Below are 71,710 nucleotides of genomic sequence, written 5' to 3'. Positions count from 1 at the left end.
ACTTGGGAGGCTGAGACAGGAGAATCACTTGAACCCGGGAGGCAGAGCTTGCAGTGAGCAGAGATCGCACCACTGCACTCCAGCCTGGCAACAGAGCGGGACTCTGTCTCAAAAAAAAAAAAAAAAAATTAGCCAGGTGTGGTGGCACATGCTTGTGACCCCAGCTACTCAGGAGGCTGAAGCAGGAGAATTGCTTGAATTTCAGATGCGGAGGTTGCAGTCAAGATCGTACCACTCCACTCCAGCCTGGGTGACACAACGAGACTCTGTCTCAAAAAAAAAGATATAGAGGCCGGGCGTGGTGGCTCAAGCCTGTAATCCCAGCACTTTGGGAGGCTGAGACGGGCGGATCACGAGGTCGGGAGATCGAGACCATCCTGGCTAACATGGTGAAACCCCGTCTCTACTAAAAAATACAAAAAACTAGCCGGGCGAGGTGGCGAGCGCCTGTAGTCCCAGCTACTCGGGAGGCTGAGGCAGGAGAATGGCGTGAACCCGGGAGGCGGAGCTTGCAGTGAGCTGAGATCCGGCCACTGCACTCCAGCCTGGGTGACAGAACGAGACTCCGTCTTAAAAAAAAAAAAAGATACAGAGTTAAAACAGATGTAGATATGTATATGATTTTTTTTTTTTTTGCAGATGTATATTGAAGACCATATATACAAATGCATACATTCACATATACATTTTGGTGGGAAATGCATGAATAGAGACATTTCAGAATCCTCAACCACTGGAGGGAATTTTATCCCAGTTAGGGAGATGCTATCCTTTGTTAAAAGTCAGTGCATTCCTACATTATTCAGTGTTTTATTTAGTGTTTAAAAGTATTTGAGATACCTTTTAAAATACTTTTTTTGTAAATAAAGAAAATTTTGTCATAGAAATATGGGCTTGAGATGATATGATGTTAGAATCCTATCTTCCACCCAGGCATGGTGGCTTACACCTGTAATCCTAGCACTTTGGGAGGCTGAGGCAGGTGGATTGCTTGAGCTCAGGAGTTTGAGACCAGCCTGGGCAATATGGTGAAAACTCCTCTCTACAAAAAATACAAAAACTAGCCAGGTGTGGTTGCATGTGCCTGAAGTTCTAGCTACTTGGGGGACTGAGGTGGGAGGACTGCTTGAGCCTGGTAAGTTGAGGCTGCAGTGAGCCATGATCACGCCACTGCACTCCAGTCTGGGTGACAGAGTGAGAGACCCTGTCAAAAACAATATTCTATCTTCCTTGATCTTATCTTCTGATATTTGCTCTTATTGTCTTATTAGTTTATTTCCTCTTGCACTTCACATGGATGAGCTCCTCCTAATTGCCTAAAGTCATTTTACATACTTTTTTCTTTGAGACAGAGTCTTGCTTTGTTGACTAGGCTGGAGTGCAGTGGTGTGATTACAAGCTGAGATGTGAAGTGATCCTCCCAACTCAGCCTCCCAAGTAGCTAGGACTACAGGCACACACCACCATGCCTGGTTTGTTTGTTTGTTTGCTTGTTTGTTTTTGTAGAGACAGGTCTCTTTATGTTGCCCAGGCTGGTCTTGAACTCCTGGGCTCAAGCGATCCTCCTGTCTCAGCCTCCTAAAGTACTGGGATGATAGGCATGAGCCACTGCACCTGGCCCACCTTACATACTTCTAACAGCTTCTTTTCTCTACTTCACTTGCATTCATATCAGCTCTCAAGGTGGCAGAATCACATTTGAAGACAATCCAAAACTCCTGTACCTAGTAATATATATTTTGTCCTCCCATTCTCACTGTGGCAATTAATTTTTTAAAGTGCAGGGAATATGGGTCATTTTTATTTTTTTATTTCTTTCAGACTTGGAGAGCAAAACAAAAACCAAAGAGTCAGCCTTACAGAATGATATTTCATGGGAAGAATTACATTGTGGCCTAATGATGGAAAGATCTACAAAAGGAAGCACCATGTATTCCACCTTGGGAAGAATCCCCAAATGTAATAAGCTAGAAAGCCAACAAGAGAACCAAAGAATGGGTGAGGGGCAAATCCCCTTGATGTGCAAGAAAACATTCACTCAGGAGACAGGCCAAGAATCTCATAGATTTGAGAAAAGAATTAATGTGAAGTCAGAAGTTATACCAGGACCAATAGGTCTTCCAAGTAAAAGAGATCGTAAATATGACACATCTGGAAAGAGAAGCAGATACAACATAGATTTAGTTAATCATTCAAGGAGTTACACAAAAATGAAAACCTTTGAATGTAATATTTGTGAAAAAATCTTCAAACAGCTTATTCACCTTACTGAACACATGAGAATTCATACCGGGGAGAAACCTTTCAGATGTAAGGAATGTGGAAAAGCCTTTAGCCAAAGTTCATCTCTTATTCCACATCAGAGAATTCATACTGGTGAGAAACCCTATGAATGTAAGGAATGTGGGAAAACCTTCAGACATCCTTCATCACTTACTCAACATGTTAGAATTCATACTGGGGAGAAGCCCTATGAATGTAGGGTATGTGAGAAAGCCTTCAGCCAAAGCATTGGACTGATCCAGCATTTGAGAACTCATGTTAGAGAGAAACCTTTTACCTGCAAAGACTGTGGAAAAACGTTTTTCCAGATTAGACACCTTAGGCAACACGAGATTATTCATACTGGTGTGAAACCCTATATTTGTAATGTATGTAGTAAAACCTTCAGCCATAGCACATACCTAACTCAACACCAGAGAACTCATACTGGAGAAAGACCATATAAATGTAAGGAATGTGGGAAAGCCTTTAGCCAGAGAATACATCTTTCTATCCATCAGAGAGTCCATACTGGAGTAAAACCTTATGAATGCAGTCACTGTGGGAAAGCCTTCAGACATGATTCATCCTTTGCTAAACATCAGAGAATTCATACTGGAGAAAAACCTTATGATTGTAATGAGTGTGGAAAAGCCTTCAGCTGTAGTTCATCCCTTATTAGACACTGCAAAACACATTTCAGAAATACCTTCAGCAACGTTGTATGAAATATACTAAATATACTAAACATCAAAGAATCTATGTTGAAGCAAAAGATTCAAAATCAGTGGTTCCCTGATTTTTTTATTTCCAAAAACACATTAAAAAAAATGGTTTGGCACAATGTTACCAACTATTATTTTTGCCATATTAAAAGCACAACCACCTATTATCAGCATTGTTTCAGAAAAGAAAGGACATTTTAATATTTTAAAATGTAGAAACATTTCCCCCCTCCTTTTTTTTTTTTTTTTTTTTTTTTTTTGAGATGGAGTCACTCTGTCACCTGGCCTGGAGTGCAGTGGCTTGATCTTGGCTCATTGCAACCTCCACCTCCTGAGTTCAAGCAATTCTCCTGCCCCAGCCTCCCGAGTAGCTGGGATTACAGGCGCCCGCCACCACACCTGGCTAATTTTTGTATTTTTAGTAGAGACAGGGTTTCACCATGTTGGCCAGGCTGGTCTTGAACCATTGACTTCAGGTGATCTGCGCATCTCAGCCCTCCAAAGCACTGGGATTACAGGTGTGAGCCAGCATGCCTGCCCCCCATCCCCCTGCCTTTTTTAAAAGACAGTTTCTTGGGAGGCTGAGGCGGGTGGATCACGAGATCAGAAGATCGAGACCATCCTGGCTAACATGGCGAAACTCGGTCTCTACTAAAAATACAAAAAAACAAATTAGCCAGGCGTGGTGGCAAGCACCTGTAGTCCCAGCTACTCGGGAGGCTGAGGCAGGAGAATGGCATGAACCCGGGAGGCGGAGCTTGCAGTGAGCTGAGATCATACCACTGCACTCCAGCCTGGGCGAAAGACCGAGACTCCATCTCAAAAAAAAAAAAAAAAAAAAAAAGACAGTTTCACTCTTGCCCAGGCTGGATTGCAGTGATGTAATCATAGTTCACTGCAGCCTCAAACTCCTGGGCTCAAGCAGTCTTCCTGTCTCAGCCTCCCAAGTAGCTAGGACTACAGATGTGCACCACTATGTCTGGCTAAATTATTATTATTATTATTATTATTATTATTATTATTATTATTTGTAGAGACAGTCTCACTATGTTGCTGGGCTGGTCTCAAACTCCTGGCTCCAAGCAGTTCTCCCACCTCAGTCTCTCAATATGCAGCGATTACAGACATGAGGCACCATGTCTGGCCAGGGACAGCCTTTTATATTATGTCAGCTTTATGACAAATGCCCACATTTGTCTTTACTTTTCTCAATTCACTATGTGCCAGTGAAATTTCATGACATGTTAGTGATCTGTGGATTGACTTTTGAGAAACACTGTTTTAAATATCCCTTTAATAAATCAGAATAAAATATAATACAGCCTTTTACTCTAGCCCTTTATATGGCTAGAAGAGGTGGAAATTAAAATGTTGATTCTCATTTCTAGAAGAAAAAATGTTAAAGGGAGTTTTCTAGAATTGATCGATAACTTACTGTACATGAGATACTTATTTATATTTTTAATTTTTCTATAGAGCAAGAATTGGCAAACTTTCTGCAAAGGGCCAGATAGTAAATACGTTAGGTGTTGTGGGCCATGGGGTCCCTGTCACAACTATCCAATTTCCCCATTTTAGTACAAAAATAGCCAGAGACAATATATAAACTAAAGTATCTGAACCTTGGCACTGCCAATATTTTGGACTGGATCATACTTTGCTATAGGAACTGCCCTGTGCATCCTGGGATGTTTAGGGGCATCCTTGGCTTCTACCCACAAGATGCCAGCATTCAATGCTGATAGCTGCCCCTCCCCCAGTTGTGGCAGCCAAAAATGTCTCCAGACATTGCCAGGTGTACCTGGAGGCCAAAATTGTCCCTGGCTGAGACCCACTGATGAATGTGTGCAATAGTGGTTCCCATAAACTGCATTTAAAAAACAGCTGTTAGGTTTCATTTAGCTCAAGGGTTGTCATTTTTCACTCTCCCCCCATAGAGTATGTAAAACGATTAGAAATGACAACAGACTATCATTTAGTATCAGATTAGTATGTGTATATGCCATAAATTATTTCCTCAGTAATTCCTTTAGTATTTTGTTGCAATAATTCTTTAAACACTACATTTTTATTTTTTTATTTATTTTATTTATTTATTTATTTTTTTTTTTTTTGAGACGGAGTCTCGCTCTGTCGCCCAGGCTGGAGTGCAGTGGCCGGGTCTCAGCTCACTGCAAGCTCCGCCTCCCGGGTTCACGCCATTCTCCTGCCTCAGCCTCCGGAGTAGCTGGGACTACAGGCGCCCGCCACCTCGCCCGGCTAGTTTTTTGTATTTTTAGTAGAGACGGGGTTTCACCATGTTAGCCAGGATGGTCTCGATCTCCTGACCTTGTGATCCGCCCGTCTCGGCCTCCCAAAGTGCTGGGATTACAGGCTTGAGCCACCGCGCCCGGCCGTACACTACATTTTTAATACTGTATTGGAGCCTAGGAATTATTTTTGGAGATATTTATGCAGACTTCCATCTATAATGATGGGTTTTTTATTGTTAGTCCATAAATATTTTGAGATGTATCTCTAAAAAACAAGCACTCTGAAAACATAACCACAATGCCATTATTATACCTACAAAAATTAACCACAATTCCTTAAAATAATGATGCCTTTTTGAAGACAGATATATTGAGACTTCATTCTGGGGAGAAACTTTTCGTATAACTGTATTTAACTTTTCCTTTGCCAAGCATACAATATTAGACTTGAAATACACTTTGTATCAAGTGGAAGTGTCTCTTACGATAGCCCCTAGAACAACACATCAAGAGGCCCACCAAAGAGGACCAGAGAAAGATGACTGCAGGAGCCATACTCAGGCAGGGAAATATGGAGAGAAAGTGGAGGCATTGGCTCCTAATGCTTCACTATACTTAATGAAATAGATACTCCATCCTTACAGACATAATTGGAAGTAAGTCAAGTTCAACTTCTTACTGTTTTATGTGGAGAAGGAACAAAAACATGAGTATTGTAAGTGTGAATTATCCAAAGTAAAGCTATAAATCCAGAATATATACCAGTATCTCTAGAATTTTTTATGTTACTACATTTACTTAAAAAAAAAAAAAAAGCTGGCCTCTAACTCTTAAGTCCTGTATGACTTTGATGGACAGAAAAAGAGTGGGGGTATACACTGTTTCTTAAAATTGTTCTGCCGTGTTTCTATGCTCTTAGAGTTCCCAGTAATTTGAATTTCTCCAATTCCTCATTTCCCTGAAAGACATGACTATGACTTTTCTCTATAGTTCCTGCCTCAATGATCTCATACAGTCTTTGGCTTAAAATACCATCTCCGTTTAACAACTGCCAGATTCACATCTCCAGCCCAGACCTCTCCCGAACTCCAGCCTTATTCTAACCTTTGGGCCGTTTCACTAGCTGTTGCAGATGTCCTATACCCTGACCTTCTCATCTTTGCTCAATTGTTGCCTTCTTACTGAAGCCTGTCCTGTCTATACTATTTAATACTGCAGCTGTCTGCCTTCCAAATCAAGAAATCCCATACCCTTTCACCTGCTCTATGTTTTTCACATCACCTATCACCTTCTAACACCCTAGATACCTCACATATTTGTGTTTATTGTTTACTGTTGTTTTCCCCGGCCGTAATGCAAGCTCCATGGGTGCAGGGGCCTTTGTTTTGTTCACTGATGTATCACAAGTGCCTAAAACAGTGCCTGGCACACAGAAGGGACTCAGTAAATATGTATTGAATGGTTTTGATTTGAACTGAATTGAACTATGTATTCATTATGAAAATAAAGAAATGTAATCCATATACTTTCCTACCTACATTTTATATGTGAGAAAATATTTTTTGTTTGTTTCCTTTTTCTTTTCTGTGCAAGTGGGCCAACATTTGAGAATCACATACCTTTGAGAATCATAACTGACATACTTTAAGATAAAAGGGTACTTCTAAGTTAATTTGGTTTGGTTTTTTTTGTTTGTTGAGACAAAGTCTCACTATGTTGCTCAGGCCGGAGTACAGCAGCATGATCATGGCTCATTGTGGCCTCAACTTTCTGGGCTCAAGTGATCCTCCCACCTCAACAACCTGAGTAGCTGAGACTACAGGCACATACCACCACACCTGGCTAATTTTTGTATTTTTTGTAGAATGGGGTTTTGCCATGTTTCGCAGGCTGGTCTCAAACTCCTGAGCTCAGGCAATTACCTGCCTCAGCCTCCAAAACTGCTGGAATTACAAGCATGAGCCACTATGCCCAGCCTAATTTGTTTAAAATGCATTTAAATATGGCTGATTAACAACATGAGTTTATCTTTATTTCGTGAACCTGAGTGCATAAGCAAAATGGAGCGTATAAAAGACAATAGAGGAGAATATAGAAGCAGACATGAGATGTCAGGTTTTTGGTGGTGAGAAAATAGGGGTGGTGACTGACTTAGCAGAGCCTGCAGAAAAGTATACTGGCACAAGGATGTTCCTGGGAAGACAGAGGCCTTGGAGACCGTGGGCATTATGGAAGAAAGAGGGCTGAAAACGGGGATTCATTGAAATTCTATCGTCAGATCCTTAGACCCCCTCACCTAACCATACAGCTGGCTGTTATGCACACATTCCCCCCTCATGCCTTTCTTCATCCCTTTATCCTTTCCTCATCCCAAAGAAGACTAGATGTTTATTCTCTGGTGAAGGACTGGTCTCCCAATGTGCTGGGATTATAGACATGAGCCACCATGTCCAGCCAGGAGCAGCCCTTTACATTATATCAGCTTTATGACAAACTCTCAGATTTGTCCTTACTTTTCTCACTTCACTATGTGCCAGTAAAAATTTCATGTCATGTTAGTGACTTGTGGATTGACTTTGGTGTCCTTGATTCCAGAGTTGTTCTAGAATCAGGGACACCAGACAGTAGAGACTGGGGTAAAAATACGGCTGAAATGGGGACTAATGTAAGGCTGCATATTGAACTGCAGGGCCCTCAGCACTCTTTTCTAGTGAAAACCAGACTTTCATCCCTTCAACCATCTTCCATCCAACCCTAGCAGGAGATTGGAGGAATCCTCTGGGGAAACTGGTTGGGAGGCTGGGCGTGGTGGCTCATGCCTGTAATTCTAGCACTTTGGGAGGCCAAAGCTGGTAGATCTCCTGAGTTCAGAAGTTCAAGACCAGCGCGAGCAACATGGTAAAACCCCATCTCTACCAAAAATATGAAAATTTAGCCAGGCATGGTGGCACGCACCTGTGGTCCCAGCTACTCAGGAGACTGAGGCGGGGGATCGCTTGAGCCTGGGAGGCAGAGGTTGCAGTGAACCAAGATTGCTCTACTGCACTCCAACCTAGGTGACAGAGTGAGACTCCATTTGAAAAAGAGAAAGAGAGAAAGAAAAGAAAGAAAGAAAGAAAGAAAGAAAGAAAGAAAGAAAGAAAGAAAGAAAGAAATAGAAAGAAAGAAAAGAAAGAAAGAAGGAAAGAGAGAGAAGGAAGAAAAGAAGAGAAAAGAAAAGAAAGAAAAACTGGATGGCTCTGAAGAAAAGATACTGACATTTGTGGATACTTCAGTGAAACATAGAGGTCAATTTACTGTATTAGTCCACTTTCACACTGCTATAAAGAAATACCCCAGACTGGGTAATTTATAAAGGAAAGAGGTTTAATTGACTCACAGTTCCACATGGCTGGAGAGGTCTCAGGAAACTTACAATCATGGCAGAAGAAGAAGGAGAAGCACATCCTTCACGAAGTGGCAGGAGACAGAAAAGTGAAGGAGGAACTTCCAAACACATAAAACCATCAGATCTTGTGAGAACTTACTATCACAAGAACAGCATGGGGGAAATTACCCCCGTGATCCAATCACCTTTCTCCCTTGACACATGGGGATTACAAATTGAGATGAGATTCGGGTGGGGACACAGAGCCAAACCATATCAATGGCCTAAACACCCTGCATGTAAAGACCAAGCTTCCAGTCTCCATAAAGAGAAGAGAAAACGAATGGTAGGAAATACATACATATAAGTAAGACAGTTTTTCAGAATCAAAGGACACAAATATTCACATTAAAAGGGTCCTCTGTCTGCCCAGCACAGTAATTACCAATGGCTAACATTTATCATTCATTTACAATGTGCCAGGCACTGTTCTAAGTGCTTTATACATTTCAACTAATTTAATTCTCAAAATCTTCTGAAGTGAATGCTAATATTATTCCCATTTCACAGATGAGGAGATAGAGACATATAGAAGTTAAGCAAGTAAGGACACTCAGGTAGTAAATGGCAGATCTGGGATTTGAATCCAGGCAATCTGCTTCTCAAAAGAACCCACATCAAGGAACATAATTATGAAGTATTAAATACACACAGCAAAAGAAAACACCCTAAAGGCTTCTGGGGCAAGACAATAGGTCATTTGCCTTTATGGAAAGCAGAAAAAACTTTAGACTTCTCACAGCAATAATCAAGCAATGTCTTCAAAATGTTGAGAAAATGGGCAGGGCACAGTAACTCACGCCTGTAATCCCAACACTGGGAGGCCAAGGCAGGAAGATCACTTGAGGCCAGGAGTTTGAGACCAGCCTGGGAAAACACATTGAGACCCTGTCTCTACAAAAAATAGAACAATTGGCTGGGTGTGGTTGCATGTGCCTGTCATCCTAGCTGCTCTGGAGGCTGAGGCAGGAGGATGGCTTCCAGGCGTTTGGGGCTGCAGTGGACCATGGTCACACCACTGCACTCTAGCCTGGGCAACAGAGTGAAACCCTATGTCTAAAAACAAAAAACATTTCATGAGAAAAATGACTTTCAGCCTAGGGTTCTATGCCCAGCCAACTACCAATCAAATGTGAGGGCAAAATAAAAACATTTGATATGCCAGGTATCCAAATTTACCTTCTCTGCACCCTTTCTTAGGAAGCTGGAGGAGGATGTGCTCTATCAAGACAAGGGAGTAAACAACAAAAAGAGAGGGAGCTAAAGGATCTAGAGAACAAGTGCTTCCAACCAGGAGGGCAGAAAATAGACTCAATTTTTAGACTCATGAAGTGAGACAATTAATACCTAGTCTCTGGGATTCATGTAAAAATACTCCTAAGATGGACACTTACTTTAATTTCCTTCCAGTTTTATTTGTGTGTGTCATTCCATTTTTACATTTAAAAATATTTTACTTATCACTTCAAAAATATTTTACTTATTACTTCATACAGAATTTTTTTTCATATTTCAAATTCCAGAGTATCTTTGTTTTTTATCTTCTCAGAATGTTTTTCTGATTTTTCTGGATGTTAGCATCACTGATAAGGTTATTTCCTATATTTTAAGTTAGTGTTTTTACATCCAATGCAATTGAAGATCTAAACTTTTCTTTTCTTTTCCTCCTCTCCTCTCCTCTCCTCTCCTCTCTCCTCTCCTCTCCTCTCCTCTCCTCTCCCCTCCCCTCCCCTCCCCTCCCCTCCCCTCCCCTCTCCTCTCCTCTCCTCTCCTCTCCTCTCCTCTCCTCTCCTCCCCTCCCCTCCCCTCCCCTCCCCTCCCCTTCTCTCCCCTCCTCTCTCCTTCCTTTGCTTTCCTTTTCCTTTTCCTTGAGACGGAGTTTCACTCTTGTCACCCAGGCTGGAGTGCAATGGCGCGATCTTGGCTCACCGCAACCTCTGCCTCTCGGGTTCAAGCAATTCTCCTGCCTCAACCTCCCAAGTAGCTGGGATTACATGCACCCGCTACTACACCTGGATAATTTTTGCATTTTTAGTAGAGATGGGATTTCACCATGTTGGCCAGGCTAGTCTTGAACTCCTGACCTCAGGTGATCCACCCACCTCGGCCTCCCTAAGTCGATTACAGGCGTGAGCCACCTCACCCAGCTTAAACATTTCTGCTTTCCAAATTTCTAATCAATTATCCAAAGACCTTGCATTTTATGTCATCCCTTCTTAATTGATTGTATGTGTCAACACACTCTATATGCATCTACATATATGATCTTACTCAGAACTACATCATCCCTACGAAGTGGGATGGAATTATTTTTCCTCAATATTAAATTGTTCTCAGATCTTAAGCATTCATAACAGAGTGGTAAAGAGCTTGAGCTCAAGAATCATTAAAAACTATATTCAAATTCCAGCTTGATCACACCCTACCTTTGTAATCTTAGTCAAATTACTTAATTTTTCTTAGTCTTATTTTTCCATTGTAAAGAGGCATTTGTAATAGGCACTACACAACAGGTTTATTATACCAGGCATATACAATGACTCAAAAATAAAAGCTACTAATATTGTATTTTGTGTTTTTTACTTGTTATAAAAAAGTAAATGCTCATTTATTAAAGCACAGAGATAGGTAAACAAAACAAACATGACAGAACCTAGGTATTAGCAATGTTAAAACTTTGAGGCAAAAAGACAAATACTATATAATTCTACTTATATGAGGTATCTAGGGTAGTCACACTAGTAGAGACAGAAAGTAGAATGGTGGCTGAGGGAAAAGGAAAAAGAAGAATTGTTTAATGGATATAGAGCTTCATATTTGCAAGATGAAATTCTAGAGCTCTGTTTCACAATAATGTGACTATACTGAACACTACTAAACTGTACACTTAAAAATGATTAAGATGGGCTGGGCGCAGTAGCTCATGCCTGTAATCCCAGCACTTTGGGAGGCCGAGGGAGGGCGGATCACCTGAGGTCAGGAGTTCGAGACTAGCCTGGCCAACATGGTGAAACCCGTCTCTACTAAAAGTACAAAAATAAATTAGCCGGGCGTGGTGGTGGGCGCCTGTAATCTCAGCTACTCAGGAGGCTGAGGCAGGAGAGTCGCTTGAATTTGGGAGGCAAAGGTTTCAGTGAACTGAGATTGTGCCATTGCACTCCAGCTTGGGCGACAAGAACGAGACTCCATCTCAAAAAGAAAAAAAATGATTAAGATGATACATTTTATGTTATGTGGTTTTCACCACAATAAAAAATTTGGAGTATTTCTTTCCAGCAGATGCATTTTAGTACCCAGTTTTGAAAATTTCTTCAAATTCACTTGTGCTAATGCCATATCATCTCTTCACCGACGTTTCCTGATCACATGCTGCTTTCCCTACCTGGCTTTTGGTCATGATTTTGCAAACACCCTCAACTCCATATATGTATGTTGCTAAGAATCAGATTTATATTTCCAGCCCCAAATTCTGTCTGCACTTGAGACTCCTAGTGCATACTTCATTCTTGGATATGTATTAGGCATCTCAAATTTAATAGGTCCATTTCTGAACCTGCTGTATCTCCTCTATTTCCTGCCTCAGTAAATGGGAACACTCGGTTGCCCAAGCTGAAATTCCGAGAATCATCCTTGACTCCTCTTTCTTTTACGCTCTTCATTCAACCCATCAGAAATTTCTGAGTTGAATCTTCGAAATATATCTTTTCTCATCCTCTCCACTGCTACCACTTAGTCCAATTCACCATTCTCTCACTTGGCTTCCTGAACACTTGCGTCCCCCACAGTTTATTATCCTCCAGATAGCAGCCAAATGACTGTATTAAAACATAAATCAGATTATGCTGTTTCTCACTTCTAAAGTCTTCAAAGGCTTCCCCTTTCTCTCCGAATATATCCAAATTCGTACCATGGTTTGCCTCAAGCCATCCTGGATTCCTTGCCAGTCCATGCATATGCCCACACACGCTTTCACCTCAGGGCCTTTTTCTTCTGCTAAGATGCTTGCTTTCTCCAGGTGTCAATAGGGTCCACTTCCTGACTTCTTTTAGGTCTCTGTTTAAATTGCATCTTATCAGAGGGATGTCCCTTGATTACCCTGTGTAAAACAGCTCCCCATTCTTATAGATACTCACTTTTGGATTGATTATATTTTATTGTTCTTTTCCCCCTCTTTGCTATTCTGAAGTTGCATGCTCTGCTTCTGTTCTTTTAGTTCTGAAAGATACAATATGCATTTTTAGAACACTTTATTAAATTACAATATTCATACAGAAAATGACATATATAGAGAGATAACTATCTTGATGAATCTTCAAAATTAAACATACCTGCGTGACCACCTCGTGGATTAAGAACAGAAATTATAGCATTTTGGAAGCCACCAGAGCCCCCCTACTTCCACTCACTACCCTTCAAAGGGTTACTTCTAACACCATAGATTAATTTCACCTGCTTTTGTACTTTTAAATAATGGAGTCACACTGTGTATATTCTTCTGTGTCGGGCTTCTTTTGCTCAAAGCTGTTTGTGAGCTTCATCTATATTGTGTGTAGTTGTTTGTTTTCATTGCTGTGTATACTTGATTATGTGAATATACCGATATTTATTTACCCATTCTACTGTTGATGGGCTGCTATAAGCATTTTAGTATATGTCTTTTAGGGAACATATTTATGCATTTCTGTTGAGTATATACCCAGGGGCAGGATTGCTGGCTCCTAATATTCAGCTTCAGTAGATACTGCCAAATACTTTTCCAAAATAGTTGTACCAGTGTGCAGTCTCACCAGCAGTATCTGAAAAATCTAGTCCTTAATTTTTATCTGTGTTAATGTATCATTTTTCTTTATGTTTAGTACTTTCTATAGTGTGTAATAAATCTGTGCCTATATTAAGGTTGTAAAAACATTCTCTGATTTTCTTCTAAAAAGTTTTATTATTTTATATTTAGATCTCCAGTCCATTTGGAATATTTTTGTATATGTTGTAAACCAGGAGTTAATATGAATATCCAATGGACCCAGCACGAATTTATTGAGAATACCTTTCTTTCCCCACCCGTCATATGTAAGGCGGTGGTCTATGTGTATGTCTGCATCCGGACTCTATTCCCTTCGTTGTTCAGTTGATCTATTCTTACACCAACAACTACCTCATTGTCTTAGTTACTATAATTGTATATTAGTCTTCATATTCAGTAATATGCCCTTCCAGCTAAAAATACACATAAAAATTCCAGCCAAAAAATGGCTGGGCATGGTGGCTCACACCTGTAATCCCAGCACTTTGGGAGCCCAAGGCAGGCAGACCACTTGAGGCCAGGAGTCCGAGACCAGCCCGGCCAACATGACAAAACCCTTCTCCACTAAAAACACAAAAATTAGCTGGGTGTGGTGTGTGCACGCCTGTGATTCCAGCTACTCAAGAAGCTGAGGCATGAGAATCGCTCCAACACAGGAGGCAGAGGTTGCACTGAGCCAAGATGGCACCGCTGCACCCCAGCCTGGGCAACAGAAAGAGACTCTGTCTCAAAAAAAAAAAAAAAAAAAAAAAAAAAAAATATATATATATATATATATATACACACACACACACACACACATACAGACACACACACACGCATGCACACATTTTATATATATATATACACATATACTCAATATGCTATATCTATTTTTTTAAACCTCATGGACTACTGAGATTTTTAGTCTATTATTTATGTTCACTTAGGTTTAGTCATAAGTTTTTTACTTTGTTCTTTTTTCCTCTTTGCATTTTAAAAATTTTTGTTTTTCAATTACTTTTTCTTTGGTAGAGATAGGGTCTCGTTTTGTAGCTCAGGTTGGTCTCGAACTCCTGGCTTCAAGTGATCCTCCTGCCTCGGCCTCCCAAAGTGCTAGGATTATAGGCTTGAGCCACCATGCCCAGCCCTCTTTGCATCTTTGCATCTGGAATCATTTTCTTTTTTCTTTCTTTCTTTCTTTTTTTTTTTTTTTGAGGTAGAGTCTCACTCTGTTGTCCAAGCTGGAGTGTGGTGCTGTGATCTTGGCTCACTGCAACCTCTGCCTCTTGGGTTCAAGCAATTCTCATGCCTCAGCCTCCGGAGTAGCTGGGATTACAGGCATGCACCACCAGACCTGGCTAATTTTTGTATTTTTAGTAGAGAAAGGGTTTCACCATGTTGGCCAGGCTGGTCTCGAACTCCTGGCCTCAAGTAAGCCTCCTGCCTCAACCTCCCAGTGTTGGAATTACAGGCATGAGCCACTGTGCCCAGACTGGAATCATTTTCTTTATGCCTACAGCTCAAACTTGAGAATTTCCTTTAATGTAGTCTGCTGGTGGTAAATAAACTCTCTGTTTTTGTTTGTCTGAAAATGTCTTCATTTCATCTCTCTTCTTCTTCTTCTTCTTTTTTTTTTTTTTTCTTTTTTTCTGAGTCAGCGTCCCACTCTGTTGCTTAGGCTAGAATGCAATGGCAAAATCATGCTCAATGCAACCTCAACTTTCCAGGCTCAAGTGATCCTCTCACCTCAGCCTTCCAAGTAGCTGGGACTACAGGCATGTGCCACCATGTCCAGCTAATTTTTTAATCTTTTGTAGAGGTAGGGGTCTCACTATGTTGCCAGGGCTAGTCTCAAACTCCTGGGCTCAAGCGATCCAACCTCCTCGGCCTCCAAAATGTTGGGATTACAGGTATGATCCCAACCTGTGCCAAGCCATCTTTATTCTTGAAGGAATTTTTTTTTTTTTTTTTGAGATGGAGTCTCGCTCTGTCGCCCAGGCTCACTGCAAGCTCCGCCTCCCAGGTTCACACCATTCTCCTGCCTCAGACTCCTGAGTAGCTGGGACAACAGGCGCCTGCCACCACGCTCCGCTAATTCGATCCGCCAGCCTCCGCCTCCCAAAGTGCTGGGATTACAGGCGTGAGCCACCGTGCCTGGCCTGCATTCTATTCTTTAGACGTGAGTTGGCCTCACATTCGAGAGAGTCTCCAATATTTAGAAACCATCACAGCCACACTTACCATTTTATCTTTGCCTTTAGTGTTTTTGAGACGGAGCAGGGACTCCTTCTTAGAGGACTGGGAGAGCCCCAGGCATGAAAATAAAGGAAAATATTGAATTTCTTCAAAGGAAATTCCAGGCACCTAGCTATCTCTGAAAAGTAAATAAGTAACTTGTTAAGCAAGAAGGTAATAGTAGCCTAAAACAATAGCCAAGGAAGTTGGAGTCCAGAGATGTTTGGTTTCCCTATAGAAACCAAAGATGACATCTTTTTGAGATGGAGTCTCGCTGTCACCCAGGCTGGAATGCACTGGCGCGATCTCGGCTCACTGCAAGCTCCGCCTCCCGGGTTCACGCCATTCTCCTGCCTCAGCCTCCTGAGTAGCTGGGACTACAGGCGCCCGCCACCACGCCCGGCTAATTTTTTGTATTTTTAGTAGAGACGGGGTTTTACCGTGTTAGCCAGGATGGTCTCGATCTCCTCACCTCACGATCCGCCCGCCTCGGCCTTCTAAAGGGCTGGGATTACAGGCATGAGCCACCACGCCTGGCCAAGATGACATCTTAACATATGTCCCTGAGTGGTCTTTCAGAAACCCCACCACTGAGGATCCCTAACTGAACAGATCTGCTGGCGAGTAGACCTCACATAGGGAGAACTGAAGATTAAACTCCGATGGTAGTGTTTTGCTCTAAATTTATTCCGGAGGGGCCTGGAGGGAGTTACAGCCGCAAACCAGTTAACATTTTCCTCTGCTGATCCCAAATTTTAAGACAAAGCGTCTCTTCCTTAACCAACTGCAAATCAGAAAATCCTGAAATCTATTACCTGTAAGCCGCCCCCACCCCACACGCCACCCCCCTCAAGATATCCCACCCTTTTAGGCCAAAACTAACGTGTACTCTCCATGTATTGATTTACGGTTTTGCCTGTAGCTTCTGCTTTCCAGAAATTTACCCCTGCCTTTACAAACCCTTACCTGCCAGCCATGGAGGAGGTCAGAATGTGATCATTAGCTGCTTGGTCCTCCTTGCTTGGTGCTCTGCAAATAAATGCCTTCCTTTCTACCACTGCAACCTCAGTGTGGATATCTGTTTTTACTGCACCAGGCAAGTGGACCCCAGTTTGGTTCTATAACAATTTGTAGTTTTACTATAATGCGTGGATTTCTTCTACGAGGTGCAGATTTCCTTGACTAGATAAATAAAAGGATTTATTTATCCCACTAGAGGGTTTATTTATCCCACTATGGCATCTTATATCTGTGACCTGATTGCTTTCATAGGTACTAAAAATATTCAGCCCTTATTTCTTCAAATACTATCTCTGCCCTAGCTTTATCTCTTGTTAAACTTAGTTTGATCCTCTTAGTGTATTCTCTATGTCTCTTACTCTGTCTTCTGTAGAGTACATTTTTGTTTCTCAGTGCTTTATTCTAGATAATTTCTTGTGACTTACCTTCCTTTCAATTTATTCTCCATTCAGCAATGTCTAATCTGCCATTAACTGAGTTCTTAATTTAGTTACTGTGTTTCTCAGTCATAGAATAGAATAGAAGTCTATTTACTTCTCTTTTAAATCCGCTGTATCACTTTGTATAGTTTTTAGGTACCTGACAAAATTGTCCAAGTTATCTTTTTTATTTCTTCGGGCAAAGAAAATATTATTTTATATTACTTTTTTTCCTAAAAACTCTAATAGTTAAGCAAGAAAATACACATATATTTTAAGCCAGGGTCTTGCTCTGTCACCCAGGCTGAAGTGCAGTGGTATCACCGTGATTTACTGCAGCATCAACCTACTGGGCTTAAGCGATCCTCCCACCTCAGCCTCTTGAGGAGCTGGGACTTCAGGCCCGTGCCACCATGCCTGGCTAATTTTTGATATTTTGTAGAGACTGGGTTTTGCCATGTTGCTCAGGCTGGTCTTGAATTCCTGAACTCAAGCGATCCAACTGCCTTGGCCTCCCAGAGTGCTGGGATTATAGACATAAGCCACTGTGTCCGACCCAAGAAAATATTATTTTGTAGTTTGCATCAAATAATTCCAAAAGCAGTTTTTTCTGCAGGTCTGTTTCCAATGTTTGTGTTTCTGCTGGTTCTCACTAAAATAGTCTAATTTCTTTGTGTACCTGGTTACCTTTAATTCTGTATTTGACATTGTCTATGAAAACTTACCTGTAGGAAAAATGTGGGCCCTACAATTATAAGGCTTTCCTCCAAAAAGGATTCATATTTGCTTTTGCCAAGCATCTGGTGACACCATAGTCAGAGACAGTCTAAAACTAAGATCATGTTTGAGACAGGCAATTTGATTCAGCCTGTAAATTCCTTTTAAGCTGTTCCATTTTCAATTCATCCTCACCCCGAGGCTGTTGCCCTCTGGGGTCCCAGTTATTGTAAGGAGGGTCTTCTTCTTCTTCTTCTTCGTCTTCGTCTTCGTCTCCGTCTCCGTCTCCGTCTCCGTCTCCGTCTCCGTCTCCGTCTCCTTCTCCTTCTCCTTCTTCTTCTTCTTCTTTCTTTGAGATGGCGTTTTGCTCTTGTTGCCCAGGCTGGCACAATCTGGGCTCACTGAAACCTCCGCTTCCCGGGTTCAAGTGATTCTCCTGCCTCAGTCTCCCAAGTAGCTGGGATTACAGGCATGTGCCACCATGCTCAGCTAATTTTTGTATTTTTGGTAGAGATGGGGTTTCTCCATGTTGGTCAGGCTGGTTTCAAACTCCCAACCTCAGGTGATCTGCCCACCTTGGCCACCCAAAGTGCTGGGATTACAGGCGTGAGCCACCATACCTGGCAGTAAGGAGGGTCTTCTATTTTACTCCCCACTCATTGTGTTTTATTTTATTCCTCTTTGAAGTTGAAAAGGACGATTATCATTTTCCTTCTAGGTAAATGCCGTCAGGACAAAAGCAGCTTCCAAGCTGTATTACTTACCTGGATTCTGGCTTTTTTTTTTTTTTTTTTCTGAGACAGGGTCTTGCTCTGTCACCCAGGCTGGAGTGCAGTGGCACGATCATAGCTCACTGCAGCCTCTAGCTCCTGGGTCCAAGTGATCCTCCCATGTCAGCCTCCCAAGTAGTTAGGCCTACAGGTGTGAGCCACTGTGATGGACCTCCTACTATCTTTTCATATGTTAGATGCCTTGTTACGGACTCAACAGACCCATTCACAAGACCCTAACCAATATGACTGTGTTCAGAAATGGGGCCTTTACAGAGGTGATGAAGTTAAGATGAAGTTTAAATGAAGCATTAGGGTGTGCTCTAAGCCAACACACATGAAACTGATGTAAGATAGGCAAGCCAAAATCCGAGCTTAGCCTAGGAGAATTCTTACCTTTGCCGGGGAAAGAATTCAAGGGTGAGTTGGTGGTGTTAGTAATCTTTTATTGAACTGTACTGTTCCTTCTGGAGCAGGGATAACTCATAGGCGGTGCACCCATAGTTGGCAATGTGTGGGCTTTGGGCAACTGTGTTTATATTCACTTATAACCACTTTCAATTACATGCAAATTAAGGAGTAGGTTATTTAGAACTCTCTAGGGAAAGGTTTTAGTTTCCAGGTCATTGCCACAGAAAGGGACGGTGACTTCCAGGTCACTGCCATGGTGCTTGTAAACTGTCTTGGCACTAGTGGGAATATTTTATGATAATGAGCAATGAGGGTGGCTAGGGACCTCTTTCCTCACCATCTGCTGGTTCTTGCAGGTTTTTACACTTCATCCCTTAGCTACCAGGGAAATAAGTCCTGCAGCTCTCCTACCTCAAAACCATGTGAAGACAAAGAAGGTGACCATCTGCAAGCCAAGGGGATAGACCTTAGACAAACCAAACCTGCCCACACTTTATCTTGGATTTCTAGCCTCCAGAACTGTGAGAAATTTCTGTTGTTTTAGCTAATCAGTGATTTCTTTAATGGCAGCCCTAGCAAACTAATAACACGCTTTTAAGAACATTAAAAATATATATTACTGCTGGGCGCAGTGGCTCACGCCTGTAATCCCAGCACTTTGGGAGGCCAAGGTGGGTGGATCACTTGAGGCCAGGAGTTTGAGACCAGCCTAGCCAACATGGTGAAACCCCATCTCTACTAAAAATACAAAAATTAGCCAGGCTTAGTGGCAGGCGTCTGTAATCCCAGTTACTCAGGAGGCTGAGGCAGGGAGAATTGCTTGAACCTGGGAGGTGGAGGTTGCAGTGAGCGGAGATCATGCCACTACACTCCAGCCTGGGGGACAGAGACTCTGTCTCAAGAATAATTATATATATATGCCAGGTGCGGTGGTTCACGCCTGTAATCCCAGCACTTTGGGAGGCCAAGGCGGATCAATCACTTGAGGTCCGCAGTTTGAGACTAGCCTGACCAACATGGAGAAACCCCGTCTCTACTAAAAATACAAAATTAGCTGGGCATGGTGGTGCATGCCTGTAATCCCAGCTACTCCAGAGGCTGAGGCAGGAGAATCGCTTGAATACAGGAGGCGGAGGTTGTGGTGAGCCGACATCAAACCATTGCACTCCAGCCTGGGCAACAAGAGCAAAACTCCGTCTCAAAAAAAAAAAAAAAAAAGTATACACACACACACACACACGCACACACGCGCACACACACACACACACACACACACACTCTAGAATTTTATTTAATTTTATTGTTGTTTTCTACAGTGGGTTGATACAAATATCCTAGCCCACCATCTCCCCACCCTGCTTTCCTTTTCTTCACAGTCTTCACCATCGCCTGGGGTATTATCTATTTATTTTTCTATTTGTTATTGTCAATAATTTCAATGTAATTAAGTTCCAAGAAAGCAGAACTGCATTTTGCTAACTGCTGTATACTCAGGGCCTATAAGAATGTGGGGGTAGATCTTACACGCTCAGGATAGATAACTGAATGAATGAGTTAATGAATGAATGACAGAGAAGGCGCTTCACCGGAAAGCCTGAAGGAGGTCTCCCAAGGACCGCTGTGAGGAAACGTGGGGCGGTGTGGCTGGGTGGCCGATACCCACGGTTCCGGGCGGCCCTCGGGGGCGCACTCCGGCGGCTTCCAGCTTCCGGGTTCGAGGGCGCGCGCTGCTTCCCGGGAGAGGGCGGGCTCCGTGGCCGGCCCCCGTGGGCGGAGCCGGCGTCCGGGGCTCACAACCCGCCGGAAGACGCGCGGGTTGTGGCTGCTGCTGCTGCTGCAGCGGGACCGCGTGGGGTGGGCCCTGGAGCCACCAGAGCTGAAGCTAGAGCGGCCGGCGGTGCTAGCGGCCGGGAGGGCGCGGCCGGAGGGCAGAGGCCAGGCGAGACGCTCGGCTGCGGCCTAAGAGGTCGGGCTGGGTGGGCTTGGCTGCAGCCGCCGGTCCCGTGTAAGGGCAGACAGGAAGGTGTATCCTCGCCCGGGTCTGCAAGACGCCGGCTCAGGGCACACCTGCCATTCCGGCCCTCAAAGCCTCGCTCCTGGGGGCGCGGCTGAGAAAGTCCACCCGCCCGGGCGGACCGCTGATGGGAATTTGGAGCAGAGCCTCGTCCACTCCGGAGGCCGAGGGTCCTCTGGGCTTCCGAAGGAAGCCGACCTCAACACTGGACGCTTTTTGGAGAATGATTGCGTTGAGTGGAGATGTGGTCTGTCTATAAAAGGCTGGGAGGGAACAATATCTGTTACCACTCAGTCCGTCTCTAAGGAGACACTCTACTGCTGAAAACCTCAAGAGCGAGCGCTCCCACGCCCCCATCTCTGGTCCTACCTGGGTCCAAAGCCGATGTGGTGAGTAGGAGTCTGTGTGCAGTCTTTTTAAGTCCGAGGGTGGCATGTCTAGGAGCACTGTGAGGGTGGGGCATCTTCGATATGAAGCTTCTCAGCCATTAACTGTTTCGCAAGTAAGATTCGAAAATTCCTGCACTTTGGTAACAAGACCTTTTATGTATTCAGGGGTGGGATATGTTTCACAAGCTCCAATTTCTAGAACACACGCAGCTCCTGTCTCTGCATATAGTCTCACACACACACACACACAAACCCATAAGTCACATACCCATCCTTCTCCAACAAACTTCAAAAAGTTGGGCCAGCTCCCTTCCCACATAGTTCCGACTGTTCTTGGGGTGCCATATACTTTGGACCTGGTCACGGTGAAAGCACCTGGTTAGATTCTAGGGGTTGGTTGAAATGATGGATTTGAGTTGTTTCCAAGTTTGCCTATTACCACTCTGCAGTAGTCCTTATTATACTACATTTACACCATTTGAAGACATACCCTCTTTCCCAATCTTAACATTTCTGAAACCAAGATGCATCTTCCCAGTGTGGGTCAACGGACCTTACCAGCTGCTGGGCATCTGCGTGGGTGGTGATGTGGCTGTCACTGCTTGCTCATGCCAAAATGCAACTATGTCATTATTATGTCAGTTGACATATTTTGAACTTTAAATTCAGATTTAATTGTTTCTAAAAATCACTTTAAAAACTAATGCTATGATTCAGCAATATAAGAGGTTTATAACAATGTTTATTAAGGGTTTACTGTATGCCTAGCATTGTCTCAACCAACATTACAACTCTATAGAATACAATTATTATCTCCATTTTATAGATTAAGAAACTGAAGCTGAGAGTTGAAGTGTCTTAGAGCTTTTAAGTGCAAGTCTCAGGGTTCTAAGCCAGGCTGTCTGATTTCAAAGCCTGCCTTCTTAAACCCCGTCTGTATCCAGGCAGAAGATGCATGCAGCTTACAAGGAGAGAAGACGAGGCAGGGTCTGTGCATGTTTGTACACCTTTGCATGTTTGTGTGTGTATGTATGGACCTGGAGATGGAGCCACATCCAGGAACATGTATTATATTTATTCCTGCATGGATAACATTTTCTTTTTTTTTTTTTTTGGTATTTTGCAGTTTTAAATATATTTCTGCAGATTCTGGAGTTCTGGAGACAAGTGCTTCTGGATCCCTCTTCCCTTCGCTTTTGCTCCTCTATGGAGACATGAACTCAAACCTAACTAACTGGCTGCCTCCCAAAGAAAGTGCTTGATTTAAAGGGGAGTTTGTTTTCCAGAATTGTTAAAGTCACATCAGCCTCTAGGAACACCCAGGTCCTGGTGCTGCAGGGACACACCAAAGTCCTGAGGGCAAGTGATTGGAATCTGAGCAACACCCCACAGCTGTGAAGCCTCTCATCAGAGCTTCTGGCAGTTTCCTCACCAGAAGTGGACAAGTCCAGTCAGGCAGTCGTCATGCCACAGCAGCTCCTGATCACCCTGCCTACCAAGGCCAGCACCTGGGTGAAGTTGCAACATCCAAAGAAGGCCACGGAGGGGGTGCCGCTGTGGGAGGATGTGACTAAAATGTTTGAAGGAAAGGGTGAGAATGGACTGATGGAGGGGGGAAGAAAGGGATCTCATTTGTGTGGGAAAAGATGGGTACACACTTCATTGAAGTGGAGAGAAAGAGAGAAGGTTCTTTGTGGGTTCATTTCTTGTGGTTTTTGGGAAGGGGACAGCTGTGAGGGAAAATCTTGGGTTCCAGCATGGACTCCTTGTGACACGTGCTTTCAGCTGCTCTCATCACCCATTTTCAGATACTACATGCGGCAGGAAGACAGAACACAAGGTGTTCTCCACCAGTGGTGCCTGAGTGTGGGAATGTGATTCACAGACAGGGGTCTAAGATTTCTGCCCTCCTTAAGTCCTCTAAGGGTTTTCCGGCACAGGTTCCAATGGTTTTCACCCCAACCCAATATTTATCACAAGTATCATTGTTTTCATCTGCTGAGAGGCAGGAATGACATGCCAGATTACTCTCATGTTATCCTGAACTGTGGGAGTGATGCCCCAAAATCACACCTTCTTTAGTGGTCTGGTTAGCAGTAAATAGAAGGATGGAGGAAGTCATGTGTCTCATGTGGTGTTTTAATTCATACATTTAATGCTTTACATTCAGCCAATATTTATTGTTTTAGCCGTGTCAGGCAGGGACTTTGGCTAAGCATCTTAAAAGATGGAAAAATGAATAATTATCTCTAATTCTGATTACCAGTGGATGGAGATAGGCATACACCTCAATCAAAATAATAGAAGTGGCCTAAGAAAAGTCCTTTTGGAACACAAGAGACAGGACACTTTGTTCTGGTTGTAATTTTTTTTTTTTTTTTTGTGACGAAGTCTCACTTTGTCGCCCAGGCAGGAGTATAGTGGCACGATCTCGGCTCACTGCAACTTCTGCCTCCCAGGCTCAAGTGATTCTCCTGCCTCAGCCTCCCGAGCAACTGGGACTACAGGTGCCTGCTACCATGCCTGGCTAATTTTTGCATTTTTTTTTTTTCATATTTGATAGCAGCTTTTTTTCATTGGTTACAAAACCTAAGCCTATATACAAAATTAGGAACACATTTAGATGCCTCTTTTGAAAGAATGTTTTAGTCTTTTTAAACTGAGTTTAAAAAATTAAAACCATGCAATTTTTAAACACTGTTTGGAAAACTTAAAAGTGCAGCAGTATACTTAGTTTCCTTTATCTATGAAATGGTGCAATTCCAATTCAAAACTGGTAAGGTCACAACAAATTGAACCAAGGAAATGCATACAAATGTCTGCACTACTTGATGGTAATGTTTATTGAATGTTAGTTTGTACTTTAAAACATGAGAGGAAATAGGAATCATCACAGTAGAGGCCCAATTTTAATCATAATGTATGCACATTTTAAAAGGTGGTCAGTTAGGTAAGGAAAGTCCAGAAGAAACTAAACTGGAAGGGGTACAATTCACAATATCAAGAAGATTTGGACTTCAAGGGTTTCACCGAAGTTTGTGACCTTAATTACCTTATACGTTGTTATAGTTTTGAGTCACTCTCAATGTCCCTCTTTGTGAACCTTTTCAGGGAGGAGCCACATTGAGTGGGTCTGCAGGCAGTTATAGTTTTTGTTATAGTTTTTGTATTTTTAGTAGAGATGGGGTTTAACCATATTGGCCAGGCTGGTCTTGAACTCCTCACCTCGTGATCCACCTGCCTCAGCCTCCCAAAGTGCTGGGATTACTGGCATGAGCCACTGCGCCTGGCCTGGTTGTATGTATTTAAGAAATTTTCACAGAGCAGGTAACATTGATTTGGGCCTTGAAGAATGTCTTAGGTTTTTTGTGTAGATTTGGGGAAAGGATACAAAAGTGGGTGCCTTGAAGAAAATGGGGAATCTTTAGTTCGACTGAGAATCTTTAGCCTGACTGACTAAGAATGTGGTGGGTTGGTGTGTCCTATGTATAAAGGATGGTAGTGTAGTGGTACCCATTGTTGAGAAAATATGCTTTGGGCAGATTGTAGAGTGCCTTGAAGTCCATGGTGAAGTGTTTGGATTTTTCTTTCTTGTCAGTGGGGAACCTTTGATGATTTTTGAACAAAGGAGTGGCTGTGCTTTTGGACCAGTATTGACCATTGGTAGAGTTTTTTGGAGGGGGAGTGGGATTTAAAGAATTCTCCATTTAAATACTTTGTTCTCTCATACATAGTTTTTGATCATCGGGAAACATGAATGCCCAAGGCAACTTGCGGCAGGTCCTCCTCATTAAAGAGGCTTCAGGCTGCTCTTGAGTCACTCTCAATGTCCCCCTTTGTGAACCTTTTCAGGGAGGAGCCACATTGAGCGGGTCTGCAGGCAGTTTCTCTATTTGGGTGATTTTGGGAGATACAAAGCCCATGGCTCTTTTCCCTCCCCAGCTCTGCTGTCTCAGGATGCTGATGACCTAAAGACCCAGAGAGAAAGTGTAGAGGATGAAGTGACCCCTGGACTCCCGACAGCAGAATCCCACGTGAGTAGGGATTCTGTCTTTTGCAGAGGTGGGAGTGGTGGTGAGGTAGGGTATTAAGACTAACAAATTCAACCTGGGGAGCTCAATGCAAGTTGCCCTTTTACAGAAAATTGGGCTCCAGTGGTGGCAATTTCCCTACTCACAGGGGTCTCCCTCCATGTCACTCTTGTTTCTCACCAACATCTAAATCTAGTATTATGCTACTTTCTATAAAGAAAGTGAAATGAGTGATATAATTCTAGCCCCTAAAAACCAATTGATACCACTTGAGATCTAAGAGAAATCTCAATAAAATACTCAAAATCAAAATAGGTAAGAAGGTTCTGACTTTCTTAGTGATGTACATGTATTACTGTGAACTTGGAGAGGTGACCTTAAGTGTAATATTGAGAACAGAGGTCAAACCAGAACCAAAGGAGAAGTGAGTAGGGAAGAAATAGGCCACACACACAGTACACACATCAGACAGGCTGGGCAGCAAAGCTAGAGTAGCCACTGAGAGCAGCTACAACAGGGTGTCACAAATGGGATAGTCTGTACTGCCTATTGGAAACATAGATGAAATGGAAGAAAAATTGTAGAATAAATGTGAAAGAAAGACTTAAAGAGGAGATCTTATTGGAGGACAGAAGAGTTTTAAGTGAAATGAACTGGAGTTCTGAAATTAGATGGTACAACATCTAATTTCTAGTTACTCAGTGATCTGGGGCAATTACTTTAGCTTTTTTTTTTTTTGAGATGGAGTTTCAAGTTTAAAGTAAAAAGATGAAAAAGCTATACCGTACAAACAATAATTAAAAGAACATTGGAGGTATATATTATATCACGCAAATGGACTTCTGGAAAAGAAATATTACTAGGCAAAAAGGGACATTTCGTAATAATAAGAGGGTCAACAATTCTAAGTGTCTATACACGTGATGACAGAACTTCAAAATAAAGCAAAATTGCCAGAACTAAAGAGAGAGAGAGACAAAATCACAATAATTAGAAACTTTAACACTCCTCTCTCAGTAATTGATGAGTAGACAAAAACTCATCAAGGATACAGAAGATTTGAACAACACTATCAACCAATTTAACCTAATTAACACTTATGGAAGGAACACTACGCCTAACAACTACAGACCATATATTCTTTTTAAAAAATAGAGATATCATTTTAAAATGAGATCTGGGAGTGGGGTGGAATCAACTGATGGATCGACTCGGCATGGAGTGGAATACTGATTAAAAAGGGGCATGAGGGAACGTTCTGAGATGGTGGAAATGTTCTCTATCTTGATTTGATTACATGATGTTACGTATGTCAAAGTCAAACCGTACACCTTTTTTAATTTTTTTTTTTTTTTGTAGAGACTGAATCTCACTTTGTAGCTCTGACTGCAGTGCAGTGGTACAATCATAGCTCACTGCAACCTCAAACTCCTGGGCTTGAGCAGTTCTCCTGCCTAAGCCTCCCAAGTAGCTAGGACTACAGGAACATGCCACCATACTCTGCCAATTAAAAAAATGACACAAAAAAATAGGGTCTCACTATGTTGCCCAACTGGTCTCAAACTCTTGAGCTCAAGCAATCCTTCTGCCTCAGCCTCCCAAAGTGCTGGGATTACAGATAAGCCCACTGCACCCAGCCCAAACTATACACTTTCTTAGTGTATTTTCCTGTATGTAAATTGTATTTCAGTTTTAAAAAATGTAATCCTTTAATCCCATCAGTTTATGATAAATGTAAGAAGTGAAAAATTCCAGATGGAAGAATGTAGCGATAACTCTTTAGACTATTGTCGTTACTTCTTCCATATTACTATAAATAAAGCTGCAATATATTCCAATCCTAGATGGCAGATATTAGCATTTGAACTTCTTATTTGAGGAAACTGAGATTGTAAAAAGCTAAAGTGGCTGGGTGTGGTGGCTCACACAGGTTCCAGCACTTTGGGAGCCAGGCGGGCAGATCACCTGAGGTCAGGAGTTTGAGACCAGCCTGGCCAACATGGAGAAACCCCGTCTCTACTAAAAATACAAAATTAGCTGGACGTGGTGGCGTGTGCCTGTAATCCCAGCTACTCGGGAGGCTGAGGCAGGAGAATCACTTGAACCCGGGAGGTGGAGGTTGCATGAGCCAAGATTGCGCCACTGCACTCCAGCCTGGGCAACAAGAGCAAAACTCCGTCTCAAAAAAAATAATAATAAAATAAAATAAAAAATAAAGCAATCCGTATGGTTGGGTCTAAGTGTATACTTTTGTTTTTGTTTGCTATTTATCCTATCTAGCCTTTGTTTTTATGTTTCTCTTTTCCTGCCTTCTTATTTTTTGTTTGGTTTTGTTTTTTTAAAGACAGAGTCTCACTCTGTCACCCAGGCTGGAGTGCAGTGGTGTGACCTCGGTTCACTACAACCTCCGCCTCCTGGGTTCAAGTGATTCTCCTGCCTCAGCCTCCTGAGTAGCTGAGATTATAGGCGCCTACCACAACGCCCAGCTAATTTTGTATTTTTAGTAGAGATGGGGTTTCACCATGTTGGCTAGGCTGGTCTCAAACTCCTAACCTCAAGTTACCTGCCCACCTCAGCCTCCGAGAGTGCTGGAATTACAGGTGTGAGCGACTGTGCCCAGCCTTTTTCTGCCTTCTTTTGCATTGAATCATTTTTCAGTATTCCATTTTATGTCCTCTAATGACCTTTAAGCTACAGTTCTTTGAGTTTTTTTTTTTTTAATTGAGACAGAATCTTGCTTTGTCACCCAGGCTGGAGTGCAGTGGCACGATCTCAGCTCATTGCAACCTCTGCATCCTGGGTTCAAGCAATTCTCCTGCCTCAGCCTCCTGAGTAGGTGGGACTACAGGTGCATGCCACCACACCTGCCTAATTTTTTTTTTTTTTTGTATTTTTAGCAGAGATGTGATTTCACTGTGCTAGCCAGAATGGTCTCGATCTCCTGACCTCGTGATCTGCCTGCCTTGCCCTCCCAAAATGCTGAGATTATAGGCATGAGCCACCCCGCCCGGCCTGCTTTCTGGTTTTTTGTTTTTTGTTTTGTTTTGTTTTTTTGAGACAGAGTTTCACTCTTGTTGCCCAAGCTGGAGTATAGTGGCATGATCTCAGCTCACTGCAACCTCCACCTTCCGGGTTCAAGCGATTCTCCTGCCTCAGCCTCTTGAGTAGCTGGGATTATAAGCTCCCACCACCATGCCCAGCTAATTTTTGTATTTTTAGTAGAGACGAGGTTTCTCCATGGTGGCCAGGCTGGTCTCAAACTCCTGACCTAAGGTGATGCATCCACCTTGGCCTCCCAGAGTACTGGGATTACAGGCTGAACCACTGAGTCTGGCCAGTTCTTTGATTTGTTTTTAGTGGTTGCTCTAACAACCACTAAAAACAGTCATATATGCGAAGCCATATAATATTAATTCAAAGTAACTGTGGAATGTTACACATTGTATTTAACATTACACATGTTACAAAAGTAACATTCCACAGTTACTTTGAATTAATGTTTTATGGCTTCACATATGATATGAAAGACTTACATTATATTTTCATATACTCTTTCCCACTCTTAGCATTTTGTCAATATACATTTTGTTTTACGTGTAAAAACACCACAGTACATTGTTCTTAGTTTTGCTTTTAATAGTAAACTGTCTTATAACAAACTATGAACATGGAAAAAACCACATCTTTCGTATTTGCCCTTATATTTATCCATTTAGGCACTCTTCCTTTTTTCCTTTCATTCCAGGTTTCTATCTTGTATTATTTCCCTTCAGCTTAAAGAACTTTGTTTAGCATTTCTTATAATGTGGGTGTTCTAGTGACAAATTCTCACAACTTTCATTGATCTAAACATTTCTTTATATTCCTATTTGAGGATCTTATTGGATAAATAATTCTAGGTTGACTGCTTTTTCTTTAAGTACTTTAACAATGTTCCATTATCTTTTAGATTGTATTATCTGTGATGAGAAGGCAGCTGTTATTCTGTTTATGTGATGTATCTGTTTTTTTTCTTTTTCGTTTTCTTTTTTTTTTTTTTAAGACAGAGTCTTGCTCTGTCGCCCAAGCTGGAGTGCAGTGGCGCGATCTCGGCTCACTGCAAGCTCCGCCTCCCGGGTTCATGCCGTTCTCCTGCCTCAGCCTCCCGAGTAGCTGGGACTACAGGCGCCCGCCACCACGCCCGGCTAATTGTTTGTATTTTTAGTAGAGACAGGGTTTCACCATGTTAGCCAGGATGGTCTCAATCTCCTGACCTCGTGATCTGCCCGCCTCAGTCTCCCGAAGTGCTGGGATTACAGGTGTGAGCCACCACACCTGGCCAATGTGTCTGTTTTATACCAACTTTTATCTGATGTGCATAGGTGTGATTTGTTGTTGTTGTTGTTGTTGTTTTTTGAGACGAGTCTTGCTCTGTCATCCAGGCAGGAGTGCAGTGGCATGATCTTGGCCCACTGCAACCTTCACCTCCCGGGTTCAAGCAATCCTCTCACATCAGCTTCTCAAGTAGCTAGGACACACCCAGGCTTATTTAAAAAAAATTTTTTTTTATTTTTTTTTTGTTTTTAGTAGAGATGGGGTTTCACCACGTTGGCCACGCTGGTCTCAAACTCCTGACCTCAAGTGATCTGCCGTCATGGCCTCCCGAAGTGCTGGGATTACAGGCATGAGCCACAGTGCCTTGCTGTGATTTTCTTTTGAGTTTATCCTTTTTAGGGTTTGCTGAGCTTCTTGGATCTGTGGGTTGATTTTTTTCCCATTAGTTTGGAAAATCTTCAGCCATTATGTTTCAAATATTTTTTCTACCTATTCTGTTTTCTGAGATTGCTCTTTCTCCCTCCCTTCCTTCTTGCTTTCTTCCCTTCCTCTCTCCTTCCCTCCCTCCCTCCCTCCTCTACCTCTCAGGCTTAAGCAATCCTCCTACCTCAGCCTCCTGAGCTCCTGAGTAGTTGGGGCTGCAGGTGTGTGCCACCATGCCTGACTAATTTTTGTATTTTTTTGTAGAGATAGGGTCTTCCTATGTTGCCTAGGCTGGTCTCAAACTCCTGAGCTAAAGCAATCCTCCTGCCTTGGCCTTACGAAGTGCTGGGATTACAGGCATGAGCCACCCCACCTAGCCCTGAGATTCTAATTGCATGTATAATAGACCACTTGATATTATCCCACATATTTTTTTCCTCTTGGTACTCTAGTTTGAATAATATTTATTGACCCATCTTAAGTTTCACTGAGCACTGATCTTATCTTCATCATGGTCTAATCTACTTTAAGCCCATCCAATGAATTTTGTAGATACTGTATTTTTCACTTGTAGAATTTTCATTTACAGTTGATTCTTTTTTTATTTTTTATTTTTTTTTTGAGATGGAGTCTTGCTCTGTTGCCAGGCTGGAGTGCAGTAGCCAGATCTCGGCTCACTGCATCCTCTGCCTCCCAGGTTCAAGCGATTCTCCTGCCTCAGCCTTCCGAGTAGCTGGGACTACAGGCATGCACCACCACGCCCAGCTAATTTTTGTATTTTTAGTAGAGACGGGGTTTCACCATGTTGGCCAGGATGGTCTTAATCTCTTGACCTCGTGATCTGCCCGTGTCAGCCTCCCAAAGTGCTGGGATTACAGGCGTGAGCCACCACACCCGGCCTAGAGTTGATTCTTGAGCAGCGCAGATTTGAACTGTGCAGGTCCACCTCTATACAGACTTTTTTCAATAAATATATTGAAACATTTTTTGGAGATTTGTGACAATTTGGAAAAACTTGCAGATGGACCGTGTAGTCTAGGAGTATCGAAAAAATTAAGAAAAAGTTAGGTATGTTATGAATACATAAAATATATGTATATACTAGTCTATTTTATTTACTACCATAACAGATACACGTATCTATTATAAAAAGTTTAAAATTTTCAAAACTTGTATGCACAGACTATTCTTGGTGCCATTCGCAGTTGAGAGAAATGTAAACAAATGTAAAGATGCAGTATTAAATCACTACTGCATAAAATAAACTATAGTGCACATATTGCATTACTATGATAATTTTATAGCTATCTCCTGTGGCTATTGTAGTGAGCTCAGGTGTTTCAAGTATCTACTTAAAATTCAGTGTGATGCTAAGCATCTCTGCATTAGCACTTCATCTCTCCAGAAATTGCTTATCACAGTAAAAAGTCATCTCTCGGCCAGGCATAGTGTCTCATGCCTGTAATCCCAACACTTAGAGGGGCCAAGGCAGGAGTGTAGGTGTATATACATACATATATGTGTGTGTTTTGTATGTATATACACACCCCCCCCCCCACACACACACACATATAGTTTCTTCATTTGTTTTGGTTTGTTCTATTTCCAAACCCTTTCGTCTCTCTGGTGGTTAAGGTGAGGGGCTCCTCCTAGAGCTGTGGCTGAACTCTGGCTGTCACACAGCTTTTTGATTGAGTATACTTCTAATTAGCCCATGCCACCAATGCTGAGGGCTTTCCTTTTTATCTTTTTAGCATTTGAGCTAGGAAGGGATTAGACTGCAGTTCCAGACAGTTTTGTTCCTTTTTACATTAAACTCCAGCAGGGCCTCAGAATTCAAGCTCAGTAAGAATGCATAGGTCTTTGTGACAATAAGTGTGCGAGGTGGTGGGGGAACCTCTATCCCCATCCCACCCTGTTCCTCATCTCCACCTCTCTGATTTCATCTCCTTCCACTCTCTCATCAACCAGGCTACCTCTAGCCATGCTGTTCACTTTCCTGTTCCTCAAGCCAAAGATGCTCTCACCTTAGGTCCTTTGCACCTGCCCAGGATGCTTTTCTCTCAGATTTCCATGTGGTTCTCTCTTTTACTGAATTTATGTCTCTGGTCAAATATCACCCTTTTAGAGAGCCTTCCCCAACCACTTTACATAAAAGATTATCCTACCCTCACTCTGGTTCTCCCAATGTCTCTTATTCTGCTTAATTTTTTTTCTTAGGCATGTATCACCATCTGTCTTTCTATATGTTACATTATTTATAGTAATCTCCAGATTAAAGATCCAGACAGACTACAGTTCCAGACAGTTTTGTTGATCAGATTTGGAGATCAAAGGATCTCCAAACAGATCCAGAGAAGGCTCCTGATAAAAGTAAGTTTAGAATCTCTCAGAATTTAGAATACCATCAGAACTCCTTGGAACTTAACAGAAGTGGTCTCCAGCTAAACAGAAATGTGTTTGATGTTCTAGGAATTGTTGACTTTCAAGGACATATCTGTTGACTTCACCCAGGAAGAGTGGGGGCAGTTGGCTCCTGCTTATCAGAATCTGTACCGAGAGGTGATGCTGGAGAACTACAGCAACTTGGTGTCAGTGGGTAAGACTTGGCTATCCATGTATCCAGAAACCCACCCATTACAGGAGAGTCATTATTTTAAATTGTTGATGTGTGGATTCCTTGAGGCTTGATTTTTGGTTCTGTATTAAAGATGTCTTATTCCCTTCGAAAACGTAGTGAGGGCATATCCGATTTGACTTTCTTGGGGAACAACTTTACTACACAGAGTTAGAATAGAAAGACCCACCCCTTTTCACTTGTGGAGGCCCTGAATACCAGAAGACTTGAACAAAACTCTGGGGATGGTTCTTAGACATCAGCATAAACATTCACACTCTTTTTTTACTACATAAGCAGGATATCAACTTTCCAAACCTAGTGTGATATCCCAATTAGAGAAAGGAGAAGAGCCATGGATGGCAGAGAAAGAAGGCCCAGGAGATCCCAGTTCAGGTGAGACCAAGTGTGTTAGTCTGTTTTTGTGTTGCTATAAAGGGATACCTGAGACTCCATAATTTATAAAGAAAAGTTTAATTGGATGGTTCTGCAGGCTGTACAGGAAGCATGGCGCTGGCATCTGCTCCTGGTGAGGGCCTCAGGAAGCTTACAATCACGGTGAAAGGCATATTACATGGTGGGAGCTGGAGCATAAGAGTGAAGGAGGAGGTGCCAGGCTCTTTTTCTTTTTCTTTTTCCTTCTTTCTTTCTTTCTTTTTTTTTTTTTTTTTTAGACAGAGTCTCGCACTGTTGCCAGGCTGGAGTACAGTGGTGCAATCTTGGCTCACTGCAACCTCTGCCTCTGGGGTTCAAGCGATTCTCCTGCCTCAGCCTCCCGAGTACCTGGGACTACAGTTACGCGCCACCACGCTCAGCTAATTTTTGTATTTTTAGTAGAAATGGGGTTTCACTGTGTTAGCCAGGATGGTCTCAATCTCAACCTTGTGATCCACCCGCCTCGGCCTTCCAAAGTGCTGGGATTTCAGGCATGAGCCACCGTGCCCAGCCGGTGCCAGGCTTTTTAAACAACCAGATCTCATGTGAACTCAGAGTGAGAACTCACTCATTACCATGGGGAGGACACTCATTCGTGAATGATCCACCCCCATGACCCAACACCTCCCACCAGGCCCCACCTCCAACACTGGGGATCACATTTCACCATGAGATTTGAAGGGGATAAATATTCAAACCAAATCACCAAGGCAGATGGAATTTTAATATATAGGTCAGAGTGCTCAAAGCCTCGGCTGTGGGGACGGCTCAGACCACTGTACGGAGCCTCCAGTAAACTAATATCACCCCTCCCTTCCTTACCCCTTTGCTTCACTGAGCCCTTGCAAAAGTCTCTCTGGAGTTGGAGGAAAGAGCAGTCTTGTCCTCATTAAGGTTGAGCTTGATTTTCCCTTTCTCCAGTATCCTAAGGGCTGCCGATCTAAAGCTTTCTCTAAGCAGTCAGATGTATGTGGTATTTTCACAGAAAATCAATCTCTTTTCATTGCATTGTACAAATCGTTAATTTTCCTACACTCCATTTTTACTTTTTGCCAATGTTCATTTTACAATTCCAGCTTCAATTCTCATTCTCTTTTTAACTTACATATCTTAAGTTTTTGTAACAGCTACTTCATGAAAACTCCTGTAAGAGAAATTACCAAAGGATTCCTTCTCACCAAATCTTGTGGTCCCTAACAATCTCCTCAAACTTTGCTTTTTATTGTGAAATATTTTAGACTTTCAGAAAGGCATAGAAAACATTATAACACATTTATGTGTAGCTTCCACCTAGACTAAGAAATGAAACAGAGTTGAAGCTCCACTGTCCCCCTTACACCTTTTGAAATAACCACTCTGCATTGAAATATCATTCCCATGTCTTCATGCTTTTATTGCATGTATAATGTAGTAAAAGCAGTCCATGTATATTAGTGTATACATATTAAACAATATATAGCATTGTTTTGTATGTTCTTTTTCTTTAAATAAATGGTGTATATACGTCTTCCTTTTGCTTTTCTCATTCAACCCTGGTGATATTCCTCAGTATGTTATTCTAGTTCATTCATTTCCATTGAGTTAATAAGCCACAATTTTCTTATTTATTTTCCTGTTGATAGACATTTACATTGTTTCCAAATTTGGGAGTTACAGATATTCTGCAGCAAAACTTTGTGTCCATAACTTCTTGTATACATAACGCAAGTGTTTCTCTAAGATAGTTGGTAGAAGCAAAATTGTTGGGTTGTAGAATATATGCACTTTCCTTTTGCTGGGTATTACCAATTTGCTCTTCAAAGCAGTTACACCAGTTTATTCTCCCATTAACAGGGCTTGAGAGTTTCCATAACTCAGCATCTTTGTCAACATTTGTTATTGCCAAACTTTAAGATTTTTGTAAATTCATTGGGTTATGGTATCTTGTTTCTTTCATTTTCCTGACTACTAGTGAAAGGAAGTATATTTCTCATGTTCATTGACCATCCATCCATCTCTTCTTCTGTCCTTACTCTAATGCCAGGCTCTTCTGTTAATTACCTGTTTATATCCCATGCCAATGTTTCTATAATCTTTTTTCTTATTGATTTGTAGAAAAAAATATATGTGTGTGTGTGTGTGTGTGTGTGTGTGTGTGTATTCATTCTGGATAATCTTGATAGCTTTATGTTTTGCAAATGTTTACCCTAGGTCAGTGGCCCATCTTTGACTTTTCAAAATTAGTGTCTTTTGATAGATGTGAGTTTCTCAATTTAATGTTACTGAATTTATCAGGTTTTTCTTTATTGTTTGTGCTTTTTGTTTAAGAAACCATTTTATGCCTTGTTATTCTCCTTTTTTGTAAACTTTAAAAAAAATTGTTTTTAGAGACTGGGTCTTGCTGTGTTGCCCAAGCTAGCCTCGAAGTCCTGGGCTCAAGTGATTCTTCTGCCTCACCCTCTTTAGTAGGTGGGACTACAGGTGCATGCTGCTGTGCCCTGCTATCCTCCATTTTATCATATACGTGTATCATACATATATGTTTCTACATATTCCTATATTTTCAAAGTTTTGCTTTTCACATTTAGGTTTAATTCATCTGGAATTTATTTTATATAAATACATTTGTATGTATGAGGTGGAAATCTGATTAACTTTTTCCACATGGATAATCAGTCCAGGAATAGTTAATGTGCTGTGTCACCTGTCAAGTTTCTTCATATGTTTGGGTCTATTTCTGTTTTGCATATTCTTTTTCTATTGTGTTTCTCTCTTTATGTTGTTTTATTATTTTGTTTTTCTGTCCTTACTCTAATGCCAGGGTATCTTAAAAACTTTCATAGTGAGACTTAATATGTGGTAGAGGTAGTTCACCCACCTTGTTCTTTAAAATTGTTCTGTTTATTCTTGGTTCCTTGTTGTTCTATTTGAATTATGTAATCAGAGCATCAAATCACACCCACAGATACTCTGCTGGCATTTTGATTGGAATAGAATTGAATTTCTAGATCAATTTGGGGGAGTTAACATTGTTGTGCTATCGAATCCTCCTGTCCAGGAATATGATATAGCACTCCGTTTATTGATATTTCCTAATTTTTTTCGGTAACATTTCAGGATTTTCTCTTGTACGTATTGTACATTTTTTGTTAGATTGATTCTGAAAATCTTACATTTTGTTGCTATTGTAGGTGGTATTTTTTTTCCTTTTCTTTTCCCCAAGCCTCAGTCGTGAACAGGTATATTTTTAAAAATTATGTTAGGCCGGGCGCAGTGGCTCAAGCCTGTAATCCCAGCACTTTGGGAGGCCGAGACGGGCAGATCACAAGGTCAGAAGATCGAGACCATCCTGGCGAACACGATGAAACCCCGTCTCTACTAAAAATACATAAAAAACTAGCCGGGCGAGGTGGCGGGCGCCTGTAGTCCCAGCTACTCGGGAGGCTGAGGCAGGAGAATGGCATAAACCCGGGAGGCGGAGCTTGCAGTGAGCTGAGATCTGGCCACTGCACTCCAGCCTGGGCGACAGAGCGAGACTCCGTCTCAAAAAAAAAAAAGGAAAAAAAAAATTATGTTGCTGGCCAGGTGTGGTGGCTCATGCCTATAATCCCAGCACTTTGGGATGCCAAGGCGGGCAGATCACCTGAGGTCAGGAGTTCGAGACCAGCCTGACCAACATGGTGAAGCCCCGTCTCTACTAAAAATACAAAATTAGCCAGGTGTGGTGGTGCATGCCTGTAATCCCAGCTACTCGGGAGGCTGAGGTAGAAGAATCACTTGAACCCAGGGTGTGGAGGTTGCCGTAAGCCAAGATCGTGCCATTGCACTCCAGCCTGGGCAACTAGAGCGAAACTCCGTCTCCAAAAAAAAAAAAAAAATTATGTTGCTGGTATGTAATAACAAACTTGATTTTGAATATTGACCTTTTATGCAGCCACCTTGTTTTATTCTGTTATTAATCCAATCATTGTTTGTGTATTTTCCTGGGTTTTCTCTTCCTCAACTTACAATAATGAAAATAACAATAAAAGCTACCATGAATGTTCTTTCCCAGCCTCTGGATGAAATCTCAAAGAGTTCCATTGATGATCCCATTCCTTTAAATAACAAGAACAGTCTTGACTTTAGTAAAATGCCTATTTAGTTCAGTGCAATAATAAAAACTCCTAACTTCATTCAAAACGAAATCCTCTCTTCTTCCCCACTTGCTTGAGACTCTCTCATGCTCGGATACTGAATTAGGGAGGGATGCATAAATGGCTTCTTTTCTTTTCCCCTATCTTCTTTTCCTCCTCTCCTATTCAAGACCAGAATCAGGGACCTGCAGAGTGTAGATATTATTAGACATTATTATTGTCTGTCGTCATTTAGAATTTGACATTTTGAATTGCTAATGATCCATCTGTGTTGGCTAAAAAATCTTATAAGAAATTATACCTTTCAGGAATACATACAGACCTGTCAGTTGAAATATTAGTAATGGTGCAACAAATTGATCAAGTAAAAATCTTAAAGGGATTTTCCTAGAACCTAGCAGCAGTCTGGGTTTCTTACAAGTCTCCTTTGTATAAGTAATACTTTCATGAACATATTAGTAACCATAGAAAGAAATATATATACCCACACACACACACACACACGTTTCAATGAAAGACAGCATAATGTTCTTGTGTATATTCTTAGCTCAAACCGTATTTTTTGAACTATAATGTCTCCTGCTGCTGCCAGAGTGGGGAGGGAAACATCTTTTTATCTTTCTGAGATTGTTTTCCAAAAGTAGTTGTCAATTAAAATATTTATATTCTTTAGTCATAGCTCTGAAATTTTATTACTTAGTATTATTAGAGCAGGACTAAAAGACTCAAATATATATATTTATAAATTTTATATATATATAAATTTATATATATATAAATATATATGTAATATGACACTTTTAACCTGTTCACTGTTTCTTAATTTGCTTTCCCATTACCTCTTCAAGCAGCATAATCATATTTCAATATAGTCAAAATCTCATGCACTTATCCATATTGTTGTCTAAATCTCTGTTCCATAACCACTACAGTAATTGGTTTTTCAAAGCTTTTTTTCATTTCTTTCAGACTTGAAGAGTAAAATGGAAACCATTGAGTCAAGTGCAAAGAGTGCCATTTCACAGGAGCGCTTATATCATGGCATTATGATGGAGAGGTTCATGAGAGATGATATCATTTATTCCACATTGAGAAAAGCCTCCACATATGATGATGTCTTAGAAAGGCACCAGGAAACTTGTGTGAGAGATGTGAGACAAGCCATCTTGACCCATAAGAAGAGAGTCCAAGAAACTAACAAATTTGGGGAAAATATAATGATGCGTTCAAATGTTGTTATTGAACAGAGGCACCATAAATATGATACACCTACAAAGCGGAACACATACAAATTAGATTTGATTAATCATCCAACAAGTTACATAAGAACAAAAACCTATGAATGTAATATATGTGAAAAAATCTTCAAACAACCTATTCACCTTACTGAACATATGAGAATTCATACTGGTGAGAAACCTTTCAGATGTAAGGAATGTGGACGGGCCTTTAGTCAAAGTGCATCCCTCAGTACACACCAGAGAATCCATACTGGTGAGAAACCCTTTGAATGTGAGGAATGTGGGAAAGCCTTCAGACATCGCTCATCACTTAATCAGCATCATAGAACTCACACTGGGGAGAAACCCTATGTATGTGATAAATGTCAGAAAGCTTTCAGCCAGAACATTAGCTTGGTTCAACATTTGAGGACTCATTCTGGAGAGAAACCCTTTACTTGCAATGAATGTGGGAAAACCTTTAGACAGATTAGACACCTTAGTGAACATATAAGAATTCATACTGGGGAGAAGCCCTACGCATGCACTGCATGTTGTAAAACCTTTAGTCATAGAGCATATCTAACACATCACCAGAGGATCCATACTGGGGAGAGACCCTACAAATGTAAAGAATGTGGAAAAGCCTTTAGGCAGAGGATACACCTTAGCAACCATAAAACTGTTCATACGGGAGTGAAAGCATATGAATGCAATCGCTGTGGAAAAGCCTATAGGCATGATTCATCCTTTAAAAAACATCAGAGACATCACACTGGAGAAAAACCTTATGAATGTAACGAATGTGGAAAAGCCTTCAGCTATAACTCATCACTTAGTCGACACCATGAAATACACAGGAGGAATGCCTTCCGAAATAATGTGTAAAAACAGGTATTTGACATGAGAACAAAAGCCAAGTGTAAATTGGTGATTTAGAATGCTTTAAAATTTCAGGACTCAAATGTGAGGAATTGGTGTAATGATGCCAACTTTTAATTTTTCCCATTGTAAATAAACATTACATTGACAGGTACTGACTACTAACACTTCTATAAAAAGTACTTAAGATTAAAATCTGGTCCTTCAAATTAAATGAATTCAGCATTATGAAAAATTAACAACATAGTTTTTTTCTGATTTCACGGTGGATTAAATTATTCTTCATGGGTATTCATGATTTGCAGACCAGCATTTGGGAACTATAACTTAAAATATCACCAACCCTACTTTTTTTAATTAAAATTTTATTTTTTTGGCCAGGCATAGTGGCTTGTGCCTGTAATCCCAGCACTTTGGGAGGTCAAGGAAGGAGGATCACTTGCCAGAAGTCAAGACCAGCCTAGACAACACAGCAAGACCCATCTCTGCAAAAAAGTTTTTAAAAAATTAGCCAGGCATGGTAGCATGTGCCTGTAGTCCTAGCTGCGCAGGAGGCTGAAGCAGAGGGATCACTTGAGCCCAGGAGTTGAAGGTTGCAATGAGCTGTGATCACACCACCGCATTTCAGGTGGGCAACAGAGTGAGACTCTGTTTCTGCAAAAAAGAATAAAATAATACTTTTTAATGGAGAAAACTTTCACATGGTATAAAGTCCAGAAGGTGGAAACAATTGTATACAGCGAAAAGCCTCCTTCCTGTATTTCCTACCATTGATTTCTGCATAGAGGCAACCATTTTAAATAATTTTTTGTGTATCCAGCTTTTTAAAATTTATGTCCAAGAGAATACAAATACACAGTTTTCCTTTGTCTTTTTGTTGTTGTTTGTTTGTTTTGAGATGGAGTCTCACTCTGTTGCCCAGGCTGGAGTGCGGTGGCACTGTGTCAGCTCACTGCAGCCTCCGCCTCCAGGGTTCAAGCAGTTCCCTGCCTCAGCTTCCCAAGTAGCTAGGATTACAGGCACCCGCCACCACGCCTGGCTAATTTTTGTATTTTTAGTAGAGACAGAGTGTCACCATGCTGGCCAGACTGGTCTTGAACTCCTGACCTCAGGCGATCTGCCCACCTCAGCCTCCCAAAGTGCTAGGATTACAGGCGTGAGCCACCATGCCTGGCCTCCTTTGTCTTTTTAAGCAGAAATGGCCACCTCCTATACAGACACATCTGCAAGTTACTTTTTTTTTTTTTTTTTTTTGAGACAGAGTCTCACTCTGTCACCCAGCTGGAGTGCAGTGGTGTGATCTCAGCTCACTGCAACCTCCACCTCCCAGGTTCAAGGGATTCTCCTACCTGAGCCTCCTGAGTAGCTGGGATTACAGGTGCATACCACCACACCCAGCTGATTTTTGTATTTTTCAGTAGAGATGGGGTTTCACCATGTTGGCCAGGCTGGTCTAAAATTCCTGACCTCAGGTGATCCACCCACCTAGGCCTCCCAAAGTGCTGGGATTACAGGCGTGAGCCACTGCGCCCAGTCTACATGTTACTTTTATTACATGATAATATAGGCCAGTTGCAGTGGCTCATGCCTGTAATTCCAGCAATTTGGGAGGCCAAGACAGAAGGATTGCTTGAGCCCAGGAGTTTGAGACCACCCTGGGCAACATAGTGATACCCGGTCTCTAGAAAAAATTTAAAAATTAGTTGGGTGTGGTGGTGGCACTCGCCTGTGCTCCAGCTACTTGGGAGGGTGAGGTAGAGGTTTGCTTAAGCCTGGGAGATCGAGGCTGCAGTCAGCCATGATCATACCTCTGCACTCCAGCCTGAGCAACAGAGTGAGACTCTGTCTCAAAAACAAAAACCAAACAACATATCATAGATGTCATTCCTCTTCACTATATAGAGTGCCTACTTATTCATTTTTATAGCTGCATAGTATTCCATGGTATAAATGTACTCCAACACTTCGCTATGGATGGGTTTTGGTTATTTTCAGTCTTTTGTTTACAGTGTTCAATGAATAGTCTTACACATTTTTGTTTCACACACATGTAAGTATGTAGGGTAAATTCCTAGAACTGGAATTTCTGTGCTAGAGAGTATGTGTGGAGGGTTTTTTGTTTGTTTTTTGGGTTTTTTTTCCTTGTTGTTGTTGTTGTTTTTTGAAACATAGTCTCCCAGGCTGGAGTGCAGTGACACAATCTCGGCTCACTGCATCCTCTGCCTCTTGGGCTCAAGTGGCTCTACTGCCTACAGCCTCCTGAGTAGCTGAGATTACAGGCATGTGCCACCATGCCCAGCTGATTTTTGTATTTTAGTAGAGACAGGGTTTCGCCATGTAGGCCAGGCTGGTCTTGAACTCCTGGCCTCAAACAATCCATCCACCTCAGCCTCCCAAATTACTGGGATTACAGGTAATTTAATCCCAGTAATTTGGGAGGCTGCACCCAGCCAAGAGTATATGTGTTTTTATTATGGATATTGGCAAATGGGCCTTCATAGAGGTTTGGACCTATTTATTTTCCCACCGGCAAGATATGGAACTGTAGGAGCCATATCTGATGCTGAAGCATCTCCTAGACCTGGATCAACAGGCCTATCTGCCATCTGAGGAGCATCAGCTTGTTTCAATAACATGGCCTAGAAGGACCAGGTGGGCTGCACCCCCTAGAAATAGTGACCACTTTCCATACCTGGAGCCAGAGAGGAATCTGCATCTTGATTGGTAGCCCAGTTCACCAAAGTCTCAGCCGGAGAAGGAGACACCTTTCCACCAACTGTTCCAGTCTCCGACTTAATGAGGCTGGAACTGTTTGATGGATGAGAGTCCTTTTAAGGAAACTGATCCTTTTAGATTGTAAAAGATAAAGATAAAAGGATCAGTCTCTTTAAAAGGACTCATTGCAGTGAGTATAATCTTGGCTGCAATCCTTCTGATTGGAATGGAAGAGAACTGATGATTGAGGCAAGGTATTTAGGATGGCAGGGTCTACCATGAATGATAGCCTGAACATACATAGCATTTTACAGGATGCTTGTGTTAGAGAGTTATAGTTAACACATGGAAGGAGACAGCAGGAGACAAAACTTTCTAATGAAAATTAACGAATGAGCATTAATTAAAATTGCTTACGATGTGGTGAAAGCTAAATACCAAAGCCAGCACCACAGTGATTTTGAACGTGTTTTATTTTTAAACCTGATAACATTTGATGAAAGTTTTAGTGATTCTGTGTTAATGGATTTCCTATCAGGTCCCTCCCCACAGCCACTACTCCAGTTACAATCCAACGCCTGGCACTTAAGATCCTCATTATATCTAGTCCTACCTTATAGCTTCGACTTCTGTTTACTTTTCTCCTTCCCATATGGGCTCTGACCAAAGTCAGTATGTTAGGATTCTTTAGGTTGCAAATAACTAGAAATCAACTGGGGCTACCTGAAGCCTCAAAGGAGGAGGATGTTATTAGAGGGATATTGGGGTGTCTCATGGAATTCAGGGGCTATGATACATGCTCACAGTGGACTGGGACCAGGTCTTGAAGGACTTTGGGAAACCCAGATTGTTTTTTCCTCTCCATCTTTCACCTCTGTTTCTGTCTTCATTCTGGCCCTGCCTTTTTAAACACCTGATTGCAAATCATGGTTACTGTCAATTCCATATTTTACATATGTTCAGTTTCCATCACCCAGACAAAAGCTGTCTTCTCTTTCCATCTTCAGTGTAAAATTCCTGGGGTAAGGATTCTTATTGGCCCAGGTAGGTGAGGTGCCCACCCTTAAATCAATTGTAGGCAGAGATGTCGGGTTTTATGAGAACCATATGGATGGAGTGGCTGGAAGGGCAGGAGAACAGCTCCCGGAGGAAGGGTTTAGTGTTTGTAGAGTTCCAAATCTTACCATTCTTCAATGCCAGCTCATGGAATCAGGATTTTGGAACTGAGAAGGGTTTAGGAACTCACCTAATCTAAAACCATAAATGGAGAATAACCATCTTTAATTACTCATATCTTATAACTCAGTCACATTTTTTTTTTAGCACATTTACTCCAAATTTGTCATCCTAGCTTTCCATACACCTGCTTTTAATTGGCTGAATATAGCCACACTTTGCCATTTTAAAGAAGTTTACTTCTTAGGTTTACTACTGCTCCAGGAAGCCTTATGTTATGCTTCAGAGCCTACCCACTGGCTTGGCTTGTTATCAGTGCCTGTGTGTTTATTTTGTTTACCCCATAGGCACTATTCCCTCCCTTTGCTGAGGACAGAAATGTCCTTCTCTAGGGGTGTGTCAGTAGGCATAGTCTCTTGTCTAGCTAGACATTTTGTCGAGTGATTTTTTTTTTTTTTTGAGACGAAGTCTCGCTCTGTCCCCTAGACTGGAGTGCAGTGACGTGATCTCGGCTCACTGCAACCTCTGCCTTCCAGGTTCTAGCAATTCTCATGCCTCAGCCTCCCGAGTAGCTGGGATTACAGGCATGCACCACCATGCCTGGCTAATTTTTTTGTATTTTATAGTAGAGATGAGGTTTCACCATGTTGACCAGGCCAGTTTCACACTCCTGACCTCAAGTGATCTGCCTGCCACGGCCTCCCAGAGTGCTGGGACTACATCCGTGAGCCACTGCGCCTGGCCTGTTTGATTTATTGTATTGACATCCCAACACTTTTTTTTTAAACGCTAATTTTATTTGTATTATTTATTTATTTATTTTTTAAAGACAGGGCCTTGCTCTGTTACCTAGACTGGAGTGCAGTGGCCCAATCCATAGCTCACTGCAGCGTTGAACTGTGCTCAATCCTCCCACCTCAACCTCCCAAGTAGTTAAGACTACAGGCTCACATCACCACGCCCAGCTAATGTTTTAAATTTTCTGTAGAGATAGGGGCTCACTTTGTTGCCCAGGCTAGTGTCAAACTCCTGGCCTCAAGTGATCCTCCCACCTCAGCTTCCCAAAGTGCTGGGATTACAGGCATGAGCCATCGTGCCCAGCCCCAACACTTCTTACTCTATATCTCTATCTTAGAAATCTTTCCTGAGCTCCAGATCATTGTATTCAGTGTCCAACTGGGTATCTCCACTTGGCTATCCCACAGTCACCTCAAAGTCAATATGTCCAAAACTCAACTCATAATCTTTTCAATAAAATCTGTATTCCATAACCCAGGAAGTGGTACCACCATCTACCCAGTTCTCCAGCTTAAATTTCTTCCTCTCATCCATTACCTCCCCCAATCAGTCACCAAGTCCCGTATATTCTCCTCAGTCTATCTTTTTCTCTCCATTCCCATTACCAATGTGTCAATCAGGTTCTTAGCACTTTCTAACTGCTTAAAAGATTCCAAACTGGTATTTCTATTTGTGATTTGGATTAATCTCTCTAGCCTCCCCACTGCTTCTAGAGTAATCATTCTAAAACATATGTCTAATCAAACCACATCATTGCTTGGAATCCCTCAATCATTTCTCATAACTTTAAGATAAAGGTAAGCCTGAGCAACATAGTGAGAACTTCTCTCTACAAAAATTTAAAGATTAGGCCGGGTGTGGTGGCTCATGCCTGTAATCCCAGCACTTTTGGAGGCTGAGGCAGGTGGATCACCTGAGGTCAGGAGTTCGAGACCAGCCTGACCAACATGATGAAACCCTGTCTCTACTAAAAATACAAAAAGTAGCCGGGCGTACTGGCACATGCCTGTAATCCCAGCTACTCAGGAGGCTGACGCAGGAGAATCGCTTGAACCCAGGAGGCGGAGGTTGCAGTGAGCTGAGATTGCGCCACTGCACTCCAGCCTGGGGGACAGAGCGAGACTTCGTCTCAAAAAAAAAAATTGTTTTAAATTAGCTGGGCATCGTGGTGCATGCCTGTAGTCCCAGCTACTAGGGAGGCTGAGGTGGGAGGATTACTTGAACCCAGGAGGCAGAGGTTAGAGTGAGCCAAGATTGCACCACTGCCCTCCAGCCTGGGTGACAGAGCAAGACCCTAAGACAAAAAAAAAAAAAAGGTAAATTTCTTAGTACAGACCAGTATAGAGCATTTCATGTTTGTCTAGAAGTGGCTCCCAAATTTCCACCCAGGCATATTTTGCTCCAGCTATAAAGACCTTATGGTTCCCTAAATATTCCATGGTATTTCATGGTTTCTGGTCCTCAGTGGTGGAATTTTCTCTTCTTTTTTTTTTTTTTTTTTTTTTTTGAGATGGAATTTCTCTCTGTCACCCAGGCTGGAGTGCAGTAGCACCATCTCGGCTCACTGCAACCTCTGCTTCCTGGGTTCAAGCAATTCTACTGTCTCAGCCTCCCGAGTAGCTGGGATTACAGTTGCCTGCGACCATGCCTGGCTAATTTTTGTATTTTTAGTAGAGACCAGGTTTTGCCATGTTGGCCAGGCTGGTCTCAAACTCAACCTCAGGTGATCCTCCCTCCTTGGACTCCCAAAGTGCTGAGATTACAGGTGTGAGTCACCGTGCCCAGCCCAACTTCTTTATTTAGTTAGTTCCCACTCATCCTCCCAGATTTAGTTTGCATCATACAAGGAAATGACATGTGATACACCTCACAAAATGTATGAGTATTTCTTGGATGAGTCCTTGAATTCTTGGCTGGATTGACTAAAGAGATAAGCCTTATCCTATAGGATTTGAGACCAGAAAGTGACAACATGGGGTTTAAATTTTATAAAATTACTATGAAATCAGTTTGGGAGAACCACATCTCAACATGAGGCAATAGCCCAGTGCAATAACTTACCACTTCAATTTGCTTTACATTGTTATTTGCTCCACGTCCCTCTTCTCTTCTTATCCTTGCTACCATGTGCTTAACACCTTCCAAATTAAAAAAAAAAAAAAAACTCTAATCCTTGCCTCAGGCTCTGTTTTCTAGAAGACTCTGGCTAAGACAGGCATAGAGCTTAACCCCAGTTTACCAATCAGGATCAATTCCTGTACTTATGTTTCAGCTATTAGGGAAACAGACTTCCTTTTTTCCCACAATGGACACAAATCTGAAAGGCTTTCATGGTCCTGGAAGCTACTAGCAGAGGAAGAGGAGGGAGGCTGCCTGGATATGGAGCAAACACAGGAGAAACAGAGCCAAGAAATGGAAAGAGAAAACTCCTTGACACAAGGGTTCATAATGTACCATATCCGAAGCTGCCTTCTTTTAGCAGAAGCATGCCCCAGTCTTTCATCCTTAGCTCATCCTCACCCCGCCCCCCCCAGTTTCCTAGTCTAGGGCTACCTCCTCCTGCTTTCTCCGACTAAAAATGTCCCTTTCAATTGCAAGAAATTGGAGTTTGACTCAAGAGAGAGGCTGATTGTCATATAAGGAATAGAAGATTCTCAAATACAGAATATTGTCAATGGAGATCTCTTGAGCATGTAAAGAGTATGCCGATTATTGCTCCTATACCTGTGAGAACACAATTTGAGCAAGATAAATTCTCTTCCTTTAAGGCTCTGATACTCTAGAGCAGCACTGTACAACAGAAATATAATAACACAAATGCAAACATATATGTAATTTTAAATTTTCTAGCAGCTACATTAATACAACAAAAAACAGCAAGTAAAATTAATTTTTTTTTTTTTTTTTTTTTTTTTTGGACAGAGTCTCACTCTGTCGCCCAGGCTGGAGTGTAGTAGTACAGTCTTGGCTCACTGCAACCTCTGCCTCCCGGGTTCAAGTAATTCTCATGCCTCAGCCTCCTGAGTAGCTGGGACTACAGGCACATGCCACTATGCCCAGCTAATTTTTGTATTTTTAGTAGAGATGGGTTTTGCCATGTTGGCCAGGGTGGTCTTGAACTCCTGATCTCAGGTGATCCACCCACCTTGGCCTCCCATAGTTCTGGGGTTACAGGCATGAGCCACCACACCCAGCTTAATTTAAAAATGTTTTATTTAACTCAGTTTTATTAGTCTGTTATCATGCTGCTAATAAAGACATACCCGAGACTGGCTAATTTATAAAGGAAAGAGGTTTAATGGACTTACCATTGCACGTGGCTGGAGAGGCCTCACAATCATGGTGGGAGGCGAAGGAAGAGCAGGCATGTCTTACGTGGCAGCAGGCAAGAAGCTTGTGTAGGGGAACTCCCCTTTATAAAACCATCAGATATTGTGAGACTTATTCACTATCACAGGAATAGCACAGGAAAAACTCGCCCCTATGATTCAATTGCCTACCACTGGGTCCTTCCCATAACATATGGGGATTATTAAAATTCAAGGTGAGATTTGGGTGGAAACATAGAGTCAAACCATATCACCGGTATATCCAAAACATTATCATCTCAACATTTAATCAATGTAAACATTATTAGTGAGTTATTTAACCTTTTTTTTTTTGTACTTAGTCTTCAAAGTGCTTGCAAATTTCATAGCACATTTCATTTTGGACTAGCCACATTTCAAGTGTTCAAGAGCCACATATGACTAGTGGCTACTGTATTGGACAGTGCAGCTCTAGGAGTAATCACATAAAGACTTACTCTGATATATGGAGGACTGCAGTCAGTACAATGTTACAGGTACAATCCTGTGCTCCAAAAGACCAAGGAGGGAAGAATGGACACAGAGAAAAATGGGCCATTTGTGTCTAACAGTATTTTGATGGTTACAGACCTGGAGGTAGAAGAACCAAATCAATGACTTTTGCATACAGGTGGGCCTTAAGGACTCAGACTTCCTAGGATAGCTTTTGGGGGAAAGGGCATTCTTTTCTCAGTTTTGAGACCCACAGTCTTTAGGCTGAAAGTTATGTTTTGGATATTTATTTTCCCCACAAATTCCATGACTGTTTCTAAATCTCTTCTGCTTCACTCTACCCAGTGTCATTGCCCCTCAAACTCCATTTGAAGAGTGGTCCATGTGTGAGGGGGCTGGGGAGGGGTTTTCCTGGCATTCAGTTTACATCTCAAGTAAGAAAGGTTATGTTGGGGAAGAGGCAGAAAGTTTTTGTAGCCTCAATCTAGAAATGCCTTCTCATATCTCAGTGGATTAAAAAGCATTTCCTCAATGATATGGTTTGGTTGTGTCCCAACCCAAACCTCATCTTGAAGTGTAGCTCCCATAATTCCCACATATCATAGGGGAGGTACTGGGTAGGAGGTAATTGAATCATGGGGGCAGGTCTTTCCTATGCTGTTCTCGTGATAGTGAATAAATCTCACAAGATCTGATGGTTTTGTTTTGTTTTGTTTTTGAGACGGAGTTTCACTCTTGTTGCCCAGGCTGGAGTGCAGTGGTGCGATCTCAGCTCACTGCAACCTCCGCCTCCTGGGTTCAAGCGATTCTCCTGCCTCAGCCTCCTGAGTAGCTGGGATTACAGGCATCTGCCATCATGCTTGGCTAATTTTTTGTATTTTTAGTAGAGATAGGGGTTCACCATGTTGGCCAGGCTGGTCTTGAACTCCTGACCTTAGGTGATCCACCAGCCGTGGCTTCCCAAAGTGCTGGGATTACAGGCGTGAGGCACTGCACCCAGCTGACCTGATGGTTTTATAAAGGTATGTTCCCCTGCAGATGTTCTCTCTTGCCTGCCACCTTGTAAGAGGTGACTTTGCTCCTCCTTCACCTTCCATGATTGTGAGGCCTCCCTAGCCATGTGGAGCTGTGAGTCAATTAAATCTCTTTCCTTTACAAATTACCCAGTCTCAGGTATGTCTTCATTAGCAGCATGAGAACAGACTATTTAATACACTCAACTTCCATATTTCTTTTTTTTTTTTTTTTTTTTGAGACAAGAGTCTCGGTCAGCCACCCAGGCTGGAGTGCAGTGGTGTGATCTCGGCCCACTGCAACCACCATCTCCCAGGTTCAAGCAATTCTCCCATCTCAGCCTCCCGAGTAGCTGGGATTACAGGCACCTGCCATCATGCCCGGCTAAGTTTTGTATTTTAGTAGAGACAGGGTTTCACCATATTGGCCAGGCTGGTCTTGAACTCCTGACCTCAGGTGATCCCCCCGCCTTGGCCTCCCAAAGTGCTAGGATTACAGGTGAGAGCCACCGTGCCTGGCCTCAATTTCCGTATTTCTAAGAAAAAGAACATTTTCCTACATAACCACAAAATCATTATGACACTCAGGAGACCTATAATTGATTGATAATATTATCTAAAACACAAGTCACTTCAAAATTTTCCCAACTGACACACCAGAGTAGCTGGGACTACAGGCACATATCACCATCCTCAGCTAATTTTTGTATTTTTTGTAGAGACGTGTTTTCACCATGTTACCCCAGCTGGTTTCTGAACTGAGCTCAAGGGATCCACCCACTTCGGCCTCCCAGAATGCTAGGATTACAAGTGTGAGCCAGTGCACTCGGCCTGTAGTTGTCTTAATTTAATGTTTTTTTCTTTCTTCTTTTTTTCTTTTCTTTCTTCTTCTTCTTTTTTTTTTTTTTTTTTTTTGACAGAATCTCACTCTATCACCCAGACTGGAGTGTAGTGGCCTGATCTCGGCTCACTGCAAACTCCGCCTCCCAGGTTCAAGTGATTCTCTCGCCTCGGCCTCCCAAGTAGCTGAGATTATGGGCGCCTGCCACCAAACTTGGCTAATTTTTTGTATTTTTACTAGAAATGGGGTTTCACTATGTTGGCCAGGCTGGTCTCAACTCCTGATCTCCAGTGATCCGCCTACCTGGGCCTCCCAAAGTGTTTCTATTACAGGCATGAGCCACCATGCCTGGCCAATTTAATGTTTTTCTATTTTTGTTTTAAAATATTTACCCATTCTAAGTCCAAAGATATTTTCCTATATTATATTCTAAAGGCTTTATAGTTTAGGATTTCACATTTAGGTCTTAATCCAACTGGAATTGATTTTTGTGATGAAATGAGAGAGGTCCTGTTTTTTTGTTTTGTTTTGTTTTATTTATTTTTGAGACAGAGTCTCCCTCTGTTGCCCAGGCTGCAGTGCAGTGGTGTGATCTCTGCTCACTGCAACCTCTGCCTCCTGGTTCAAGCGACTCTCCTGCCTCAGCCTCCCGGGTAGCTGGGACTACAGGTGTGTGCCACCACACCCAGGTCATTTTTGTACTTTTTAGTAGAGACAGGGTTTCACCATGTTGGCTAGGATGGTCTCGATCTCTTAACCTCGTGATCCGCCCGCCACGGCCTCCCAAAGTTCTGGGATTACAGGCGTAAGCCACCGTGCCTGGCCTTCATATTGTCAGAACCTTCATTGAATACACCGTCTTTTCTCCATGGCTGTATGATACCACCTTTGTCACAAATCCAGTTTTCAAGTATAAGTGATAAACCGTAAAGAAAAGCAAAGAATCAAGTATCTGCTTTTGATAAAAATAAATAAATAAATAAATATAAGAAAAGCAAAGTGTCATAGAAGTCGGGCTAGTGGTTTTCTCAGGAAGTGTATCTGCGAAGAACCTGACACTTCTTTTTTCGCTCTAATGACTTGTCTGTTCATAATAATTACACTTTGCTTTATATTTCAGAATAAAATTGTGTTATATTTATCAATAAAAGTTTAGTTAAAAGTAAGCAAACAGAAAAAATATATATATATTGATGAGGGAAGCGCCAGCATCTCTCAAAAGTGAGTTCGTGGTTTTGCTCTCACTGGAAAAGCTGGCGGGAGGTGCTAAGGTGGGGATGCTGAATCCACGGATGGCCAAGCCTAGACGCGGCACTTCACCGGGGGCAGCGACCGGCCCAGACCTTGCTCGGACTGTCCTGGTGGTAACTGGGAGACCTTGACAGAGAGGGAGCTTACAGGTCAGCTGCGCCCGGAATTAAACGACCCACAGACAGCGGCGCAAACACAGGGACTGACCGGCTTTAGCGAGCTCCCAAAACCTGCCCTCCCATAAGCAGCACTCTCCGCCGCCCACAGACACAGATTTCCGCCCCAGCCGCAGGCTCGCGAGGTAGGCGGCGCCGCGAAGGCCTCTGGGAAGGCGGTCCGTGGGCAGCCGCGGGGCACTCTGGGACTGGGCTCTGGGCGGCTTTTTTGCAAGTGGCGGGGCAGGCAGTGTAGACCGCTCCGGCAGCGCGCTCTGCCCGGCTTCTTCAGTCTCCTCGCTGGGAGCGTCCGGGAGCAGCTCCGAGGCCGCGGCGAAACCAGGTGGAGTCCGAGGTTCGGAGGAGTATCCGAGGTTAGGGGAAGGCCGGAGAATGGGGTGGGAGGCTGCGTTTCGGAGCCTAGGGTTCTGTTCCTGCGATCGCCGCGTTCCCCTCCCTTGGTGGGAGCGGCTCCCCTCGCAGGCCGGGTTCCCGTTCTGGACCTTCGCCCTCGGAACACGGTGCTGTCGGCCGGGACTCCTTCCCGAGGTGGACGACTCCTTGCTCTCATTCCTGGCTCTGCCAGGACTGTAGGAAGTGCGCAGTACACTTTAGGGCATGCATGGCACTCCCTGGGAGACAGTGCTTTAGGGCCAGAGGAAAGATCTCCGCTGAAGACAAACGCCCGCGCAGCCCACAAGTCCGGGCTGCACTCAAGTCAGGATGTTGCCATCGGCAATTCCGCAGAAGGCAGGAGCCCATCAGAGAGAAAGAGCCGCTGTCATAAGGTCTCTTGCCTGATCTGTTGGGTAGAGAATGGAGCTGGAAGAGGGAACTGATCTCGGAGCTCCTCGGGGACCTTGGTTATGTTTGACCCTTTTACTTTCTCGTCACTGCATCCAGAGTACGGGGGAAACGAAGAAATCTTGGAGAGAGTTTGCCCCAGGAGAGAGGCGAGCCTTATGTAGACTAGGATCTGGGGTGGGTAACTGGGGTGGGTAACAGTCTGTGCAGTGTGAATCTGAGAGGAGAAAACACCCAACATGGGAATGGTCAGGTAAGAAAGGACCAGAAGTTCCGGTTCTACGATAGCAAGGACCTAAGTTGCTAATTTAGGTTCTTTAATGCAGACCTGGTCTTTCAAAACTTCTTTCTCTTCCCTAGCCTTGTCATTTCAGCATTCTGGCCTTCCCTGTGAGGAGGGAGATCAACTAAGTCACAGGTGAATAAGAGTTTCTTCTCTTCTAAAGTTTAATCTTCTTTGTCAGGGGGAATCGATACACTCTCTCATCTCTTACTTGGGAAAAACAAGATCTATCTTTATCGAGTGCTAATATGTGTACTATATGTTATCACTCAATGGTCGGATAGCTGAGTAGGGTTAGTAGGTATTTTAAAGATGTGTCAATAACTTAAGGAAAACTAGAACCTTGTCCAAGCTTACTCAAAAGGCAAGTAGCATACTACTAAATGCTACCGAACCACTCAGAATTAGGTTCAGAATCCAGATCTGTAGGAGGACTCTCAGACTCTTGGCATTATGCTATTTCCCAGCATGCCATTCACTTACTACCTAACAATTTTGCCCTACCTGTGTACTACCTGTATTATTCTTATATGTTTTTACTTACTTTTGTTAAATCAAACTTGTCCTAAGAAACAATATCTGTGAAATTAGCCATTTGATGGCTGCTCCAATAACAGTATAGTTATTCTAAGGTGTATCTAAAAATGTCAGTCCATGCGCTATGTAAAATCGTCTCGTGTCAGAGATACAAACTACAATTTGGGACACAATGCACTGCATTATGCTCTCTTCTGGATTCTTTTCTGGGTAGGAAAGTCCCAGCCACACATCTGAGTGTCAGTTATCCATTCTTAGTGTACTGTTTTATTCTTATAGATGAATACTTTCACAGAGAATGCCCCGCTTTGTATCTTCTCCAAAAGACATTTCACTTCCCTGTTTAGGACTACCTGTTCTCAATGTTGTATGTAAAACAAGTAGGAACTCCATACATTTCAGGAGCTTACTCTCTCTTTGGGGAGTTAATGTGTACACAGAAAATAGTCTAACTCTGTGCTGTTCAATAGAGCTTTCTGTGATCAGGGAACTGTTCTCTATCTGTGCCTTATCTGTATCCACCAGCCAGATGTACCTGCTGAGCATTTAATACATGGCTAGTGCAACTGAGAAGTGAGTTTTATTTTAATTAATTTAAATTTAAGTAGCCACGTATGGCTAGTGGCTACTAGTGGTTACCATATTGGACAGCCAGGTCTAGATATTTGAAATAAAATATTTTATGATTAATTGATTTGGACTTGGAGTTCCCCCTTACCCCCCATGAAAACCTCATAGCATATATGTTACAAATGCGCTTTAACTTTAGTTTCTTAGTGAAGGGTAAAGATTGTTACCAATTTTCAGAGACTTCATAGTTGAAATAGTTTCTTGAAATTATTTAAAGCACATTTACGGTTTATAACACTTGTGCAAATGTACAGCTTCTGTGTTTTGTTACTATTGAAATATCCTGTAAAGCAAGAACTTTATAGGATACTCTATAAGCAAAAGTCTTACTATTGTGTTATTTGTGTTCATTGCAGATAACTTTCCTTCTAGCTATCTATGTTTTCTTTTATTAGTGACATTTAGACTATTTGAAAATCAGTTAAACACAACCACAATTGATATTAATGATGTTTTCAGGGCATCACTTCTTACGCTTTGACATAGGAGTTGGTGCGTTCAACTTATTTCTCTGCTTATTAGAATAATAGAATAACAAGAAGGAGACATTTGGTTCATAGCTATCTCTATCAGCTTAAATTCTATGTCAAATTATTTATTTTCCTGGCACTCAAAGTCAAACACTAGTGGACTGGTTGCATCTTGTTTTGTTTACTCTCTATGCAGGTTAGATATGTGGGGTTAGGAGGAAGGCTTAAAAAGAGTATCTTCATAATTTGCCTAGTTTCTTTTCTTTTTTTTTTTTTTGAGACGGAGTCTTGCTCTGTTGCCCAGGCTAGAGTGCAGTGGCGCGATCTCAGCTCACTGCAAGCTCAGCCTCCTAGGTTCACGCCATTCTCCTACCTCAGCCTTCTGAGTAGCTGGAACTATAGGTGCCTGCTGCCACGCCCGGCTAATTTTTTGTACTTTTAGTAGAGATGGGGTTTCACTGTGTTAGCCAGGATGGTCTCGATCTCCTGACCTCGTGATCTGCCCGCCTTGGCCTCCCAAAGTGCCAGGATTACAGGTGTGAACCACCGTGCCCGGCCACCTAGTTTCTTAAGATTAAAAAATACTTGAAAGACAAAACAATCAAACATAATGTGTGGTCTTTGTTTCCTGGATTAAAGAAAAGCTATCTGGGACATTTTGAGGACAGTTGGGGAAATTCAAATATGAACCGGAATGTTAAGGAATTACTAATTTTGTTAGATGTGATAATGTAGTTATGAGGAGAATGTCATTTGGAAGATAGTATTGTGGTTATGAAGAATGCCATTTGGAAATGTATGCTGAAACATTTAGATTTTAAAGTGTTATGATGTCTGTAATTTACTTCAAAATAGGTCAGCCAAAACAAAAAAGTACACACACAAGAAGCAAATACAGCAAAATGTCAGCAGTTGTTCATCTACATGGTGTGGACATGGGTGTTCATTGTTTTATTCTTTCTACTTCTCTGTATGTTTGAAAATCTTTTTTTTATTTTTATTTTTTTTGAGACGGAGTCTTCACTCTGCCGCCCAGGCTGGAGTGCAGTGGTGCTATCTCAGCTCACTGCAACCTCCGCCTCCTAGGTCCAATCAATTTTACCCCCTCAGCCTCCCGAGTAGCTGGGATTACAGGTACCTGCCATCACACCTGGCTAATTTTTCATATTTTTAGTGGAGATGAAGTGTCACCATGTGTTGGCCAGGCTGGTCTCAAACTCCCGACCCCAGGTGATCTACCTGCCTCGGCCTCCCAAAGTGCTGGGATTATAGGCTTGAGCCACTGTACCCGGCCTTGAAAATCTTTATAGTAAAAAGTTGAGGCCGGGCGCAGTGGCTCAAGCCTGTAATCCCAGCACTTTGGGAGGCCGAGACGGGCGGATCACGAGGTCAGGAGATCGAGACCATCCTGGCTAACACGGTGAAACCCCGTCTCTACTAAAAAATACAAAAAACTAGCCGGGCGAGGTGGCGGGCGCCTGTAGTCCCAACTACTCGGGAGGCTGAGGCAGGAGAATGGCGTGAACCCGGGAGGCGGAGCTTGCAGTGAGCTGAGATCGGGCCACTGCACTCCAGCCTGGGCGGCAGAGCGAGACTCCGTCTCAAAAAAAAAAAAAAAAAAAAAAAAGTTGAAAGAAAAAGGGTAGTGAGATACTGGATGTAAAACACTTGGCTCAGTGTCTGGCACACAATAATTAACCACACAATAAATACTCTCTGTTATAGCAGTAAATTTTGAGTTTTTAATCTCTAATAGGCAGATTTTTTTCCCATTATAAGCTAGTTTCTTGTGGAGGGAGAAAATAAACTTAATGGGAAACCCCAGTTTAGTGACAGACACCAATTTCTAAAATATATATATTTTTTATATTATATATTTTATATATACAATATGATAAATATATATTATATATATTTATATATATACACCACTATATATATATAAATATATATATACTTTTTTTTTGAGACAGAGTCTTGCTCTGTCAACCAGGCTGGAATGCAGTGGTGCGATCTCGGCTCACTGCAAGCTCCGCCTCCCCGGTTCACGCCATTCTCCTGCCTCAGCCTCCCGAGTAGCTAGGTCTACAGGCACCCACCACCATGCCTGGCTAATTTTTTTGTATTTTTTTTAATAGAGACGGGGTGTCACCGTGTTAGCCAGGATGGTCTCGATCTCCTGACCTCATGATCCGCCCTCCTCAGCCTACCAAAGTGCTGGGATTACAGGTGTGAGCCATCGCGCCCAGCCCCAATTTCTATAATATTAAGAGGATAATTTATGAAGTCAAGCTACTAATTTCCATGTGTTGCTGTAACATCCTCTTATTATTTCATGCATTAATTTGTGTTAGACTATATTTATTCGTATTTATCTATAGTCGATCTTTGAATTTTGCCATACTAGGTTCCTTGAACTGCATTTAAAAACAGTTATTGCAGAGCTACTTTCTCTCAAGGAACAGTTTGTAGTTGAGGTTCATTTTCCTCATCAAGGACTTTGTATCAAGGGAATTGTAGAAGGTGGCCCTTGGTAAACTTCTCAAACATTGTTCCTACAAAGATGTATATTCACTTAAAATAATGAAATACTCTTTCAAGTTAATAGAATTTTGAAGCAGAAAAGGCAAACCTCAAATCTCCTTTTTTTTTTTTTTTTCTTTTTCTTGAGACAGAGTCTTGCTCTGTCACCTAGGCTGGAGTGCAGTGGCACAGTCGCGGCTCACTGCAACCTCCATCTCCCTGTTCAAGCAATTCTCCTGCCTCAGCCTCCCGAGTAACTAGGAATACATGTGTGTGCCACCATACTCAGCTAATTTTTGTATTTTTAGTAGAGATGGGGTTTCACCATGTTAGCCAGGTTGGTCTTGAACTCCTGACCTCAAGTGATCTGCCCACCTCAGTCTTCCAAAGGGCTGGGATTACAGGCGTGAGCCACCTGCCCGGCCTCAAATTTCTTTTTAAATCTGAAGAAACTGAGACCAAGAAAGGTGGTTTGCTTAAAGTCACACACAGTATGTTAGTGGAAGATCCAGGAATAAAATTATTTTTCCCCTTTAAAAATTCTGTGGTGGCTCACGCCTGTAATCCCAGCACTTTGGGAGGCTGAGGTGGGTGGATCATGAGGTCAGGAGATTGAGACCATCCTGGTTAACACGGTGAAACCCCGTCTCTACTAAAAATACAAAAAATTAGCCGGGCATGGTGGCGGGTGCCTATAGTCCCAGCTACTCAGGAGGTGGAAGCAGGAGAATGGTGTGAACCCAGGAGGCGGAGCTTGCAGTGAGCCGAGATCGCGCCACTGCACTCCAGCCTGGGTGACAGAGCGAGACTCCGTCTCAAAAAAAAAAAAAAAAAAGAAAAATTCTGCCAAGTGATATATATGGATTATATAAGGAACCCTATTGCAATACATATCTGTACTACAACTGTATGGCATTACTAATTGGTCATAAATAAACTGGCTTTTTTAAAGAATATAAGTCAATAATTTGTCATGATTTTGTTTTTATCTTACTGAAATTTGAAAGTGCTTTTGAGAAAGTTTTTATTTGAACAATGCATTTCTTTAACATGTTATGCAGGGCCCTTCTAGCCCAATCCAGAGCTGTGCCATGGCAGAGACAAGAGAAGAGGAGACAGTGTCAGCAGAAGCCTCCGGGTTCTCAGACTTGAGTGACTCAGAATTCCTGGAGTTTCTGGACCTAGAAGACGCCCAAGAGTCAAATGCTTTAGTTAACATGCCTGGCCCATCTTCTGAATCCCTTGGGAAGGATGATAAACCCATAAGCTTACAAAACTGGAAAAGAGGATTGGATATCTTATCACCCATGGAGAGATTCCACCTTAAATATTTGTATGTCACTGACCTGGCTACTCAGAACTGGTGTGAACTGCAAACGGCATATGGGAAGGAGCTTCCTGGTTTTTTGGCACCTGAGAAGGCAGCTGTTTTGGACACTGGTGCCAGCATACACCTAGCTAGAGAACTAGAACTTCATGATCTTGTGACTGTCCCAGTCACCACTAAAGAAGATGCTTGGGCAATTAAGTTTCTGAACATACTTTTGATGATTCCTGCCCTGCAGTCAGAAGGGCACATCAGAGAGTTTCCCGTGTTTGGGGAAGTGGAGGGTGTACTTCTTGTTGGAGTGATCGATGAGCTGCACTATACAGCCAAGGGGGAACTGGAACTGGCAGAACTCAAGACACGCAGGCGCCCTATGCTCCCTCTGGAAGCTCAGAAAAAGAAAGACTGTTTTCAAGTCAGCCTATACAAATATATCTTTGATGCCATGGTACAAGGTAAAGTGACCCCTGCTAGCTTAATCCACCACACGAAGTTGTGTCCAGAAAAGCCACTCGGGCCATCAGTGCTGAGGCATGCCCGGAAAGGAGGCTTCTCTGTGAAATCTTTGGGTGACCTCATGGAACTGGTCTTCTTGTCTCTAACACTGTCAGACCTCCCAGTTATTGATATCTTGAAGATTGAGTATATCCACCAAGAGACTGCCACGGTGCTGGGTACTGAGATTGTAGCCTTTGAAGAGAAGGAGGTGAGAGCCAAGGTGCAGCATTATATGGCCTACTGGATGGGCCACCGAGAGCCCCAGGGAGTCGATGTGGAGGAGGCTTGGAAGTGCCGGACATGTACATATGCAGACATTTGTGAGTGGAGAAAGGGCAGTGGAGTACTCGGCTCTACACTGGGGCCCCAAGCCAAAAAAGCCAAATGAATAGAAGGTATGCTTTCAAGAATGTCGATCCTTCCTGCTCCTGCTGTACCTAAGCAAAAGAGGACCAGTCTCTGAGCTTGGCTTTTATGGACAGTGTTCTTATTTTGGTTCTTTTTTTATTTCCACAACCTCTAACCACATTCAGTCCAGGACCAAGGCTCAGGGATGAGTGGGAGAGATGGGTTATACTACCCTGGAGCTTCACCATGATTGCCTAAGAAGACAGATGCTCATCATGGCTGGAATGAAGGTATCCTTCAGTAAACATTGCTTTCTTAAGAAAATTCTTCAGTTTCTGATAAGTCATCCCTATTTTTATCTTGATTAAGGCTTTCTACAGTTACATAATACAATGAAATGCTGTCCGGGACAGTTGAACTGATGGTTTTTTCATAGTTGCAGTCCTTCAAAGATGGCCACCATACATAGTTGTGTACATGTTATTCCAAGCCTTTAAATACATACATAAACATATTTTTGAATCAGAATGAACAGACCAAAACATAAACGTAATAAATATTCTCAAAGAGACAAGGAAAGATGAAGTAGATATGAAAAACATAATACATGGCTGGGTGCAGTGGCACACGCCTGTAATCCCAGCACTTTGGGAAGCTGAGGTAGGTGGATCAGCTGAGGTCAGGAGTTGAAGACCAGCCTGACCAATGTGGTGAAAGCCCATCTCTACTAAAAATACAAAAATTAGCCGGGGGTGGTGGTGTGCACCTGTAGTCCCAGCTACTTGGGAGGCTGAGACAGGAGAATAGCTTGATCTGGGTAGGCAGAGGTTACAGTGAGCTGAGATCACACCGCTGCACTCCAGCCTGGGCAACAGAGTGATACTCTGTCTTTAATAATAATACATGAAGTAACATCTAACATTCACATATTACAGTCCAGCAGTAACACTCCTGGGTATATGCTGTAAGAAACATACATGTACAATAGAAAATGTGAACACGAATATACTTTGTGGCAGTTTCACAATAGCAAAAGCCTAGAAGCTACCCAGGTGCCCATCATCAGAAGAGTGGATAATGTACAGTAGCCAAAACAAATGAGCTACAGTGACATAAAACAATATGCATGAATATTAGCAGCACAACATTAGGTGAAAAAAGTCCTAAAAATTACATACAGCACGATACCCTTTTTATAAGGTGAAAACTAACATTTAAAGGAAAATGTAAAGGTAGTGGAGAGGAATCCCAATGCATCTTAGAAGGCAGTGGAGCTCTTAACTACAAACATCATCAAAGAAGCTGGAGGAAGGAATGATACAGATGTCACCTGGAAGATAAGGACTTGTTTGTGGTGACACTACTGGAGAATTTGCAGAAGTCAGTGCATGGGGAGGGCAATTGGCAGGGGGAGAGTTTTCTGTATTAACTGGAACATTAAGAGCCAACAGAACATGGTGAATGTTGTTAGTATGATTCCATGCTATACATGAGCTGGTAAATCCTGGACATCTGTAGAAGATAAGGTAGGTTGTCTCTGGAGGCCCTTCTTAACTACACATACTCTTCTTATGGACCCTGAAATCTTATGATGACTTTTTACTGAGTGACTCTTATGGCCAGGCACTGTACTAAGCACATTGTAATTAAATCTGTATCCATTATCTCCAGCGAGGGAACTGAGGCCTAGAAGGGTTATATAATTTTCCTAGCTGGGTGTGGTAGCTCACACCTGTAATCTTAGTACTTTGGGAGGGCAAGGTATGAAGATCACTTGAGGACAGAAGTTAAAGACCAGCCTGGGCAACATAGCAAGACCCCATCTCAAAAAAAAAAAAAATCTAGGCATGGTGGTGCATGCCTGTAGTCCTAGGTACTTGGTAGGCTGAGGCAGGAGGATCACTTGAACCCAAGAATTCAAGGTTACAGTGAGCTATGATCATGCTACTGCAAAAAAAAAAAAAAAAAAAAAAAAGTTTCCAGGGTTCCACTGTTTGAAAGTGGTAGACTGCAGCCTAGATATGTCTGACTGCAGTACTTATGTTCTTAATCATTATGCTATGAAAGTTTTCTTGTTGAACCTCCTGGACTGTATGTTATTATAGGCCCTAGTAAGTTTAGAGTTAAATTGGGAGCATAGTAAGCTGTACCTTATGGGATAAACAGTATTAAGCTAATAGTCTTCAAGAAAAGAACTTGCTCAAGTTCTATAGCATCATCTTAGTTATACCAGAAGTTTTAAGAACAGGAAAAAGGGACGGGCGCAGTGGCTCAGGCCTGTAATCCCAGCACTTTGGGAGGCTGAGGTGGGCGAATCACCTGAGGTCAGGAGTTGAAGACCAGCCTGGCCAACATGGTGAAACCCCATCTCTACTAAAAATACAAAAATTAGCTGGGTGTGGTGGTGCACACCTGTAATCCAAGCTACTCAGGAGGCTGAGGCAGGAGAATCACTTGAACCCAGAAGGCAGAGGTTGCAGTGAGCCGAGATCACACCACTGTACTCCAGCCTGGGCAACAGAGCAAAACTGTCTCAAAAAGGAAAAAGAAAATTTGTTTTCAGATACTGACATTATTGAGAATTCAGTAATTCCTTGAGACTTCAAATCCTTATTTTAAGTTAACATCTTCTGGTTATAACCTTAGGGTTTCTCATAAGTTGAGACATCGTTAGTTGGGACCACCCCAGGATCACTGCTTATGAATGTTTGTGCCCCCTCAAATTAGTATGTTGAAATCCAAACCCTCAATATGGTAGTATTAAGAGGTGGGCCTTTGGGAGGTGATTAGGTAATGAGGGAACAGCCCTCATGAATGGGATTGGTGCCCTTATAAAAGAGTTCCAAGGGAACTCTTCAGTCTTTCCATGATGTGAGGACACAGTGAGAAGGTGCCCCCAAAACTATGAGAAATACATTTTTGTTGTTTATAAGCCACTCAGCTTGTGGTGTTTTGTTATAGCATCTCAAATGACTAAGACAATCACTGATGCCATTTTCTATAACAAATACCTTCCTGTTTCAGCCTTCGCATGTCTAATAATGTCATCTCTCCCTTATGAATTCTGCCTAACATGTCTGAACTCCAAATTACAGCCCTGGTGGACGTTTGTTTAGTGAGTGGATAAAAGAGATGTCACAACAAAGCTATTTCTTGATTTTTAAAAAATTGTTTTCTGGGCCAGGAAATGAGTTGAATACCTTAATTGGGATTAGGATCAATTGTTTATAATAGAAATCACCAAAACAATAGTGGTTAAACAAAATAGAAGTGTATTTCTCACTTAAAAGAAGCCTAACTATAGTTAGTCCAGGACTGGTGTGGCACCCTATGATGTCAAGAGCCCAGATTCCTTCCCTCTTGTTTCTCTGACACAAACATGTATCTTCTTCATAGTCCAAAATGGCTGGCCAAAATCCAGTCACCCATTACACATTCAGCATAAAGTTGGAATAGCAGAAAGGCACCCCTTTAAGGACACTTTTAAAATGTGTACTACTACTTTCACTTAGAGCCCACTGGCCAAAATTTGGCCACCTCGTCATAGCTAACTGCAAGAAAGGTTGGGATGTGTAGTTTTTATTCTCAGCAAGCATATGCCCTGACCAAAACTAAATTCTATGACTGCAAGAAAGGGGAGAATGGAGAGAGGATTTGGAGAAAATGGCAGCATAGAAAGCACCAGAAATCTGTCTCCCAGCCTAGACAGCAGCTGCACTGGCAGAATCTATCTGATATAACTATTTTGGAATCTGGAGTCTATTGAAATTTTGCAACTTCCAGGGGAAGATGATAAATTGTAGTTAATTTTGGTCAATTTCAACTCTTAGGACAGTAGTAACTACCAGTTCCTCACCCCTCAGTCCTATGGCTACAGCTGTGCACATATTTCTGGAGCAGTTTGCATACAGCTTGAGTTTTTCCTCCTTCATTTTTCTTTTAACTCCTTTTGGGAGCAAGACATTGAAGACCAGGACATTCAAAAGCAACTGCATATATGGGGAAACTAGAAAATCACCATGTATGCTGAGGGGAGGTGCAGAATTAAAAAAGGCCTGAGTAGAAAAGTTTATATTTCATGCAGATTCTTGGGACAGACACAGCCTAAACAATGAAATAAAATAGAAACCCTGAGGAATGGGGAAAATCTGATATCCAGAGTTACCACATTAGATTAAAATGTCTAGTATTTGGCCGGGCATGGTGGCTCACTCCTGTAATCCCAGTGCTTTGGGAGGCCAAGGTCGGTGGGTTGCTTGAGGTCAGGAGTTCAAGACCAGCCTGGCCAACATGGCGAAACTGTGTCTCTACTAAAAATACAAAAATTAGTGGGGCATGGTGGTTCTGAGGTTTTGGGACTCAGACTGGCTTCCTCGCTCCTCAGCTTGCAGATGGCCTATCTTAGGACTTTACCTTTTGATCATCAGTACTCCTTAATAAACTCCCCTTCATATGTACATCTATCCTATTCTGTCCCTCTGGAGAACCCTGACTAATACACTGGATGACAGCACATCTGTTTACAGCATGGATGACTGACTATTTTAAGCCCACTGTTGAGAACTGCTCAGAAAAAAAGATTCCTTTCAAACTTACTGCTCATTGATAGTATACCCGTTCATCCAAGAGTTCTGATGGAGATACATAAGGAGATTATTGTTTTCATGCCTTCTAACACAACATCCACTCTGCAGCCCATGGATCAAGGAGTCATTTTTAATTTCAAGTGTTGTTGTTTAAGAAATATATTTCATAAGGCTGTAGCTGCCATAGATAGAGATTCCTCTGATGGATTTGGGCAAAGTAAATTGAAAACCTGAAAAGGAGTCGTCATTTTAGATGCCATTAAGAATGTTGATATTTTGTGACTTACCTGTAATCCCAGCACTTTGGGAGCCCGAGGTGGGTGGATCACGAGGTCAGGAGATTGAGACCATCCTGGCTAACATGGTGAAACCCCATCTCTACTAAAAATACAAAAAGTTAGCCAGGCATGGTGGCGGGCTCCTGTAGTCCCAGCTAATTGGGAGGCTGAGGCAGGAGAATGGCGTGAACCCGGGAGGCGGGGCTTGCAGTGAGCCAAGATTGCGCCACTGCACTCCAACCTGGGCGACAGAGCGAGACTCTGTCTTAAGAAAAAAAAAGTGTTACCTTATCTTCAATTTTTTGCAAAAGTTTAAGAAGTGGTATTGCTGCTTCTTTAAATGTTTGGTAGAATGAACTAAAAAACAACATTCTTAAAAAAGAGTGTTGAGATTTTAACCTCCAACCAAGACAACTAGAATTAGAAGTGGAACCTGAAGATGTGACTGAATTGCTGTAGTCTCATGATAAAACTTGAACAGATAAGGAGTTGCTTCTTATGGATGAGCAAATAAAGTGGTTTCTTGAGATGGAATCTGCTCCTGGTGAAGATGCTGTGAATATTGTTGAAATGGCAACAAAGGATTTACAATATTACATAAACTGAGTTGATAAAGCACTGGCAAGTTTTGAGAAGACCAACTCAAATTTTGAAAAAAGTTCTATGGGGGTAAAGTGCTATCAAATGGCACTGCATATTGCATGCTACAGAGAAATCTTTTTTTTTTTTTTTTTGACACAGTTTCGCTCCTGTTGCCCAGGCTAGAGTGCAGTCACAGCTCACTTCATTGCAACCTCTGCTTCCCCAGTTCTAGCGATTCTCCTGCCTCAGTCTCCTGAGCAGCTGGGATTACAGGCATGTGCACCACGCCCATCTAATTTTGTATTTTTAGTAAAGATGGGGTTTCCTCATCGTGGCCAGGCGTGTCTCAAACTCCTGACCTCAGGTGATCCACCCACCTCGGCCTCCCAAAGTGCTGAGATAACAGGCGTGAGCCACCGCGCCTGGCCTGAGAAATCTTTGTGAAGGGAAGAGTCAATCAATGGGACAGTCTTCGTTGTTGTCTTATTTTAATAAATTGCAAGACTGAGCATAGTGACTCATGCCTATAATCCCAGAACTTTGGGAGGCCAAGGTGGGAGGATCACTTGAGGCCACTAGTTCACAACTAGCCTGGGAAACATCGTGAGACCCTGTCTGTACAAAAATTTAAAAATTAGATAGGTGTGGTGGTGGGCACTTCTAGTCCTAGCTACTAGGAAGGCTGAGGGGGAGGATTGCTTGAGCCCAGAAGTTTGAGGCTGTAGTGAGCAATGATTATGCCACTGCACTCTAGCACCTGGGTGACAGAGTGAGACCCGCCTTTAAAAAAAAAAAAATCAACAACAACTTAACTTTACAGCTTAAGGAACTAGAAAAAGAAGAACGAGGCCAGGTGCAGTGGCTCACGCCTGTAATCCTGCCACTTTGAGATTGTGAAGGTAGGAGCATCACTTGAAGCTAGTATTTCAAAACTCACCTGGGCAACCAAGCAAGACCCTGTCCCTACAAAAAATTCAAAAATTAACCAGGCATGGTGGTTTATGCCTATAGTCCCAGCTACTCAGGTGGCTGAGGCAGGAGGATCACTTGAGCCCAGGAGTTGCAGACAGTGAGCTATGATCATGCCACTGCACTCCACCTAATCAACAGAGTGAGACGCCATCTCTCAAATAAATACTCAACCCAAAGTTATCAGAAGGAAGGAAATAATGAAGATGAGAGCAGAGATAAACAAAATAATGAATAGAAAAACAATAGAGAAAATCAATGAAACAAAAAGTTGGTTCTTCAACCAAACACTTGCATAAGTGTATGCCAACAAATTGGATAAACTAAATGAAATGGACAAAATACTAGCAACATAAACATACTAAGACTAGGACTAACTCATGAAGAAAGGGAAAATCTGGATAGACCTATATGTCAAAGCCGTTTCATTGCACCTTGGTTACTTTCAGAAGTCTGGTTAGATGGAACACACACAGAGCAAGTTAAATGCAGTGAATTTGTTACTTACAGTTAGACATCAAGAGACAACAGAAGCCTAGGATTCAGGACAAGCCATCTGAAAGACTCAGGAAAGCTACCCAGGGTGGGTGGAGGCCTATGTGTCATGTCCCGTGTGCACTGCACCTGAGAGACCCCAGAAAGGTGCCCACCCCCTGGGTTTTATTTTTTATTTATTTTTGAGAGATGGTCTTTCTCTGTCTCCCAGGCTGGAGTCCAGTGGTGCGATCTCGGGTCACTGCAACCTCTGCCTCCTGGGTTCAAGTGATTCTCATGCCACAGCCTCCCGAGCACCTGGGATTACAAGCACCCGCCATGACACCTGGCTAATTTTTGTATTTTTAGTAGAGACGGGGTTTCACCGTGTTGGTCAGACTGGTCTCGAACTCCTGACCTCAAGTGATCTGCCCACCTCGGCCTCCCAAAGTACTGGGATTACAGGCATAAGCCACTGTGCCTGGCTCCTCTGGGTTTTATACCATGGGAACTATGGGAACAACATGACACAGTGGGCTAAAATGTTAAAGGGCATCGTGTTTCTGTGGGGGACAGGAAGAGAGCCTGGGCTCTTCCACCCATCTCCTTTATCTTGGAATGTTGCATTCCCAGCATATTCCACACTTAATTTTTTTTTTTTTCTGAGATGGAGTCTCACTCTGTCACCCGGGCTGGAGTACAATGGCACGATCTCACCTCACTGCAACCTCTGCCTCCTGGGTTCAAGTGATTCTCCCACCTCAGCCTCCTGAGTAGCTGGGATTATAGGCACCCGCCATGATGTCTGGCTAATTTTTGTATATTTGTAGAGTTGGGGTTTCACTATGTTGGCCAGGTTGGTCTTGAACTCCTGACCTCAGCTGATCCATCTGCCTCAGCCTTCCAAAGTGTTGGGATTACAGGTATGAGCTACCTTGCCTTGCGGCTACACTTATTCTTAAAAAATAAGAATGAGTGAGAAAGAGGAGAGAACTAGGTTGCTCCAAGGCCACCCAGAGAATTGTCCTGTGCTATTAACTAATAATGAGATTGAGTCAGAAATCAAAAATCTTTGACAAAAGCCCAGGACTTGATGGCTTCACTAGTTAATTCTACCACACATTTAAAGAAGAAGCAATACGAGTTCTCAAACTTTTGCAAAAAATTGAAGACAAGGTAACACTTTTTTTTTTTTTTTTTTTTTTGAGACAGAGTCTTTGCTGTGTCGCCCAGGCTGGAGTACAGTGGTGGGATCTCGGCTCACTGCAAGCTCTGCCTCCCTGGTTCACGCCATTCTCCTGCCTCAGCTCCCCGAGTAGCTGGGACTACAGGTGCCCACCACCACGCCTGGCTAATTGTTTGTATTTTCAGTAGAGACGGGGTTTCACCGTGTTAGCCAGGATGGTTTTGATCTCCTGATCTCGTGTTCTGCCCGCCTCGGCCTCCTAAAATGCTGGGATTACAGGTGTGAGCCACCATGCCTGGCCAAGATAAGGTAACACTTTCTGACTCATCCTATGAGGCCAGCCTTAACCTGACATCAAAGCCGGACAAAAACGCTACAGGAAAAGACAACAGACCAATATCTCTTAGGAATATTGATGCAAAAAATCCTCAAAAACTACTAACAAACCAAATTCAGCAGCACATTAAAGGAATATGCACCATGATCAAGTGGGATTTATTCCTGGGATGCAAGAGTGGTTTAATATTGGAAAATCAATATTATATACCATATAACAAATGAAAGGAGGAAAGTGTGCAATTATGTCAATTGATGCAGGAAAAAGCATTTGACAAAATTTAGCACCCTTCCATAATAAATAAAGCAGTCAACAAACTAGGAATAGGAATACAACAATTAGTAGCATTTCTATATATGAACAACAAACTAGCCAAAAAGGAAGTCAAGAAGGAAGTCCCATTTAAATTGCTACCAAAAATATGTAAATATTGAGGAATAAATTTGAGGAGGTGAAAGACATCATGAGGAAAACTACAAAATACTGATGAAATAAATTGAAGAGGATTCAAACGAATGGAAAGACATTACATGCTCATGGATCAGAATTAATATTGTAAAATGACCGTACTACCTAAGGCAATCTACAGATTCAGTGCTATCCCTATCAGAACATCAGTGACAACCTTCACAGAAATAGAAAAATGTCTTAAAATTTGTAGGGAGACACACAAGACCTCAAATAGCCAAAGCAATCCTGAGCAGAAAGAACAAAGCCAGAGGGATCACACTACCTAACTTCACAATATAGTACAAAGCTGTAGTAACCAAAACAGCCTCGTACTGGCATAAAAACAGACACATAAATGAATGCAAAAGAATAGAGAAACCGGGAATTAATCACATATCTACAGCCAACTAATTTTTGACAAACGTGCCAAGAACACTTTTTGGGGACAGAGCAGTCTCTTCAACAAATGCTGCTGAGAAAATGATATCAGTATGTCGAAGAATGAAACTAGAGTCTCATCTTTCACCCTATAAAAAAATCAACTCAAAATGGATTAAAGACCTAAATATAGGACCTGAAACTATAAAACTACCAGAAGAAAAAGTAGAGGAAATGTTTCAGAATATTGGTCTAGGGAAATATTTTATGAATAAGACCTCAGAAGCACAGACAACAAAAGCAAAAACTAAACAAATGGTATTATATCAAACTAAAAAGCTTCTGCACAGCAAAGGAAACAATGGAATGAAAAGACAACCTGCAGAATGGGATAAAATATTTGCAAACTATTCATTCAACAAAGAATTCATATCCAGCGTATACAAGGAACTCAGATGTCTCAACAGCAAAAAAAATGAACAATGCAATTAAAAGTGGGAAAAAGATCTGGGTATTTCTCAAAAGAAGACACACAAATGACCAAAAAATATATGAAAAATGTTGGACATCACTTAATCAAGGGAAACGCAGATCAAAACTGCAATGAAGTATCATCTCACCTCAGGATAGCTATTATCAAAAAGAAAAAAATAAGAAATGCCCGTGAGGATGTGGACAAAACGGAACTCTTACACTGTTGGTGGGAATGCAAATTAGTACAGACACTGCGGAGAACACTATGGAGGTTCCTTTAAGAACTACAAATAGAATTATATGATCCAGCAATCTCACTGGGGCACTTATCCAAATAAAAGGAAATAAACATATCAAAGATATATCTGCATCCCCATATTTGTTGCATCACTATTCACAATAGCCAAGATATGGAATCAATCTAGGTGTCTAACAACGATGAATGGATGAAGAAAATGTGGCATATATGCACAATGGAATACTATTTAGCCAGAAAAAAAGAATAAAATCGGCCAGGCGCGGTAGCTCATGCCTGTAATCCCAGCACTTTGGGAGACTGAGGTGGGTGGATCACAAGGTCGAGATCGAGACCATTGAGACCAACATGGTGAAACCCTGTCTCTACTAAAAATACAAAAATTAGCTGGGCGTGGTGGCACACACCTGTAGTCCCAGCTACTCAGGAGGCTGAGGCCCGAGAATCGCTTGAACCTGTGAGGCGGAGGTTGCAGTGAGCCGAGATCACGCCACTGCACTCCAGCCTGGTGGCAGAGTGAGACGCCCTCTCAAAAAAATCAAATCGAATCGAATCAAATCCTGTCATTCTCAGCAACACTTATGTAACTGGGGGACATTATGTTATGTGAAATAAGCCAAGAAAAGAAGGTTAAACAATGCATGTTCTCACATGCAGAAGCTTTAAAACGTTGATCTTACAGAAGTAAAAAGGAGAAAAGAGGATACTAAAGGGTAGGAAGAATTTGGGGAATGAGGGAATAGGAAGATATTTGTTAAAGGATAGAAAATTAAAGCTAGATAGCAGGAATAAATTATCATGTTCTATACCACTGTAGGATGACTATAGTTAACAATAATATAGTTTCAGATAGCTAGAAGGAGGGTATTGAATATTCCCAACACAAAGAGATGATAAATATTTGAGATGATGTATGTGTTACACTGATTCAAATCCAGGCGGTCTATCTCTGCAGCCCACACTGTTAGCCACTAGTATGTCAGAAATTCAAAACTTCAAAGTCAATGTCTAACCAACCCAGGAGCAGTGAACACCACCAGATGCCTGATCAAGGTCTTGAAATACCATCTCCCATTAAAAAGAGCCAGGTTCCTTGGAGAAATGGCTGATTTAAGGTCTGGGTCAGGAAATGAACAAGAGAAACCTGAAGCACCTTGTCATATAGATAACAAGCTATTGAAGACTAATAGGATCATTCCAAAAGAAGACTCTCAAGAGCCAACTTAAAGAGGCTCCCAATGGCCAAAGATGTGACAATTTGAGTATCAGTAGGGATAACAACAGCAATAGATTGAAGCACATCAAACATGTTTATGAGTTCATAATGATGCTCAAAAATTGGTCATATTTAGAAGATAATTGGGAATTGTTAAATGGAAGACTGGTAAATAAATTCTTTTTTCCTGACATTCCTATGTGAACTGTATACCTGAATGACTACATAGTACATGATGTGAAGCTCCTCTTTATAGAAATAATCCAGCTGCTAAATGACAAAGGAATGATAGAGTGTCCCTTTTCTACAACCTCTAATGTTGTGGTGTGATCATAGCTGACTGCAGCCTCAAACTCTTGGCCTCAAGGAATCCTCCCTCTTCTTCAGCCTCCCAAAGTGCTGTGGTTACAGGCATGAGCCACTGTGCCCAGCATTTGTACTTAAATTTTTAAAACTCTAAAAGAAATTACATTTATGAGAAAATTGATAATTTGAGCAATGACTCAATGTTTGATGATGTTAAGAAAATGTTAATATTTTAGATGTGTTAATAATATGGTTTTTTTAAAGTCTTTATTTTTATTGATGAAATTATATGTTCTGGGATTTTGCTTCAAAATACTATGCAATGGTGTTGGGGATAGAGAGGAAACAGAATTGGCCCTGAGTTGATAATTATTGGAGTTGGGGGATGGATACAGGGAAGTTCATCACTATTCTTTCTACTATTGTGTAGTTTAGAATTACCATAATGAAATGTGTTTTGTAAAATTAAATGCCTAATTTTGGGGTTGCACAAAATACATACTGTTTCTAATAAAAATGTCTCACGTGTCCATGTGAAGAGATCACCAAACAGGCTTTGTGTGAGCAACATGGCTGTTTATTTCACCTGGGTGCAGGCGGGCTGAGTCCGAAAAGAGAGTCAGCAAAGGGTGGTGGGATTATCATTAGTTCTTACAGGTTTTGGGATAGGCGGTGGAGTTAAGAGCAATGTTTTGGGGGCAGGGGGCGGATCTCCCACAGTACATTCTCAAGGGTGGTGAGAATTACAAAGAACCTTCTTAAGGGTGGGGGAGACTATAAAGAACCTTCCTAAGGGTAGGGGAGAGTATAAAGTACATTGATCAGTTAGGTTGGGGCAGAAATAAATCACAATGGTGGAATGTCATCAGTTAAGGCTATTTTCACTTTTTCTGTGGATCTTCAGTTGCTTCAGGCCATCTGGATGTTTACGTGCAGGTCACTGGGGATATGATGGCTTAGCTTGGGCTCAGAGGCCTGACAAAAAATACAGAAGTAATTTGGTCCAAAATACTTTAGATATTAAGATGTAATAAATTTATTCCACTACCCATGTCTTTAATGTATGTCCTTTCTGTTGAGAGGAGACGAGAGGAGAGGACAGGAGAAGAGGGGGAGGGGAGGGGAAGGAAGACACACACACACACACACACATTGAGAGAGAGAGAGAGATGTGTTTATGGCATAGAAAATGCCAGTAAAGTCAATGGGTACTAATACCAAGCCGGCTCTTAATGGTGCCAGGCAATAGTACTACATTTCCTTAATCTACACACTTACTCATATTCATAAATAACACTTTATTGAATCTCAGATGCCATTGATTATAAGTTGTATTATTTTATGTACTAATAAAAAACAATGCTTCTGATTAAACTATGGAATGCCATCACTTGTAAGATAGCAATTTCACAGATGTTAAAATATGAAAAAACCATGTATCAAAATAATCATAATACAGTATTCATCTTTTCTGTCAAGCCTACAATACTTTCCCTCATCTTCATTTCAGCTTCCCATTTCACTGGGAAAATAGAAGCACTCAGAACAGGGTATCCTCTTTCTTCTACCACCATATTTGTCCACCTGT

At 42.1% G+C, this 71,710-nt stretch overlaps 3 protein-coding genes across 25 annotated transcripts in view; all 3 read left to right on the top strand.

Moving 5' to 3' along the window:
• ZFP69B (ZFP69 zinc finger protein B) overlaps positions 1-3,108 on the top strand; it is a 14,122-nt gene extending 11,014 nt beyond the window's left edge. For all 4 annotated transcript variants that reach the window (XM_005543834.5, XM_074011130.1, XM_005543833.5 and 1 more), the window contains one exon: positions 1,822-3,108. In XM_005543834.5, coding sequence (XP_005543891.3) covers positions 1,822-2,990 — 1,169 coding nt within the window. In that variant the 3' untranslated portion in view covers positions 2,991-3,108. The remainder of the gene's footprint in view (positions 1-1,821) is intronic.
• Positions 3,109-20,780: 17,672 nt separating this feature from the next.
• On the top strand, positions 20,781-39,700 carry ZFP69 (ZFP69 zinc finger protein). 11 transcript variants are annotated; one of them, XM_074011092.1, is made up of 7 exons: positions 20,781-21,424; positions 22,551-23,015; positions 25,367-25,458; positions 32,457-32,565; positions 32,665-32,791; positions 33,110-33,205; positions 38,329-39,700. In XM_074011092.1, the coding sequence occupies exons 5-7, from the start codon at positions 32,758-32,760 to the stop codon at positions 39,465-39,467; spliced, it is 1,269 nt and encodes a 422-aa protein (XP_073867193.1). In that variant the 5' UTR covers positions 20,781-21,424; positions 22,551-23,015; positions 25,367-25,458; positions 32,457-32,565; positions 32,665-32,757; the 3' UTR covers positions 39,468-39,700. The 11 variants fall into 11 exon arrangements, with proteins under 11 accessions (XP_073867193.1, XP_073867190.1, XP_073867164.1 ...); XM_074011089.1 differs by having other exon boundaries at positions 33,107-33,205; XM_074011063.1 differs by having other exon boundaries at positions 32,413-32,565.
• Positions 39,701-51,441: 11,741 nt separating this feature from the next.
• On the top strand, positions 51,442-68,186 carry EXO5 (exonuclease 5). 10 transcript variants are annotated; one of them, XR_010579483.2, is made up of 4 exons: positions 51,442-51,584; positions 52,375-52,432; positions 57,519-58,920; positions 66,732-68,186. XR_010579483.2 is itself a non-coding variant. In XM_005543824.5 (3 exons), the coding sequence occupies exon 3, from the start codon at positions 57,549-57,551 to the stop codon at positions 58,668-58,670; it is 1,122 nt and encodes a 373-aa protein (XP_005543881.1). In that variant the 5' UTR covers positions 51,442-51,553; positions 52,375-52,432; positions 57,519-57,548; the 3' UTR covers positions 58,671-59,204. The 10 variants fall into 10 exon arrangements, 8 of the variants coding, with proteins under 8 accessions (XP_005543881.1, XP_015293219.1, XP_005543876.1 ...); XR_012421930.1 differs by lacking the exon at positions 52,375-52,432; XM_005543824.5 differs by lacking the exon at positions 66,732-68,186 and having other exon boundaries at positions 51,442-51,553; positions 57,519-59,204.
• Positions 68,187-71,710: the final 3,524 nt, after the last annotated feature.

Source organism: Macaca fascicularis, chromosome 1, assembly GCF_037993035.2.
Source record: "Macaca fascicularis isolate 582-1 chromosome 1, T2T-MFA8v1.1".
In the NCBI taxonomy this organism is placed as follows: Eukaryota; Metazoa; Chordata; class Mammalia; order Primates; family Cercopithecidae; genus Macaca; species Macaca fascicularis.
This window is presented reverse-complemented; position numbering and strand designations above follow the sequence as displayed.

Excerpts from the sequence above, each read along its gene's own strand:
- EXO5 (XM_015437750.4), top strand. The coding sequence starts at position 57,549 with ATGGCAGAGACAAGAGAAGAGGAGACAGTGTCAGCAGAAGCCTCCGGG.
- ZFP69 (XM_045373596.3), top strand. The coding sequence starts at position 22,889 with ATGCCACAGCAGCTCCTGATCACCCTGCCTACCAAGGCCAGCACCTGG. Across the intron at positions 23,016-25,276 it reads TAAAATGTTTGAAGGAAAGG|GGAGGAGCCACATTGAGCGG; the intron begins GTGAGAATGGAC and ends GAACCTTTTCAG. Across the intron at positions 25,459-32,412 it reads TCCCGACAGCAGAATCCCAC|GCATGTATCACCATCTGTCT; the intron begins GTGAGTAGGGAT and ends TTTTTTTCTTAG.